General features: G+C 35.9%; 1 non-coding gene across 1 annotated transcript; it reads left to right on the forward strand.

Moving 5' to 3' along the window:
- The first annotated feature begins 41,640 nt into the window (after window positions 1-41,640).
- LOC121231651 (small nucleolar RNA R71) lies at window positions 41,641-41,747 on the forward strand. Its single transcript, XR_005929707.1, has one exon. It is a non-coding gene; the product is annotated as a small nucleolar RNA R71 (small nucleolar RNA).
- The last annotated feature ends 30,342 nt before the right edge of the window (window positions 41,748-72,089 follow it).

The following is a 72,089-nucleotide window of genomic DNA, read 5'->3' on the forward strand; positions in this document are numbered from 1 at the left end:
CTCGTTTATCAACTGAGCGAATACTTATTTGTAAGGGCTCGATTAAATTCAACACATACGTAACATATCCCAATATTGGGATGTTTTTCGAGTATTAGCTGGAATTTTACAGCAAGCTCATTCATTACCAAAATCACGTACCTTCGGAATTTAACCGGATATAGCTCCTCGTTCAAGTGCCTTCGGGACATAGCCCGGTCATAGTAACTCATTCAATGCCTTCGGGACTTAACCCGGATTTTAAAACTCGCACGAATGCCTTCGGGACTTAACCCGGAATTAGTATCTCGCACAAAGGCCTTCGGATCTTAGTCCGGATATAGTCACTTAGCACAAAGCCTTCGGGACTTAGCCCGGACAGCATTCAATTAATCATGCACATCTAACAATAATTCATGGCACATTCGTATTTCTTTTTCATTAGCAAAACTCAAACACAAGGCACATACCATCCTTGCACATTCGGCTCAATAGCCACACATAGAGCATGATTTTAATTTGCTTAAAACATGATTTAATCACATTGTAATTTAAGCTCTCTTACTCAAGAACTTACCTCGGGTGTTGTCGAACGATTCCGCTAACTATTCGACCACTTTTTCCTTCCCTTTATCGGATCTATTTCCCCTTTGCTCTTGAGCTTAATTAAACAAATAAATTGATTTCATCATTTAGGCATCAAAAAGATGAACACGAAGCACTTAGCCCATATTTATACATTAGACATCAAAGTCACATACATGTGAAATCATGCATCAACACAACATATTAGCTAAATTTTTTCCCCCTTGGCCGAATATGCATGTCTATTTTTGGGGTCGATTTCAACACTTAATACACACATATACACACTAGTAAAGCATCCTCCCCCTTTCCATCAATTTAACACATGCATTGCTCATTAACATGCAAAGTTACATTCGGCCTTAGCACACAACTTGCTAGCCGATTCTTCTCCATTTAGCAACCAATGCACATATGTGCTCACACAAAAATGCTAAAAAGGAGGTTCAAGAATCATCAAGTCATCATCACATGTATCATTAACAAACTTCATATTTAGCATGCAATGGCATTAACACAACCTCCACCTAGGCCGAATTTTAACTCATCCTCTTGCCTCATCACCACCACATCAAACATCAACCAAGAATGATGCATCCATGGTCAAATGTCATTTCCATCACATAGCAAGATTTAGACCATGGGCTAGGTAGAACTCAAGCTAACAACTAAAACATGCATGCATCTCATGGAACATCATCAACATACCTTAGCCTAGCTACATGCATGGCCGAATCTCTTCACCTTTCTTCTTTTTTCCTCCTTAAAATTTTTGGCCAAGGATGAACCAAAGGATGAGCATTTTTTTTTTCTTTGTTTTTTTCTTTCTAGTTTCGGCTAAATGAAGATGAGAAAGGATGAACAAAAATTTTCTCCTTTCTTTTCTTTAGCTCACGGCAATGGGGGGGGAAAACAACTACACACATTTTTTTTTGTATTCATCATACTCCTTTTCATTATTTTATGCCCATGCCCATTATTTTATTTTTTTCCTACATACCTCACTAGGCCAACATGTTCCCAACATGTTTCCACCCATAGCATGGCCAACCACTAGCTCAAATTTTGGGTAATTTGACATGCAAACCCATCATTTTCACAACATGCATTAATAGACCATTTTAAATTAGCCTATCATATTTTCACCATGTCTCATATCAATCCCTATTTAATAATTTCTCATGCAATTGGCAAAATTGGAGAATGAAACTTCCACATACTCATGTACACACATAATAAGCATAGAATATGGAAATCAATTATTTTTATGACTCGGTTTTGTGGTCCCGAAACCACTTCCCGACTAGGGTCAATTTTGGGCTGTCACAACTCTCCCCCACTTAAGAAATTTTCGTCCCCGAAAATCTTACCGGTAAATAGGTTTGGGTATCGTTCTTTCATCGAGCTCTCGGTTTCCCAAGTAGCTTCCTCGATCCCGTGTTTGAGCCATAACACCTTTACTAGCGGAATTCTTTTGTTTCGCAACTCCTTCACTTCAGGAGCTAGGATACGCATCGGTTCTTCTTCATAGCTCATGTCGACTTGAATTTCAACCTCTGATGGGCTAATTATGTGCGATGGATCAGATCAATAGCGTCGAAGCATCGAAACGTGAAAGACGTCATGAATCTTTTCAAGCTCCGGGGGCAAAATCAATCTATACGCAACCGGACCAACTCGTTCGGAGATTTCGTACGGCCCAATGAATCTTGGGCTCAACTTGCCCTTACGGCCGAACCTGAGTATCTTTTTCCAAGGCGAAACCTTAAGGAACACTTTGTCTCCCACCTGATACTCGATGTCTTTTCGTTTCAAATCTGCGTACGACTTCTGACGATCCGTGGCTACCTTCAGACTTTCACGGATTACCTTTACTTTCTGTTCAGCATCTTTAATCAAATCAACTCCGAAAATTTTACTTTCACCGAGCTCGGTCCAAAACAACGGTGTACGGCATTTACGACCGTACAAAGCCTCGTAAGGTGCCATCTTAATACTTGATTGAAAACTATTATTGTAAGCGAATTCAATCAAAGGTAAATACCGTTCCCATGAACCACTGAACTCGAGGATGCAACATCTCAACATATCCTCAAGTATCTGAATTATCCGCTCGGATTGACCATCGGTTTGGGGGTGAAAAGCAGTGCTAAAATGCAGCTTGGTACCCAGAGCTTCTTGCAATTTCTTCCAAAATCGTGAGGTGAATCTCGGATCTCTATCCGACACGATAGAAACAGGTACCCCGTGTAATCTCACAATTTGATAAACGTACAATTCAGCTAGTTTATCCAATGAAAAATCCGTACGTACGGGGATAAAATGAGCCGACTTAGTCAGTCTATCAACAACAACCCATATCGCATCCTTCTTACTTGCTGACAAGGGCAGTCCAGACACAAAGTCCATTGTGACTCGATCCCATTTCCACTCGGGTATCATGATCGGCTGGAGTAATCCTGAAGGCACTTGATGTTCCGCTTTCACTTGTTGACATATTAAACATCTCGAAACAAAGTCGGAGATGTCCCGTTTCATACCATGCCACCAAAATTGACGTTTCAAATCGTTGTACATTTTCGTACTCCCCGGGTGAATTGACATTCGGCTACAATGGGCTTCGTTCAGAATCATCGAAATGAGTTCCAAATTTCTTGGAACACACAAACGATTTCTGAACCTCAAACAATCATCATCATCAATTTGAAACTCCGATTCCTTGTTCGGAACACACTTAGCCCGTTTTGCAACCAATTCATCATCGACTTTCTGAGCTTCACGAATTTGGTGAGTCAATAATGGTTTAGCTTTTAATTCAGCTACTAACACATTGTCTGGTAGAACAGACAAATGCACATTCATCGCTCGTAAAGCAAACAATGACTTTCGGCTTAAGGCGTCCGCAACCACGTTAGCCTTTCCCGGGTGGTAATCAATGACAAGCTCGTAATCTTTCAACAACTCAAGCCAACGTCTTTGTCGCAGATTCAAGTCTCGTTGAGTCATCAAATATTTGAGACTTTTGTGATCCGAAAATACATGGCACTTCTCACCAAATAAGTAATGTCGCCATATTTTTAAAGCAAATACGATGGCAGCTAGTTCGAGATCATGGGTCGGATAATTCCTCTCGTGTGGCTTCAATTGTCTCGACGCATAGGCCACGACTCGACCTTCTTGCATCAATACGCAACCCAACCCAAGTAGGGATGCGTCACTATAAATGACAAACTCTTTACCTGATTCGGGTTTCTTTTCTAATTCTTTGTCATCAAGTACATACGCAAGGTATGCTTCGCACCCTTTTCTTACATATTTCTGTGCCAACATTGCTGATATTACAGCTGGCATCCCCTCCAAGTCCGCAGACTCAATTCGGATTACTTCGTTATTTGCGCACCTCAAATCAATAGTCTTGCTCTTGCAATTCACAACCGCATCATGCGCGGTCAACCAATCCAAACCAAGGATAACATCAAATTCATCAAACGGCAAAAGCATCAAGTCCGCCGGAAAACAGGAACCTCGAATTTCCAGGGGACATTTCTTACACACTTTGTCGACAAGCACGTAACGACCCAAGGGATTTGACACCCGAATTACGAACTCAGTAGACTCAATAGGTAAAGTCTTACTGGATGCTAAGGTTTCACATATGTAAGAATGAGTAGAACCGGGGTCAATCAAAGCAATTACATTAGTATCAAAGAGAGTGAATGTACCGGTAATAACATCAGGCGAAGAAGCATCCTCGCGGGCACGTATAGCATAAGCTCTAGCAGGCGCACGAGCTTCGGATCTGGTTATATCATCTCTAGATCCTCTCTGACAACCACCATCATTGCCCGCATTTCCAGATGGTCTACCCCGAGCAGTGGTAGCACCCGGTCTCCCACTCTGATTTGCATTCTGTCCCGACAACCTCGGGCAATCTTTAATAAAGTGGTCAACTGATCCGCATTTGTAACAGGAGCGGTCAGGGAATCTACAACTCCCCGAATGCCATTTACCGCAATATCGGCATTTCGTTCTGTCTCGACGTTCATTCCCAACACTGGCGACTGAAGTGCCTCGTGTACCCACAAGGGGTCGATCACGATCTCGTCTAAAAAAGCCCGAAGTGCCTCTAAACTGGCCCGCATCATCCCGAAATCTCTTCGATGTCTATTGAAGAGACCTTCCCGAGGATCTTTTACGAAACTCTCCAGTTCCCTCATCAACTCTTTGCTTTTCTTTTCTAAGCTCTTCGGCTTTACAAGCTCGTTCAACAAGTACCACGAACTCTTCTATTTCAAGAACGCCAACGAACATTTTTATATCTTCATTCAGCCCATCCTCGAAGTGTTTACACATAATAGCTTCGGACGAAACACATTCCCGAGCGTATTTGCTAAGTCTAACAAATTTTCGCTCGTAATCAGTAACCGACATGGAGCCTTGCTTAAGCTCAAGAAATTCTTCCATTTTTGATCAACAAATCTCTGACTGATATACTTTTTCCGAAACTCAGTTTGGAAAAACTCCCAAGTTACTTGCTCTCGGGGCACAACAGAAGTCAGAGTACTCCACCAATAGTAGGCAGAATCACGTAGCAAGGAGATAGCACACTTTAGGCATTCATCGGGTGTACAAGATAGCTCATCGAGTACCCGAATAGTGTTGTCCAGCCAAAATTCAGCTTGCTCGGCATCATCGCTATCCATAGCCTTAAATTCAGTAGCCCCATGTTTTCGGATTCTGTCAACTGGGGGCTTATTTGACCTTATTTGGTCCGTTACCGGTGGTATTGTAGGTGCGGGGGTAGTATTTGTCGGGAATGGAGGTTGTGGAACAGCCATATTAGTTCGAATGTATTGGTTGAACCAATCATTCATCACGCTATAGAATGCTTGTCTAGCTTCATCATTCGGATTACTAGCATTAGGTTGAGAGTCTGCCGGCACTGTCCCTTGTGCGGGAGCAGGCGCTACACTCTCAAGATCATCAGCTACCTCTCGGTCATGATCGGGATCCATTACTATAAATAAACACATTTACAATTGTCAGAAATCACCACACTATCAAGTAATCACATAAAATGGCATGTATAGCTAGACCCAACGCATTACGGTAGTCCTAGAATCGACTAAACCTGGCTCTGATACCAATCAAATGTAACACCCCGAACCCGAGACCGACACCGGAGTCGAACACGAGGTGTTAACAGACTTTAAACCCCTTATAAAAAATATTTCCCAGACACTGCCAATCTGCGTACTAGTCGCTTTAAAAATCATATCTTGAGTTTCACAACTCGAAAATTAGTTTCGTGATTTTTCCCTGAAACTAGACTCATATTCCCATCTACATATTTTTTTATAAAATTTTTGGTCGGGCCAATTAGTACAGTTTATTAGTCAAAGTCTCCAATGTTACAGGGATCGACTACCCTGACATTTACGCATTACGACTTGGATATCTCCTTGTACAGGGCTCCAATACTGATTCCGTTTCTTTCTATAGAAACTAGACTCAGAGAGGAATCTATACATATATGGTATGACTCCTAATTATCTCTGGTTAATTTATAATGAATTTCCAAAGTCGGAACAGGGAATCCAGAAACCGTTCTGGCCCTGTCTCACGAGAACCTGAATATCTCTTAACATACTATCGGTATGATTGTTTCGTTACTTTCCTATGAAAGTAGATTCATCAAGGTTTGTTTACATAATTTATTCACTATTTAATTCCATTCCTACTATTTTTAGTGATTTTCCAAATCTACATCACTACTGCTGTCAGCATCTGCCTTTAAGGTAGACTTTACCTATTTCATGGTTTCCATGATTCAACTAGCCTTTTTTGCATGAATAGCACAATTTATGAAAGTGATTAACCATCCCCGTGGCCAATCCTTGTCAAGCATATCCACACCAAATGATTATAACATTATACTCAAACACATATAAGCCATTTTCGCATGGCTATCCAAAATTTATACAAGTCCAAAGGGTCCACGACCCACAACAAACGGGTAGTCCTATACATGCCATTTCGAAGTTCAACCAAAATTGTACCAAAAGGGGGGGCTTTGATAGTGTGGGCGACTTTGACTTCAAGATCCCGAGTCCGATAGCTGGAGAACCAAATCTATAAAACAGAGGAGCAATGAAACGGAGTAAGCAATTTATGCTTAGTAAGTTTTGAGCAAGGAATTCCAGCACAACAAAAGTATAGCATTCATATAGCTAAACGGATAATTTCATATGCACAAATTTACGATATCGTACTTGCTTCACATTATCAACCCTTATGTACATACACAAAAGATCAACTCAGCCAAAGGCCGGTAGCTCGTTTATCAACTGAGCGAATACTTATTTGTAAGGGCTCGATTAAATTCAACACATACGTAACATATCCCAATATTGGGATGTTTTTCGAGTATTAGCTGGAATTTTACAGCAAGCTCATTCATTACCAAAATCACGTACCTTCGGAATTTAACCGGATATAGCTCCTCGTTCAAGTGCCTTCGGGACATAGCCCGGTCATAGTAACTCATTCAATGCCTTCGGGACTTAACCCGGATTTTAAAACTCGCACGAATGCCTTCGGGACTTAACCCGGAATTAGTATCTCGCACAAAGGCCTTCGGATCTTAGTCCGGATATAGTCACTTAGCACAAAGCCTTCGGGACTTAGCCCGGACAGCATTCAATTAATCATGCACATCTAACAATAATTCATGGCACATTCGTATTTCTTTTCATTAGCAAAACTCAAACACAAGGCACATACCATCCTTGCACATTCGGCTCAATAGCCACACATAGAGCATGATTTTAATTTGCTTAAAACATGATTTAATCACATTGTAATTTAAGCTCTCTTACTCAAGAACTTACCTCGGGTGTTGTCGAACGATTCCGCTAACTATTCGACCACTTTTTCCTTCCCTTTATCGGATCTATTTCCCCTTTGCTCTTGAGCTTAATTAAACAAATAAATTGATTTCATCATTTAGGCATCAAAAAGATGAACACGAAGCACTTAGCCCATATTTATACATTAGACATCAAAGTCACATACATGTGAAATCATGCATCAACACAACATATTAGCTAAATTTTTTCCCCCTTGGCCGAATATGCATGTCTATTTTTGGGGTCGATTTCAACACTTAATACACACATATACACACTAGTAAAGCATCCTCCCCCTTTCCATCAATTTAACACATGCATTGCTCATTAACATGCAAAGTTACATTCGGCCTTAGCACACAACTTGCTAGCCGATTCTTCTCCATTTAGCAACCAATGCACATATGTGCTCACACAAAAATGCTAAAAAGGAGGTTCAAGAATCATCAAGTCATCATCACATGCATCATTAACAAACTTCATATTTAGCATGCAATGGCATTAACACAACCTCTACCTAGGCCGAATTTTAACTCATCCTCTTGCCTCATCACCACCACATCAAACATCAACCAAGAATGATGCATCCATGGTCAAATGTCATTTCCATCACATAGCAAGATTTAGACCATGGGCTAGGTAGAACTCAAGCTAACAACTAAAACATGCATGCATCTCATGGAACATCATCAACATACCTTAGCCTAGCTACATGCATGGCCGAATCTCTTCACCTTTCTTCTTCTTTCCTCCTTAAAATTTTTGGCCAAGGATGAACCAAAGGATGAGCATTTTTTTTTCTTTGTTTTTTTCTTTCTAGTTTCGGCTAAATGAAGATGAGAAAGGATGAACAAAAATTTTCTCCTTTCTTTTCTTTAGCTCACGGCAATGGGGGGGGAAACAACTACACACATTTTTTTTTGTATTCATCATACTCCTTTTCATTATTTTATGCCCATGCCCCTTATTTTATTTTTTTCCTACATACCTCACTAGGCCAACATGTTCCCAACATGTTTCCACCCATAGCATGGCCAACCACTAGCTCAAATTTTGGGTAATTTGACATGCAAACCCATCATTTTCACAACATGCATTAATAGACCATTTTAAATTAGCCTATCATATTTTCACCATGTCTCATATCAATCCCTATTTAATAATTTCTCATGCAATTGGCAAAATTGGAGAATGAAACTTCCACATACTCATGTACACACATAATAAGCATAGAATATGGAAATCAATTATTTTTATGACTCGGTTTTGTGGTCCCGAAACCACTTCCCGACTAGGGTCAATTTTGGGCTGTCACACCTTACACGGCATTAGACACGCCCATGTGTCTAAGCCATGGCAAAACAGGGCATACATACTGACTTGTCCACACGGCCACAAGACAAGTCCGTGTGCTAGACCGTGTGAAAATTAGGGATGCTACTGACTTGGGTCAAAGGGCTAGTCACAAGCCCGTGTGTCTAGCCCGTGCTTGAAACTGACTTAGCCACACGGTCTGGCACACGCCCATGTGTGCAACCATGTGATCTACCCAGACTCATTTCGAAATGGCCTTCGAGCAACATGCAGTGACACACGCCCGTATCCCTGTCCGTGTAGGGAAAGATAGGCCATTTACAAGGCCAAAATACCACCCTTTAAGGGACCTCCCTACAAGCATCAAAACCAAAACATTTTGTACCAAATTTTCAACAAATTTACAACCAAAACATACACTATTCATGCCATAACATTATCAACAAATTTCATGCTTAATATACAAACCAAAACATATCAAATTAAGTCAAAGTCATACCAAATATGAGTTTCATAACCTCAATTAATTTCATTCAATCTCATGCCATAAACTTACCAATTCCTCAAATAAGCACATACCAAAACTTACCAAATTGACCAATTCATTTGGCCATTCATGAACACATCTTATTAGCAATATTTCATCACATAGTTTATATTCAAAAGTCATATATAAACACAACCAAAACCAAACCATATCACATGGCTAAATTTACACTTCACAACTTAAAACATATCTCAAATACTTTTAGCCTATACATGCCATACTTCAAATTTACATTTTCAAAAGGTATCAAAATAGAGGTCGATAGTGTGGTGATGATCCTCGACGATCCCTGAGCTCTCGATAGCTTCGATATCTACAAAATAGTAGAAAACACACACAAAGTAAGCTTTCAAAAGCTTAGTAAGCCATATACAAATAAACTTATCACATAACATAATTTAAATTCAATTCAATCATATAGATCATGGCAAAGCATAACCACATATCTATAAATCTCATATAACTCACACATACTTCATATGTCCACATATGTTCAAATACCTACCTTTTATTCTTATCCATGATATATATTTCAAACGTACCTAAGTCGATACACAACCACATAGTTACTCGTTTCTCAGAATGCCCGTTGAACTGTACAGAATCAAAAAAGATATGCTGATAACTCAGAAAGCTCGTACAATGCCAACGTCCTAGACGTGGTCTTACATTTAATCAAGTATCGATGCCATTGTACGATGCCAATGTCCCTGATATGGTCTTACACGTAAATCTCAAATTAATGCCAACGTCCCAGACGTGGTCTTACACGAAATCACATATCGAAAATCCTATGTCATGACATATGCATCCTAGCTATTCCTATAGTTCATATGGGACTTTTCAGACGTCGTCACATTATCGAAAATTTCTCAGATTTCATATATTCAACTCTCATATCCATTTACCACAATTCAAATATCATATAAGCAATAATAATTCAATTTAACACATTTATTTGTATATCAACTTACCTCGTATGGATTCGAATAAACGAAATTGACTACTCAACGACTTTCGACTTTCCCCGGTCTAATTCTATTTTCTTTAGTTCTTGATCTAAACACATTCAAATTTGACTTATTCAATCTTTCATTCATTCACATCAATCTATAAACACATATTTAGGGTATTTTACAAATTATCCCTCACATTTTCACATTTTAACACTTTAGTCCATATTTCATAAAATCACAAAATATGCATAATTTCATTGCATACATGCCTAGCTGAATCTTTATTTAGCTCATATAAGCCCACATATCTTATTTATTTCACATTTTAGTCCCTCAAAATCTCATTTTTACAATTTAGCTCAATATACTCATTCATCAAAAATTCAAAGACAAAACATGTTAACCCAACACATATCTTTCATTTTTCATCCATTAACATCACAAAACTCATAATTTCATCAATGACTCAACTCAAAATCATCATCAAATTTAGAAATTGAGACATGGGCGTAATAGATTACTAAGCAAAAATTACAAAAACATAGAAATTATCAAAAACAATCAAAAACACATAGCTAATTGATGCTTGCAAGTGCCGAATGTTTGAAGACTTTAAAACCCTATTTTTCTTCTTCAATTTCAGCTAAATGAAGAATAATGGCCTTATTTTCATGCTTTTGTTTTATTAATCAACATTATTAATTAGTTTACCATTTTACCCTTACATTAAAACATTAATAAACCATTATATAATGTCCATCTAAGTCATTTAATGCATGCCATGGTCAAATAACCACATAAGGACCTCACAAATAATAATCCATGTTAATTAGGCACACTTAAGATATAGCATGTAACTTTTACATTTTATGCGATTAGGTTTTTTTTGCAAATTAAGCACACAAATGATAAAATTTTCACACAAAACTTTCACACATGCTTAAACACATACTGTAAACACAAAAAATAATAAAAAGAAAAGTTTCAAGCCAAACACACAAAAATCAAAAAAAGAGACTAACCTTTGAGAATCTAAACGCAAAAACTCCAAATCGCATCAACAAATTTTGTGATCTTTAAGTGTTAATCACTAAATACCCAAACATTACACTTAATCTTGACGTAAATATCGATCCTTTATAGTTCCACAAAATTTTTGTCACACCCCAAAATAGGCCCAGGAGTTTTAACAGTATTTTAGGAATTTTAGCCTTCAAGTGTTCAAAATTCTATGAAATGGCATATCGGTAATGCTTTCAATTGTGGTTTTTTAGAAAATTAAATAAATTTTTTAAAATGACTTTTAAATACCTTTAATTTTAGAAAAAGGACTGATTTGTAAAAGAGTCAAAATTGTGAGTTTTTTAGAAGGAATTAGATCAAAATTTAAAACCAACCTATTTGCTTTTTCCACCTACAGTTTTTCAGGTTAACTCTTCCCCAAAATTTGTGTTTGTCATCCCTTGATTCTTGCTTGTTCAATAAATTTTTACTTCTAATTTCTAATCCTCTTTGATTTCTATCACCCTTGAACCTTAAACCTCTATAAATACCAAGAAAATCACCCAAAAACTTCATCATCTACATCATCTTCTCCAAACATGAGTTTTTTCGGATTGGGATCAAAGCTCATTTTTAAATACCTTTCTATGAGTTTTAAATGATATCTAATCCCTTAAACTGAATTCTTAGCCATTGAAATGCATGTTTTAAATAAAAGCCAAAAATCAGATCTTTAATGATGAATTTCAAGTTTGTGGATAAAAATGTGGTTTCAAAGTGTTTTTCAATTATTTTTAATATGATTAGCAGGTTTTTAAACTTACTTTAAAGTTTCCTTAAAGATTTCTAAGGAATTGCTACTGGCAAACATGATTCTTACTGTTGATTGGGAGCTTAGGAATAGCCTAAACCCCTATCCTAGGTTTCGATTGTAAGCTTTCAATTTTCCTTATTTTATTCTTGGGAAATTATGCGAATACGTGAATAACTATGATTTGATTATTATGATGCAATATTGTGAATTGTATTGTCTTGTGGGTATATTAAATATGTCGAATGACAATAATGATGTTGTGTTAAGATATAAAGATGTGCAGTGAAAGTGTGCAAAAGCTGGTAAGTATGTATGTGTTGCATTGTGGAATTTGGTGCTAATTTAACAAGATTTTGTAAGTGATTGGTTACTCTTGAAAAGTGTTATATTTTGAGCCTTTAAACTTGATTAAATGTCTGTACTTAAGTAGATATATTTTCATTTTTAGGTAATTTTTAGAATATTGTATAATAATGCTTGGATTGTGCCTTGAATGTCATTTTATGTTACTTTTCCTGTTGAGAGAAAGAGAATTGGTTGTTGTATAAAACAAGTGCAGAACAGATGAAGAAAAGGAGAAAAAAGAGGAAGGGAATGAAAGAAGTGAAATATTGCCAAGACAAAAAGGTTGGATGGATTGCCAACATAAATGCCATGGCAATTCCAAGATAATTTTGACGCAGCACTTAGTCCTCATCACTCACAGCTAGCTATCCATATACCAGATAAATCCACCTAAAAAAGAGGGAGAAAAGTGTTGAGAGGGGGTACCTACCCTATAAAAAAGGAAAGATAAAATAAATAAGAGGAGGATTTTTTTGGAGAGAGGAATTAGAGCCGATTAAGGGATCAGTTTTCTCTCCAAAAATATCTGGTGGAAAATTTGTGACAGCCCTAATTTGGCCCTAGTCTAAAAGTGGTTTCGGGATCACAAAACTGAGTCCCAAAAATAATCAAATGTTATATTATGTGTTTATTTCATGTGAAAGTGCATGTGTGAAAATCCCATGCTTTGATTCTGCCATTTGTGAGTGAAATTATGAAATAGGACCTATGTGAAAATTTTTGAAAATGCTATAGGCTAATATGTAGTGGCGTAATAAATAGTAGTGCAAAATAGGAGGATTTGCATGTCAAACTCCCCATTTTATGTGTAGTGGCCGGCCATGGTGTTAATGGTAGACAACATGTGCAAATTTTTTTATTGAAGTTATGGCATAAGTATGGCACAAATAATATATGTTATTTTGTGTCATAAAATGTTTAGTAATAGAATAACAAAAAGGAAGAAAAGGAAGGTTTTTGTTCATTCTTGTTCATGAAAGCTGAAAATAGAAGAGAAAGGAGAGGAAAAGAGCTCTTGAATGTTCGGTCACTTGGGGAAGAAAAATCCAGGGTAAGTTCATGGTAGTTTGCTTCTATCTTGATGTTCATGAGTTCTTCTTGATTCTACCCTAACTCATGAAGCATATTTTGATTTTTGATTGTGTTGTGAGCATTCGGTCATGAATTAAAATGAAGGAAATGGTTGTTGTTTCATGTCCTTTTGATGAAAAATGGAAGATAGGTGAAGTTGAGCCAAGCAAATGAGCATGCATGTGCCTTAGATGCTAAGGGAAAAATCGGCTAACATGTTGTGCTTTAAAATGATGAAATGAAGATTATGCTTAAGTAAAATTATAGATATGTGATGATTGATTGGTGATATGCATGTTTAAATAACATGCATGCAATGTATGTGTGAAAGAGTGATTTGGTAATAAATCTGTTTGGGACAGCAGCAGTAACGTGATTTTGTAAAATCACCATAAATTTTGGGAGATGAGTTAGAAGCTTAATAAATTATGTAATTAAAGCTTAATGAGTCTAGTTTCTTATAAAACAACCCGTGTAAGCAAAAGAATTTCTGATAATGAGATATTTGAAGTGATGTGGGATAGGGTCAGAATGACTTCTAGATCCTCTATTCTGTCTTTATAAAATCATTATAAATTGTAAAAAAAATGTTAATAAGATGAAATTTATATTATTATACTCCTTAATGAGTCTAGTTTCAAATGAAATAAACAAGAACATATTTTGAATTCTGTACAATGAGAAATTTGATTCATAGTGAGGAGTGGTCAGATTAGTCAAACAGTGAAATAGGGGAAACTTTAAGAAAAATCTGGTATTGATTGGCCAAAGAAAAAATTCTGAAAATTTTATGGATGAAATATATATGAGTCTATCTTCAGTGAAAATTAACAGCACTTGATTTGGAGTTTCGTAGCTCCAGTTATAAATGATTTAGTGACTGTTGCTCATGAAGACAGCTTGCAGTGAAATTATGATTATGTGGTAAACATTGACAAAAATTTGTTAATGAGTTGCTTATTGATTTCTTATAAGCTTACTATGATCAGTAGGTGTGAAAGTCGAATATATATATGTATATATTATATTTTGAAAGTGATGCTCGAATAGTCGAATAATGACTAGTTTAAAATCTTTGAATTTAAGCTCAAGAGCATAGAAGGGCAAAATTCGGATAAGGGAAAAGAGAAAGTAATCGAATAGCTGTAGTAATCGTTCGGCAACATTCAAGGTAAGTTCTTAAGTGTTTAAGCTTGATTCCTTTTTATATGCCTAAGATTTAAATTAATATGGTAAAGGGAATGTAAATTTTATTTAGTTAATGTGTCGAATATGTAATGATTTAAGGCTATAAGCTGATTATGGCTATTATGCCTAAGTTGAATTGGATTTGGAAATTTGATGCACTAAATGAGTGTTACAATGAATAAACTATGTCGTATATGTGCTGGTGGAGATATAACTATTGTGATTATTGAATATCTAAAGGAAACCATGATGTGTATACAATTATTATATTTAGTCCGTTGTGGTAGCCGAAGGTGGCTTGGTACTAAAGTTATTAAATGTGAACTTCGATGAGGTAACTGTTAGTGATCGATGATATAAGTTATGCATTATAATATATATTCGGGTTTCAAACCTAACAGATGTAATGCCAGTGAAATGACATCGGACTTAAAGGTCTAGCAGGCTTATGGCTGGTGATGAAATCAGGTTATTACCTAGCAGGCAAATTGCTGATAAACTATTAAAAGTGTGGTGCTATAAGACTATGGGCTAATACGATATGTGGATTCGTCCCGTATAGTAAATTATTCAGGTACGAACAACCTAATTAAGTACATGTAAATTAAATGAATTTGATGATTGATGTGAATCGAACGTATAAGAAATGGTTTCATGTCTATGTTCAACTATGAGACCTTGTGTTAAATCGACAATCGAATTCGTTCAAATACATTAAGTTGGTCAGGTATGCGATATGTACTTATGCATGTTAAATCGATTGGAATTGAATCACAAATGTGAATTGAGAAGCATAGGTAAAAATGCCTCTATGTGAGTAAGGGTAAAACCATCGTAAATTATCGATAAGGATGGGCTATGTGCGGAACCATCTTATAATTGCTAATTTGAAAGGTTGTGTACGAATCAGTGAGCAATATGTACATATTAGATGAATTGTGACCTTTTGGTTCTACCTGAATTAAGTTGTGCGATAAATAATTTATGTATATGACTTAGAGTCGAATGGTCACTATGGGTTAAGTTTAAATGGTGAAATGGATATGTGATATTTACGTATGACTTTTGAACCGAAATGTAAATGATGGTGTTCATAAGGAGCTTATATCCGAATGTAGCAAATGACTACTAATGTGATATATTGAATGAGAGGTGTTAAAATATGATTAAATATGCATGATATTCGATGTATATCCGGGTTAAATCCCGTAGGCTTCGTGCTGGTATTATATTCGGGTTAAATCCCGCAGGCTTCGTGCTGGTATTATATCCGGGCTTAAAAACCCGCAGGCTTCTTGCTGGTAAAATATCCGGGTTAAATCCTGCAGGCTTCGTGCTGGTATTATATCTGGGATAAATCCCGCAGGCTTAGTGCTGGTATTATATTCGGGCCTTCGTGCCTAGCAGGCTTTGTGCCGGTGATGTGTATTCGGGCCTTCGTGCCTAGCAGGCTTCGTGCCGGTGATGTGTATTCGGGCCTTCGTGCCTAGCAGGCGTAATGCCGGTGAAATGATATGTTATGTGAATTCGGTGTTCCTTGTAAGATAAGGGTTTAGCCAAATGTTAAAGATGAAATGATAGTGTATTGTATCATGCTTATATGGCCTAATGGCAAGTATAACATGTTGGTAAAAATGCAATATGCTTTTATAATCGAATGATAAGTTTGAAATGAACGTGAGTGAAATGTTATGCATAAGCTATCAAATGCTAAGTGTGAAAATGAGATGAAAGAAAAGTGTTTGAGATGTATAATTATATACGTTTGAATGATGTTAGTACTTAATTGATATGAATATGTTATATGGAACTTGTTGACTTGATTATTCGGGCCTTTGAGCTTAGCAAACTATAATGCCGGTGAGATACTATTTGGGCCTTCAAGCCTAACAGGCTATAATGCCGGTGAACTGATATCGGGCCTCGAGCCTAACAGGCGAAATGCCGGTGATTTGAGAAAAGTCCATGACTAAGGTACCTCGTGTTAGGTTGACAAATGAATACATTCAGTACGTTAAGTGGGCCAGGTACGCATTATGTACTCATATGTGAGTTTGATCTGCAATGAATCATAAGCGTGCATTGTGATACATACGTGAATAAATGTTATAACTATATCTATGATCATGATACACCAGGTCAGGGTGTGAAAGTATGTGAAAGTATTCGATTTAATTATGTTATACGAATTCAGATTAAGTGTGATATGAATGCTGAACGTGCATTATGTGTTTGTGTGTATTCGGCCAGATGGCAATATACCTAGAATATGACCACTTAAGAAATTGAATAATCAAAGTATAATTGCGTTTATTTGTTTGCATTACTTAAGACTTACTAAGCTTATGAAAGCTTACTCTGTTGTTACATTCCTCTATTTTATAGATTGTTGACTTCGGTTACCTGCTCGGGTTGGAGTTCGCCGGAGATATTATCACACTGTCAAGCTCATGCTATTGGTGTAAGTAAATCCTAGTATTTCGAGTCTATGGCATATATAGGGTTTTAATGTTGACTATGTGATATTATAATTTAGCCAAAGGTGTTGGCTAGTGATGTTTTGGGCCTCGTAAGCCCATATATGAGACAGATTGCATGTGAAAAGAAAAGTTTTAAATTGATTGAAATTTTTTGGCACTGTTTTTGTGTGATTGACTGAGTTTAAGTCGGGCAACACCTCGAACCCTGTTCCAGCGAGGGATACGGGCTAGGGGTGTTACAAAATTCCAGAGAAAGAAATGGTAATAGCTTAAGGGAACAAAATATAGATGTGAAGAAGGGGGAGAGACAGCTGTCCTGAATTCACATACAATCTGAAGATCAATGAGAAGCTGGAGTGTAGTGAGAATTCATACTTTTCTACCTTTGTTTTCCTGATTTCTGTGATTCGAACTTATTTGAGAATGTCAATGAATGATTTTATTTTCATGTTAAGTTTTCCACCTATGAAATAAATCTTTTCTAGGTTGTAGTTATTTCGGTGAATGTTTTATCATCTTTACTGCCCATGGTTTGAGACTATCTATGTCACTATTTCATTCGATTTATGCTTATTGTTAATACATGCATGCAAGCTTTAGCATAGTTGGTTTTAGGTTGTGATATTAGATGTATTTTTAATTCTAAAAAGGTTAAATATATTGGATCTTGAATCGTTAGATGCAGCTGAATACTTGACAAAATATTCATAGCACTCTAGACATAGATGTTACGAGTTGTGTAACACCCCTCACCCGTATTCAACGTCAGAATAGGGTTACGGAGCATTATTGAACTTATTAAACAATTAAACAATAATTTCACATACATTTATCAATATAACATATTCATCATTCAAAAACATTCACATTGTCCCTAATACAAGCTTACGAGGCCCTAAACATGCTTTAGGAGTAGTTTGAGACTAAACTGATAACTCAAGAAATTTTTACAGAACTTACAAAATTGTCCAAACTAAAGGGGACACACGCCCATGTGGCAAGCTGTGTGGACACTCGAAATGGGATCACATAGTCGTGTCCCAGCCCATGTTTGACCTGTGTAACTCCCTGACTTAGGTCACATAGCCAACCACACGTCCGTGTGACCAGCTCGTGTGCCCTTTCAAAATGGCCTCACACGCCCATGTGCCAGGCCGTGTGCTAGGCCTTGCCAAACCTATAGGGTATACTAACTTAGGCCACATGGGCAAGTCACATGCCCATCTGATGGGCCGTGTAGAGCATACTGACTTGATTTTTAATTCAATACCAGGGGACACATGGCCGTATAACATAACTGTGTGTCATACACGACTGAAACACACACCCGTGTCTCTGCCCGTGTGGACAAAAATAGGCTATTTACCAAGCCAATTTGCCACCCAACTTTGCACATACCTAAAACAATCCATTTGGAATCAAAACATGACATATATAGGCATTCATCTACTCTCAACCAAGCATAAATTATACCATTTCAATGCCAACCAATACATATCACAACAATACCACAATATGCCATTCAATTTCATACCAAAACTCATAATCTCAAATCATCAATCTGAATACTCCCAATTTTGCATCATTTAGCCTAATCTCTCAAGCATACCAAACTCAATTCTCAAACATTTAATACCTATAGTTACCAAATACTAATAAGCATAACATAACCATCATTAAAAACATTACCAAAGCCATTTACACATATATATACACAACCAAAACAACCAAATTAAGCCAAATCTTATGTTTATATACAAAACAAAAACATTTACATTTACAAGCCAATTCAAATGGCTAAATTCATTAACAATCCATAACCAAAATGACCAAAGTTCCTATACATGCCATATACTCAAAATACGTAAGTTCAAAAGTACCAAGTGGTAGTAGGATAGTGTGATGAAATCTCTGACGGTCCTCGAATCCGAGCTAGCTTTGAATTCACTATAAAACACCAAAAATAAACAGAGTAAGCTATAAAGCTGAGTAAGTTCGTATAACATTAAATTCAATTAATCATAAATACACAATTCATAAAATCAAATATAACAACATACATCACATATTAGCTCACAAACTTCCACCTATTCAGTCATAAGGTTAACATGCAAAAACTTACGAGTTTCTTCGATTCAAAGCTTATACGGTTTATGTACATACATGTACCATCTCTTACTAATCTCATACTCATTCACGTCTTCGATATACCCGTTGAACCATTCAAAAATACTATTGGATACGCCGAAACTCACACTCTAAGTGCCACATACATATAGCCAAAGCTATGTCAATATCGTATCACATATAATGCTCACTCTCGAGCTATCAATGGCTCTGCTCACACAAGCTGATAGTCATGACGAAACTATACAGTACTGCTCACACAAGCTGACAAGTATCCACAACACATGCCGGATAACTCAACCACCAGTAGGACGTATGAACCAGGACCCAATCCTATGATCCCTTGTAACACCCTTTACCCATGTTTGACACCAGAATAGGGTATGAGGCATTTCCGGACATAAACACATGCAATCATATAAAATTGGGCCATGAATTTGCGTTCAAAATTAAAAATTTCACATTTCATCTTAAGGTCCCTAATATGTGCCTATAAAGCCCAAATCATGCTTTGGAGACTGTTCGGGACCGAGCCAAGAACTTTAGATGTAACACCCCTTACCCGTGTTCGACGCTGGAATAGGGTACGGGGCATTACCGGACTTAATCACTAATCATCGTATAAAAATCGATTCATAATTTCACTCTAATTTAAAAATTTTTCAAATACATTCAAGCTGTCCCTTAAAAAGAGGTTACAAGGCCCATATCATGCTTTAATTCAACCATACACATAGGCAAGCATGCATATTCATAAATTGCATCATTTAATTAATAACATAATCAAGACTATCTATATTAAATGACTTTATACAATAGAGGCCTTCAAATAACATAGGTCAGTATTTTAAGCCAATTCCTAGCAACTTAATAACAATTAAACGAGTCTCCATGCATGCCAAAGACTTAAATACTTTAAAACATTTATTTATCGATCAATAGTTTGATAGTGTGATTTAACCTCCGGCGACCTCCAACTCGAGCTAACATCTACTATACTATAGGAAAAAGGAAATGAAGGGAGTAAGCATTATAGCTTAGTAAGTAAGTATGTAAATATTAATAAACAATACATTATCATACTTTAAACAAAGTCACAATATGTTCCCGGAATATTACCATCACAACCACACATACTTTCACTATTACAATCATAAACAGGTTCAAAATAAGTTGTCTAGTAGTACCAGTAACTAAATTATTAATTTCTGGAGCTAAAGAACTCCAAATTACAAACCGTTAATTTTTCTTGAAACTAGATTCACATATATTATTACCATAAAATATTTAGAATTTTTTATCTAGCCAATTAGTACAGTTTATTCATTGAAATTACCCCTGTTTCACTGTTCAACTGTTCTGACCACTCTTCACTACGAATCAATTTTCTCCTCGTACAGAATTCAAAGGATGTTCTATTTTATTTCATTTGAAACGATACTCATTAAGGATTTTAAGCATATAAATTGTATCCCCTAATTATTTTTGTAAAATTTTTAATTATTTTTCCAAGTCAGAATAGGGGATCACATAGTCATTCTGAACCAGTCTCTCAAAAACTTAAATATCTCATAATATAGAATTCCTTTGCTTGCTCTGTTTTTGTTATATGAAAATAGACTCATTAAGCTCTAATTTTATATCTCATTCAGTCTCTGATTCAATTTCTACTATTTTTGGTAAATTTTTAGATTCACGTCACTGCAACTATCCAGAATAGTTTTATTGTCAATTTTGATCTTTCACACTTCAATTGTATTCATCACTTTCCCATAACAATCTTTCCAATTTCCAATCACATAACGAGCATATTGCTCATAAGTTACACATGTATTTACTTACACTTATCATCACAAAGTCAAACACAATTTCATTTAATCAATTTCCCATTTGAACGCTTCGGAATAATAACAGATACGCGATGGTATCGCACATAGCCCACCTTTAAAATCGAAGCTCTCTTGTACACATAATGGCCTTCACTTAGGACCACTCATGTGACCTAGCTTGATTGTACACATAATTTTGGCTCTCTTGTACACATGGTGAACACTTAGTACCACCCATGTGACCTAGCCAGTTTATCTCATAGCTCTCTTGTCTACATGGTGTCCTTCACCTGGAACCACGCATGTAACCTAGCTACATATATCCCATAGCTCTCTTGTCAACATGGTGTACACATAGTATCACCCATGCGACCTAGCTACATCATAATCTCTCGTAGCTCTCTTGTACATATGATGTGCACCCAGCACCATACATATGACCTAGCTACATACCATCTGTATCATCCAATCTTTCTGAAGGTTCAATCTCTTTCTAATACTTGATTCCATACTTCCAATAGTCAATTATGATTCAAAATTAGCTACAACACATAAAATATGCTGAAATATAAAATCATAATAAAGATAATGTATTATTTACATACAAACTTACATACTTTTCCATTTCTATGTCGAATTAATATTGAACATTTAAATCATCATAATTATACTTACTTTCAACACCTTGGAAATCATAGTAAATATATCAATTTTACATTGAAACATGCATGAATTAATGCTTATTATACATATGACCTTACCTCGATACTAAAACGGTCATTTTACCAACTTTCCTGATTTTCGATTTTTCTCCCATTCTAGATTCAAATCTCATTTTTCGGGATCTAAAACATCATATTTTACTTATTTAATTAATGTACTATTCAAAATAGTCCTTAACTCAAATTTTGGAAAAATTAAAATTTTGCCCCTAAACTTTTGCATATTTACACTTTGCCCTTAGGCTCGGGAATTAAACTTCATCCCTTATTATTATGTTTTATGACATGCTGGTCATTTTTCCCTTCTATGACAACATCAAATTCTCACTCTAACACATAGTTATGAACAATAACAACTTTTACCGATTAAGCTGTTTACTCATTTTTGCTTAAAACCGCTTAGCAAAAGTTGTTTAACATAATTTCAGCCTTCATATTCTACCATAAAACATAAAAATAAACATATTTCACCTATGGGTATTTTTCCAAATATGAACCCTAGCTTAAATTATTGTTAGAATAAGCTTAATCAAGTTACCGAGATTCCAAAATCGTAAAGAACTTGAAAAACGAGGCTAGAATGGACTTACTATTGAGCTTGGAAAGCTTGAAAACCCTAGCCATGGCTTCCCCCATGTTAATTTCGGCCTCCATGAAAAAGATGAGTCAATTTTGGCTTTATTTTCCCTTTTTATTTCTTTTAATTACTAAATGACTAAAATGCCCTTAAGGCCTTTCTTTAAAATTGTGTCCTATTCATGCCTATTTTTGTCCAAACGAAATATAATGGTCAAATTGCTATTTAAGGACCTCCTCTTTAAACCCCCCATTTCAATCAAGTGCTTATGAATTAGAACACATATTTTGCAACTTTTGCAATTTAGTCCTAAAAGTCCAACTAAGCACTTTATCAGTAAAATTACTTAACGATATTTTTACACAATATTTTAATCAATAAATAAACCTTAAAACTTAATTGGAATAAATTTTTCGACTTCGAATTCGTGGTTCTAAAACCATCGTTCCGTTTAGACCCTAAATCAGGCTGTTACAGTAACTTCCGCAAATAAGCCCTAATAGGCAAATTAAACTTGCAATCTATAAAATTTCTTATCAACACTCTAACACATGCATCTAATCACTCGGTAAATCATAAAAAATAATTGAAATAAACTTTTCTATCTCAAATTTGTGGTTTCGTAACCACTATTCCATTTAGGCCCTATTTCAAGATGTTACATTAGAAAACTTTGAAAAATTTCATGAAAAATAGGGACACACTCCCGTGTGATATTAGGACACATCCCTGTGGCTCGCATGGCCATGTCTCTAGCCTGTGCATTAATCTGACTTGCTGTTGCGTATAAATTTACGTCACACATAGATATCACCACTCATTCATCCACATTTTTAAGCATACAGATCCTTGAAATGCATCATCATGGACTTATAATATAGCCAATATACCAACATCAAATGGCCTTACACAACAATGAACTTTCAAATAGCATAAGCCAACATTATAGGCCAAAAAAATTATGACACATACAAAAATAACCAAGTCCCCTTATACAAGCCATGACCTTAAGTATAAGAATAATCAATACCCAATTTCTCACAATATGTTCTCAAGATAATACAATCAAAACTGCACATAGTTCCACTATTTACTCTTGTTCTTCTCAAGTTGTCTACTCGAGTTAAAGTCACTAACTTATTTATATATTTAGCTACAGAACTCCAAATTATGATACGCTAATTTTCCCTGAAACTAGACTCACATATCTTCTTACCATAAAATTTTCAGAATTTTTGGTCTAGCCAATAAGTACATTTTATTCTTTAAATTCTCCACTGTTCTGCTATTTGACAGTTTCAACCCTTCTTCACTAAAAATTAATTATCTCATCATATGGGATTCGGATGATGTTTACATTTGATTATATTTAAAATAGACTCAATAAGAATTTCAAAGAGATAAACTCTAACCAATAATTATTTTTATACAATTTTTAATGATTTTCCAAAATCAGAACAAGGGATTTCGAAATCATTTTGACCCTGTCTCACCAAAATTCAAATATTTGTAATATGAAATTGTTTTTCTTACACCGTTTATTTTATGTGAAAATAGACTCAATAAGATTTAATTTCATATCTTATTCAACCTCTAATTCTATTTCCACCATTTTTGGTGATTTTTCAAAGTCACACAACGGCTGCTGTCCAAAACTGTTATATTACTAAATTTCACTCTTTCATGTTTTCTTTGTAGTAACTTTCATTGTAACACTTACTCCATATCAATCTTACCAAAGTTCGATCACATATCGAGCACATTGCTCATAAGTTTACACACACTTACCTACACTTATTCATCACATAGTCATATTCAATTACACCTCGTCATTTCCCGTTGAGCACATCGGAATAATAACGGATACACGGTGGCCTTCACATAGTATCGCCCTTGTAGCCAAAGCTATTTTATTCACAAAGTGGCCTTCACATAGTACCACACTTGTGTCCAAAGCTATTATATTCACAAAGTGGCCTTCACATAGTACCATACTTGTGTCCAAAGCTATTTTATTCTTAATGTTCAACAGGGAAATTTCTAACTTAGCATCTTGCCATAGACTTATTTCACTTAGCACAATGCCATATCCTAGATATGGTCTTACATGCGAATCACTTATTTCACTTAGCATATTTCCATGGTCTAACCATGGTCTTTTACCGTCAATTCATATTACACTACACAACGATTGTGATCGATCCTGCGTTTTTACTCAATTCAAACATTTACTTTAATTTTCAAAAATTAATCAAATATATAATAATATTGCACAATTAACATAAATCAATTACGTTTATTAACATACGAACTTACCTCGAGCTAAAATGGCGAAAAGGACCAAATCGTCCAGTACTCGTTTTCCCCCGTTCTAAGTCCGAACTTTATTTTTCTTGATAATCGAGCTTGGAAGCTTGAAAAACCCTAGCCATGGTTTCCCCTTGTGAAATTTGGTCATGGGGTATGGACAAAAATTGGCTTTTAATTTTGTTTTTAATTCATTTTAATTACTAAATGACCAAAATGCCTGTAACTTAAAAATATTCTATTTCACCTATTTCATGTCCATTTTTGTCCAAAAATTTAATCAATGGTCAAATTACTCTTTAAGGACCTCCAATTTAAAATTTCATAACAATTGGAAACCTCTAACATGTAGAACTCAACTTTTATACTTTTTACAATTTAGTCCTTTTGACTAAATTGAGTGCCCAAACGTCAAAATTTTCAAGCGAAATTTTACAAAATCATTCCGTGAAACCGTAGACCATAAAAATATAATAAAAATGATTTTTCCTCATCAAATTTGTGGTCCCAAAACCACTGCTCCAACTAGGCCCAAAATCGGGTTGTTACAACTCTCCTCCTTTTAGGGATTTTCGTCCCCGAGAATCTTACCAGAAGAAATTACTTTCTACTATCATGAATCACTTTCACTAATTTTCCTAGAATTACAAATCATATCAACCTCATATATCTCTTTCTAATCACCTTGTAACTTTAACACACAGTGTCGGAACATATCGTCAAAGTTTTGAATTACTGTCTCAGACTTATCACCGATTTGCAGATGTATTACCATGCCAACATGCAACTACGTACTCATAGTTTCCTGTAGCTCTTTCCATAATTGTGATATAGCCTTCAGATCTCTATCTGTAATAATAGAGACTGATACTTCACATAATCGAATAATCCCAGAAACATCTTACTTGGCTGGTTTGTTAAACAAGAAATTTGTACACGAACGATTAATCATAGTTCGATAACATCTTCCTTTTTGGAGATAAAGATAATTCAGATACAAAATTTATAGTAATTCTATCTCATATCACATCAAGGTTATCACTGACTGCAATAGACCTGAATGCTCTTGATATTTGACTTTTATCCATTACCAAATCTACATCTAAGCATAAACTCAAAAATATCAGGTTACATACCCGATCACCAAAACATCTATTTCAAATAACTGCATATTTTTATTACTCCTAAAATGAACCAATGAGCTACTACTGTGCCTCGTACAAAAATTTCATGCATAAGCTCTGAATTCATCTGCACGCAATTTCTATCTCAGAACAATAACATCAATCATCAGGTCAAACTTGAAATTCAGAATAAAAAATTGACTCATACTGAACTCGTTTAACTTAACATTCATTAGCACATTTATGAGATTCTCAATCTTGCAATGAAAACTTCGCTTTAGCTTTTATTCTAGCTAAAATCATATCATCATCAATTAAGATCAATCGTGTAACCCACTCACAAAATAAACAAAGATTTTTCCATTCAATATCTGTAATTATATCTACTTTCCCAGAGATTAATTAATAACTACTCGCAGTCTTTCAATAATTCAAGTTTTTAACACTATCTTAACTTCATATCTTTCTATGACATCCAATACTTTAATTCTTGAAATCAGGGAACATGTGACACCTTTCGTCGATTAAAAAATATCACCAAATTCTTAATACGGGCATAAAAGTGACCATCTCTAAATCACTGGTCGAACATTTTTTTTAATGTTACATTAACCGTATGAAAACATGAACCATCACTTTACATTCTAGTAATAAAACACATTCCAATCCGTTCAATAGTGCATCACTGAAAAATCATAAATTCATTACTCAATTCAAACTGAACTCAGAACCAAAGCTTCGGTTAATAATATCTTCAACTATTTTCAACTTAGCTAACATGCATAGACCATCCAAATTTTCATAAATGTGATAACCATATGATTCTAGAATAGTTTTAACTTACAATAACATCATTAGATTAGAACAAATCTAATAGGTATATCTCGGTATTATACTCTCTAGAATATCAATCCTTCATTCTGATTGTCCATCGATATATTCGTGAATGCACAAAATTTATTACCATAACTGAGGATACTTTAACTACATGTAACTCAAATCACATTTCAACTGACCAGCTCACTCTGATAAAAACAATCGAGTCGATTTTGATTATCAAATAATAATATAACAAAATGCTCATTTCTTCACGCTATTAAAACAACTCTCTTATCATGCTAATCAAAGACCTTTATGACAGCATTTGTTCAATGAAACAAAATATCTCTATTGAACTCATTGGCTGTAATCAAACTTGCCTGAAGAAAGAAAACCATTATACCATTTGAGTTTGAACTTTCACTATCTATACCTGTTTCGATAGCAATTCTTTTTAGAAAAATTTAAGGAATCCTGATGCTAGAATCACCACATTCCCGTGATCAAACCGGGATAACATCCATAACAAACATAGCCATCACAAGTTAAAGAATACACATACTAAAAGTCTGAGAACACAATTCAGAAGGAAATAATAATAAAGACCTTAATGGTTCCTCAGAGAAATCTAGAAGAAAATTATGCTTACTCGTTCTGGAATCAATTGTAACAAAGGTAACATATTTACAATTATACATATCTTAACTAAATCAATGCTCAGTAGTAGCAAAAGTATAGCCTCACATAATTTTCACCATTAACTTTTCATACCAAACATATTAGAAAAGACTCCAAAGAGAACGGTAAGATATACTAATCATCAATCAGCCAAACCACAGTGCTTTCATCTAGCATTATTATCAACCCTCACTCTCATACGGTAAGTGTAACACCCCTAACCCATATTCGTCACCAGAATAGGGTTACGAGGCATTACCGATCAATACACATCATTCACGTACATTTATATATTTCAATAACAAAATACATTCATCTCAATCATATTGTCCCTTCTAAGGTCATACGAGACCTTAAAACATGCTTGGAAATGGTTCGGGACTAAACCGATAACATTTACAAACTTTAGAAGACTTAGAAAATTTTTCAACATTTAAGGGTCACACGCCCGTGTGAATAGGCCGTGTACCTCACACGGCCACTAGACACGCCCGTGGCGCAGGTCGTGCGAAAACAAGTCATACATACTAACTTGTACTACAAGGCCGGAGACACGCCCGTATGCCATGGCCGTGGGAAAATTAGGAAGGTTACTAACTTGGGTCACACGGTTGGCCACACGCCCATGCGTCAGCCCGTTGTCTCACACGGCCAGTAGACACACCCGTGTGTCTAGGCCGTGTCAAAACTGTAGGGTATACTCCCTTAATTTGAAAGGATACCCTAGGGGACACACAGTAGTGTAACATGACCGTGTGTCGCACACGACTGAGACACATGCCTATGTCTCTGCCCATGTGGAAAAAAAAATAGGCCATTTGCAAAGCCAATTTGCCACCCATTTCTCATGCACACAAATCAACCTAATTGGTACCATTTCAGCTCATATATAAGCAACCAAAAACCAGCAAATTTGGACACATATCATGCCATCTATACACAACCATCTCAACTACTCAATTCCAAAGCCAAACATGCCACTTCAACATGCAAAAATCCTCAAGTTTGCATAACTACTAAATGTATTTCATCATCATCTTAACACCTATTTCATGCCACAAAACTTACCATTTCAACATCCCATAATCAAGCCATCACATAAGCATTATATTCATTATATAACTCACTTATCAAACACATCATTTAACTATATCAACAACTAAAGCAAACATATCCAAATCAAGCCAATATCTAAGGCATAATATACATCTCAAATATCAGTTTTCAAGCACATCATTTAGGCCAACTTAAATGGCCATACATACCAACATTTACAAGCCAAATCTCATGGCTATAACCTTAACTCATAACATACCAAAATGACACTAGCCTATACATGCCATATACCATATATACAAAGTTCCAAAAATACCCACGAGATGATCGATAATATGATGACGTTTCCTGACGATCCCCGTGTCCATGTTAGCTTGGATACTCTATAAAAGAAAGACAAATAACACACATAGTGAGCTTCATAGCTTAGTAAGTTTATACTAAATATACTCAACAGTCCATAAAATACAAATCATCAATTAATAAACACTTAGTAAGTCTAACTTCATCATTCAATTCTATTCCATGACCATTATCATGTATATACAGATCCCTCACTTCATACACATAGTATCAACTACCACATAGATTTTGTACATACCTGTACTTTCCCATATTTATTTTTTTCCTTCTCACTTCTTTATTCAGTACATTAAACCATCTGGAAATCTTTCCATACTCAAAGAACTCGCACACTTAGAGCATAAATGATTAGCTGAAGCTGTAATGATATCGCACACTTAATGCCATCACATTAAACTGAAACTATCACAGCATCGCACACTTAGTGCACATATAGCTAAAGCTATTCCAATTCGCACACTAAGTGCTTTATATAATCGAAGCTATCTCGAATCGCACACTGAGTGCCAAACATAGTCGATTTGTCATCTTACGAAATCGTATTTGCATATATACAATGTATGCAATATTAAAGCATTAAATACATAATTGTAACAATGTTTATTACGTATGAACTTACCTCAGACTCAGAATTGATGAATTGGATCGATTACTCGATAACCTAAATTTGAATTGTTTCTTTCTTGATCTCAATCTAGCTATCAAAGTTCCGAATGCAAGAAAGCTTTCTAACCCTTGTTTTCTTTTTATTTTTGGTTGAAAAGATGAATGAATGAATCATCTTTTATTTTAGTTTTGTTTAATTAAACTCGATTTTACAATTACAAAAATAACCTTTATTAATACATTAATAAAACACATAATGGTTGGTCATTTATGAAAAATTCCAATAACCATGGTCTAATTACATCATAAAGACCTCTCATTTAATAATTCATGGAAATTAAGCCCTTTTAACTTATAGCATGCTACTTTTGCATTTTATGCGATTAAGTCTATTTTTCTCAAATTGAGCTGTTAAACGATAAAATTAGCTCACGAAATTTTCACACATATATAATCACATGTTGTAAACATAAAAAATAATATTAAAATAATTTTATAACCTCATATTTGCGGTTCCAAAACCATTATTCCAATTTAGCTAAAATCGGGATGTTACAGTAAGAATTTCATCAGATAATGAACAATCACACACATATATATAATACTCAGAAGAGATCATCATAATCTACTCAATCACTATTGTCATACTCAAACATCTTTACAAGTCATAATTCGTTTCTCTGACAATTTCTGTCATTACCAATCCCTTATTATTCAATTCACTAACGTAAATCAATCCAGAAGAAATTCCAGCAAACACATGCTTTAGTCATCATACCTGTTTAAGCCGATTAACTGAGATTAACTTTTTCTCTAACCGTGACTTTACGAAGTCAAAATAGTCTTTAGAATAACCTGGAATCCTCTCACAAACTGTATTTACTTACTCAACTCTTTTCGACTTTGTCCACATTATTAGCAAATCCGCTACTGAACTCTTTAATCTTTCACTGGTGAACTCATGCAGCACAAATCTTATGAAATTTCATTATAAGATATCAAATTAGTAAGGGGGTGAGGTCGTAAAGCCTCTAACTTGACTCTAATACATACACATATGGCTTAACATTCATCATCATCATCATTACAATTATACAATTCACTTCAGGCAATTTACACACATATTTATGTTACACTAACTTTCCGGTTATCTCATTCAAACAAGTGCACTTATACATGGATGCCACAAATATTGAGTAAGTTTACTTACTGCATTCACTTAATCATACAAGTCTGATCACATGATTTCCTGATAGGTTTTAAATATTTATAATTACTCGTTCTTGAACTAACTATTATCGCGATATAGGCAAGTGTACCTATCGAACAGTAGTATAGTTTTAGCAAGACCGGATTGTCGAACCCAAAGGAACTAAAAGTACTAGTAATGACTGCCTTTTTATTATCTAGCCTAAGAATAAAGAGGTTTTATTTTAATTAACTAATTTTCTAAACTAAGAACGCACAAAGAAAAGAATTAGGGAATTGCTTTTGGGAAAAATCGATTGACTTAAAACAATAACTAAGGAAATATCCACCTAGACTTTACTTGTTATTCTAGCTCCGAATCGGACAATTTATTCATTCAACTTGTTCCGTAGAGATCCCTAAGTTATGTTATTATCCCTATTCAAGACTAATAACGTCTAATCCCTAGATTGAATAACCAAGACTTTTCTCTAATTAACACTCTAGGGTTGCATTAACTCGATCTATGGATCCTCTTATTAGGTTTCACCCTAATCCAGCAAAATCTTGTCACTCTATGTCTAGGTACACAATCAACTCCTCTTAATTATGACAAATGTACTCTTAGACAGGGTCTATTCCTCCTCTGAATAAGAGCATGTCTTGAATCAGTATCCTGGGATATCAAAACAAGAATTAAGAACACATAATTAAGAACAAGTTAAATATTTATCATACGATTCAGAAAATAATAACAAGATTCGTCTTAGGTTTCATTCCCCTTAGGTATTTAGGGGTTTTAGTTCATAACTAAATAAAAAAACATCTCAGAAGAATAAAGAATACAAAACATAAAGAAAACCCAAAACTCCTGAAGGGAAATTGAGGAGAGATCTTCAGTCTTGATGATAAATCTGACTTTTGAGATGGATCAATCGGCTTCCTTGGAGTAATTCATTACTCCCTATTCTTTGTCTCCCTTTTCTTCCTCCTCTAGGGTGTATTTATAGGCTTTGGAATGCCTAGAAGCCCTTAAAATTAGCCTTTTCTGAATTGGACTCAACTTGGGCTCGGCAGGGACACGCTCGTGTTCGATTACTTCATGCCGTGCTCGAGCTTACCAAATTGACACAACTGTGTGGTCTGCCCATATGAGGAGGTCCAGGCAGTGTTGATTTCGTACTTTTGCCCATTTTCTCCGTTTTTGGCCCGTTTCTCATGCATTTCACTCTCCTATGCTTTCCTAAGTGTAAAACATGAAATTAAAGCATTAGGAGCATCGATTTCACCAATTCTAATGAGAAACCATCCATAAAATACATTAAAAATGGGGTAAAAATATGTATAATTTACGGTTTATCAAATACCCCCACACTTAAGCATTTGTTTGTCCTCAAGCAAAATTCTCAACTCATAATCAAAATAAATTCTTCTCAACTTATAATTTCTATCGATAATATGTCAGAATAATCCATAGATAATCATACATTGAGAATTCAACTAAAAGAACATAAAAGTTTCAAACATTCCAAGTTGAGTATTTAATCATGCAAACATAGGTGTCTCTCCATATCTAAGTAATTACCTTTGATTCAAAATATAACAGAGTTTTACATCGTCACTAAAGATTCACTCAAATCACTCAAGGTGTTTAAGGACAATAAATGAAGCACTCAATAGTCAGTAATGAAAAGTCATTACCATAGGCTTGCATGAAAATCAAATCTCCACCACTATAATTTAAGATGATACATCAATCAAAAGGTCTTTAGAGGGGTGTAGTGAGGCTTTGTTAGGGGGTGTGGTCACAAGCTGAAAGAAAGGGTTAGAATCGAGATTGAATTGAAAATTTGCCTAACTAGAAAAAGAGTTAATCTTCCCTTGCGTACAATAGAGCTTCTTCTCAGAATATGAAATTACAGATATGTATACATAGTTTTTTTCTTTTTTTTAAGTAAGAACAAGTTAAATAATATAGACTAACTATTAAGAACAAAACATAGCTAAGCAATCCATTCAACTCAAATCTCGACAAAAATAGGGATTAATTTAAGGGATTTCAACAATAATGGGTTAAAGGTTAATATTAAGGGTAATACAAGAAATGGCTTGTTAGGCTCAAAGGGGTTTACTAGGGGTTAATCGTGAAGGTAGGATTTTCATGGCATGAGTGGGTTAATCCTAAGTGCCTTAATTGTTTTGACATATCAAATCAAATGGTGTGGTCTCGACATGCATAATCAAGTAAGTTCTAGAATAACAGTTCAATACTAACGCACTCAAAGCAATAATAAAAGTGAGCATGAAAGAATTAATAGATGCTCAAAAGGCTCAAAAATCTCACAAAAGTTATGGTCTTTTTTATGTTTAGACTCGTGAATTCCAATTCAAAGTAATACCTAGACTTGGGGAAACAACTTATAATTTTAAATTCTTAAAAATCAACTCATCAGGCTTGATTCTCTAATGTCTTAAAGTTTAAACAATCAATGCATAAATCCCTATGCTTTAATTCAAGATATATCAATCAAAATCATAAATCAATTAAAATTTATCCTAAATATGATATAAGAGCTTTTCAAGAGAACAAGGTAATCATTCAGGGATTTTTCTGATAATGAAATAAATACCCCCCACACTTAAGATGTACATTGCCCTCAATGTACAAAGATAGATATTAGAGTATATAAAATTAAGATAGGGAGAGAAGTGAAACTTCCTGTATGATGAATTCCTCGAACTAGAGTTTTGGAGAGGAATCGGTTCGAGAGTGGAGAAGGATACTCCGGTGGTCGTAAAGGTTCATTAGGCCATAAGTCCTGCGCCAAAAGGATATTATCTCTAGTGGCAACTATGGTCGTGGGCGAGCAGGACATGGCAGTCGTGGAGAACCTTTCCTGGTGGAGTTTTAGTTCTTATGTGACGATGAGCTTAAGGGTTCTATATAACTGTGATAAAATCAGGAACTTTTTAAGGGATATTAGGAAGGAGAATTACTCATAAAGAAAAACTAAAATTGATAATTAAAAATAAAATTCTAAAATCTGCTAAAAAATAAAAATAAAAATAAAAGTAGTTTTAATAAAAATTAAAAACATAAAAAAAATAAATGTTTTTAAACATCTTTATCGGTGGATGGTTCACGAGGTGGGACTAGTGATGAGATGTGGAGGTGCTGACAAATCTGCTGTAGAGTAGCATCAATTTTGTCAAATCATTGAAAACTCTATTCCTCGAATCGGGTAAGGCGCTCAGAAATGTCAGCATATAAAGTCGCCGCATAAATTGGATGAAAGGGTGGTGGTGGCTGAGTCGGTGGGTCCTCGTGCTGTGGGGGGACATCATTAGGAATGTCCTCGTAGGCCTCCTCCTCGGTAGATTGGGTGAGACGATACTGGGGAGGGTAGGTTCCTCGACGCCCCTTGATCATCCTCATGCTAAGAATGCTCGAGATGCCTTGTGGAGATATCTGGCCGATGAGGGTGAGGGATGATTCTTGGGCCACTGTGTTGAGGAGCCCGAAGTGTCGCACCAGTCGAGTCACGTAGGGGCCAATAAAGATGACCCCCTTTCGATGCCACTCCGTCTGGTGCTGAATTGCAAGGGCGATGAAATAGGCAAGGTCGATGACGTGCCCTTGTGACATGCACCATAAGAACTAGACGTCATGAGTGTTGATGACGCCAGTGCTCTCTCGCCTCTCTGTAATCGTGTAAGCTAAAATAGCATGTAAGTACCGCAGGGATGGTGGAAGAACTGATGCCTTGGAGAGGTTAGGATTGTAGGAGGTCGTGCTAGGGGCCAAAGTGTGCCAGCACTTCGAGGGAGAGAAATGTATATGGTGACTGAGAGCATGTAGTTTATTCTCCTCCTTGAACTCCTCCGTATATAAGCCTAGTGCTGCACCGAACTCTGGGACGCTTAGCTGGCAGACTAACATGCCTAGGCAAAACTGCACCGTGTCGGGATCATCGTAGTTCGTCATTACAGTCTGGAGATGGAATGTTAAGCATAGTTCCATCGTGAGCTCGAGGTATGTTGGTTCGGTGATCTTAAAGAACAGCTCCCAAGGGTCGGTGGTTAAGAGGGCCCAAATTGTATCAGCCATCTGAACTTGTTCTATGGTAGCCTAGACGATGCAGCGGCCCGCAATTAAAGGTCGGGCCCAAAGTATCTGGAAAATTTCTTCCTGGGGCCCTTGGGGAAATTGTAGAAGAGGGTGACGAATTTCTGCGATTGGACCCACGGAAGAGGACGCTCCCTTTCTTTTCTTTGAAGCAGGTATGGTAGTTTTCTTTCCTCTTGAAGACGACATTGTGTACCTGCAAGTGGAAACATCAATTCGTCTTTTGATGAGTGGACAATTTATAATATATAAAAGGAATGTGACTAAATTCGAAAAGGAAAATGCATAACTATATTCAGCCACAATTACTAAATTCAATTAAAACAATAAGTTCAATGACCCATTTGTTTGTGGCATGAGTATTGTAATATAAGTAAAAATGGCAATGAATGGAATGCAAAATACTATATGAATGAAAAGAGATGTCAACAAAATATGCATGATTATTTCAACTATCCTAGCCATGAATATTCACTTCTAACTAATTGAATGAAGTGTATGAATCATGTAATGAGTAAGATTTTAAACATGAGAAAGATGGTAACTTGTTTTATAAATGAAATTTATGTGATTATCAATATGGAAATAACATGAAAAATATAGATTAATATGATAAATAGCATTATAAATCAATAAAATAAAATAAAAATGAGTTAACAAACTCTAAGGGGAGAGATTTGGCGTCGAGAATGGAGCTGTAGGCGGCGCACGGGCGTGGTAGGGAGGCCTTGTAGAGTTGCAGCGACTAGGGTTAAGGTTTTTGAATGGGGAAGAAAGTGAATAGTGCAAGGTATTTATAGATTTTGGGTCACACAGCCAGGGCACACGCCCGTGTTCCCCAATTTCATCCCGTGTGATTCGCGAATTTTAAATTTGGGGGCGTCTAACATTTAGTACACACCCATGTTCCTTGGGAATGTGGGTTCATACAGTCGTGTCGTACGGTCGAGTCTAGCTTCATTCGCTTCTCCCACGCTCGTGTGTGCAAGCCCCACACCCATGTTAATTTAATAGGTTCGACCACGGGTGCTCCACACGAGCGTGTTGAACGCCTGTGTAGTTTTAATAAGTTCACCCATGGTTCTTCCACACGGATGTGTCGCACGCCCGTGTTGTTTTGGCAGGCTCGACCACGGCCATATTGTACGGCCGTGGCATTTTATTGTAGCCCGTGTTAGGGAAATTCTTGCCCTGTTTTCACACAGCCTTAAGCACGTCGTGTGATTGGCCATGTCTCTGTGGAAACACCTGTATTCAAGATTTTTATTAATAAGTTAGGAGTTAAATACCAAAATTTAAAGAAATTAATATTGTTAGTGCTTGGGTTGCCTCCCGAGAAGTGCTTATTTATAGTCTAAGCTCGACTTACCTCTCCAGTGAATGGTCATGGTGGTTTGAGGAGTTTATACTCTTCATTCTTGCTATCAATCTCATGAAAATAAGGTTTTAATCAGGTGTTCTTTACCTTAAAAGTGTCGAACTTGGGATGAATCACCTCCACCGTACCGAATGGAAAAATACTGAGTACCGTAAGAGGGATTTCCTCATTCGGTGTGGTAGTGACAATGTGGGGATCTGCGGCATCTAATAAGACCTTATCACCAACCTTAAGTTGATTTGGAGAGGTATCAGGCTCATTTTAGCGTAGTTTCGGTTTGTCAGGTGTTCTTGGTTTGTGCGTCTGCCATTCATCGAGTTCCTCAATTTGTAATCTTCGATCTTCATGAACAGGTCCTCTACTGGTGCTTGAGAACGACTCTTGTGCTTCTTTCAAACCCATTTTCTACAAAATATGTTGCATCATATTGTTAGTTTTAGTAGAATGGTTTAAATGATCATCTTCAATTCCTGATGTATTGCCAGAATTATGAGCTTGAAGGGTAATTGTTCCATCTCCCACCCGGAGTGTGAGTTCACCTGTGCCAACATCAATGACGGTTTTAACAGTTGCTAAAAAGGGCCTTCCTAGAATTAAGGGAGTGTTGCTATCCTCTTCTATGTCTAGAACAATAAAGTCAACGGGAAATATAAATTTATCAATTTCAACTAGCACATCTTCAATAATACCTCTAGGGAATCTTATAGTTTTATCTGCTAATTGAATGCTCATCCTAGTTTGTTTGGGTTTCTCGAGACCTAGTTGTGTAATAGCCCAAAATTGGGTCTAGTTGGAACAGAGGTTTCGGGACCACAAAATCTGAGATATAAATAATTATTTTATGATTATTTTTAGGTCTATGATATGATTGCATGATTGTGTGAAAATTTCGTGAAGAAATTCTATGCATAAAGTGCTTAATTCGAAGTTAGGGACTAAATTGAATAAGTTGCAAAACTTGCATTCTAGAAGTTTCTAGTATGAAATTGATTTGAAATATTAATTAGGAGGTCTTAAATAGCAATTTGACCAATTTCTAAGTTATGGACAAAATTGGACATGGATGGAATTTTTGGAAAGTTTAGTAGTAAGGGTATTTTGGTCATTTAGGGGTAAAATGAATTAAAATACAAAATTAAAAGCCAATTTTGCTCATGTTCTTCACCATGGACGTGTATACCAAGGGAGACTCCATGGCTAGGGTTTTCAAGCTTCCCAAGCTCAATTGTAAGTCCGTTCTAACCCCGTTTTTCAAGTTCTTTACGTTTTTTGAGTCCTAGTAACTTGATTTAGCTTATGCTAGCAATAATTACGGTTCATAGTTGGAAAAATACCCATAGGTAAAATTTTTGTATTCTGGTGTTTTATGATACAATATGAGGTTTTAAGTTATGTTAGACAACTTGTGCTACTCGGTTTTAAGTGAAAACAAGCAAAAGGGCTTAATCGGTAAAAATACCTAATAGTCATAAGTATAAGTTAGAGTGAGAATTTGATGTTTCCATAGAAGGGAAAAGTGATCATCATGTCATAAAACATAAGAATAAGGGATGAAGTTTAATTCCCGAGCCTAGGGGCAAAAGTGTAAATATGCAAAAGTTTAGGGGCAAAATTGTAATTTTTTCAAAGTTTGAGTTAAGGACTGTTTTGAATAGTAGATTAATTAAATAAGTAAAATATGATGTTTTAGATCCCGGAAGACGAGATTTGGACCTAGAATGAGAGAAAAATCGAAAATTGAGAAAGTTGGTAAAATGGCCGTTTTAATATCAAGGTAAGTTCATATGTATAATAAGCATTAATTTATGTATGTTTCAATGTAAAATTGATATATTTACTATGATCTCCGAGGTGTTGAAAGTATGTAAGTTGGTATGATAATAATACAACAATAATGCTGTAATTTATATTTGAAAGTTAAATTTAGTGAATTAATTGAATTATGTTAAATTAAATGATTATGGTGCCAAGTTTATGAATTGACTTAAAAATATGTCTATGGTACATGAAGTGCATTGAATTATCATACATAAATGTGATTTCTATGATTATGGATATTATGAGAAATTGTAAGTTCATATGATTTTTAATAAGACAATGTGTAATTTAATGTTATTGCGTTGATATTAAATGAGATGTAAGTTTATATGTAAGTAATACATCACTATTACTTGTATTATGATATTTTATAAAAATATTGGAAATATGTTTGTGGATAATTACTTGATTGGTGAAATTGTTGGAAAAGAGAGAGAAATCCCGGTTGAACCTTCGGAAAGATTGGATGATACAGATGGTATGTAGCTAGGTCACATGTATAGTGCTGAGTGCACATCATGTGTACAAGAGAGCTACAAGACATTATGATGTAGTTAGGTCGCATGGGTGATACTATGTGTACACCATGTAGACAAGAGAGCTACATGATATATGTAGCTAGGTCGCATGCGTGGTTCCAAGTGAAGGACACCATGTAGACAAGAGAGCTACGAGATAAACTGGCTAGGTCACATGGGTGGTACTAAGTGTTCACCATGTGTACAAGAGAGCCGAACTATATGATGGGTGGAGCTATGTGATGAAACCACCAAGTATCGAGGATTGATCCGAAGTGTTCAACGGGAGACTTTCTATGTATTGCTTTGTGAGTTTTGTGATGAATAAGTGCAGGAACTTGGTTATGTGAATGATGTGTTCATTAAGTGACCAGGATGTGGTAAGGTTATAAACAAGTAAGTTATACATGAGGATGATTTTATGGTGACCTTGTGATCATGGGCCTATACTTGTGATGTATGAAATGTGGCGAAAATGATTTGTGATATGTATGTTCAAATGAGGTTAATACAAAGAAAGTGTGAAAGAGTGAATTAGCAATAAAACTGTTTTGGACAGTAGCAGTGACATGATTTTGAAAAATCACCAAAAATAGTATAAATTTAATCAGAGACTGAATGAGATATCAAATTAAAGCTTAATGAGTCTATTTTCATATAAAATAAATATAGAAAGCAAAGTAGTTCTATATTTTTAGATATCTATGTTTTTGTGAGACAGATTCAGAATCATTACGTGATCCCCTGTTCTGACTTTGGAAAATCACAAAAATTTGGATAAAAATAATTAGAGGCTCAAAATTATATTTTTAAAATCCATAATGAGTCTATTTTCAAGATAAATCAACAAGAACATTAACTGAGTTCTGTACTGTGAGATAATTATTTTTTAGTGAAGAGAGGTCAGAACTATCAGAAAGTGAAACAGGGGAAATTTTAATGAATAAACTGTACTAATTGGCTAAACCAAAAATTATGAAAATTTTATGGTGGAAATATATGTGAGTCTAGTTTCAGGGGAAATTTACGGATCTTAATTTTGAGCTCTGTAGCTCAAATTATAAATAATTAAGTGACTATGACTGGTGTAGACAGTTTGATGTGAACATTTATTAGTAAATTGTGAAATCGTACTTACAAGAATGCTATATACATTAAGGATGTGGAATGGAGAGGAGGAGGAGGAAAATAAATATATGTGGAATACATGGAAACTATGGTATATGAAATATTGATATAATGAAATAAATGATATGTGTTTATAAGAAAACAAAAAGAGAATGTTATGTATCATGACATGTATATTTATATATATGACTAGTCTCAATGTAATGCTTGTTGGGTATGGAATTGAATTGAAATGTTTCAGGCAAACATGTTATTCTGCACATCTGAATCGTGGTATTTTATAAAGATATGATCTAGCTTTAAATATGAATGCTTGATGATTAAGCTGAAGATATTTGGTAAGATGATAATCTTGGTATTAATGTATAAGTGGTACTATAATAAACAAGGTAAAATGAGTATGAGAGACACATGTATGATGACATACAAATGCTATGTTTGTGGTTTAATTGAGGATGTTTAATCATTAAATGAATACCATGTTATATGCTTTTGATTTTGTATAAGTGTGTAAGAGATCAAGGTTGACCAAAGCTTGGAAAATAGCCTAGGTATATTCCACACAGGCAGAGACACGACCATGTGTCTCAATCGTGTATGGAACACGACTTTGGGACACGGGCGTGTGGAGCCTTAAAGCATGAAATTTCCAAGATTTTTGAAAGTTCTTGGTTTAGTCCCAAACCCTTTCTAAAGTATGTTTTGGGCTCCATAGACTCAAATAAGGGACTATGTGTAAGAGAATGAACGATTTGAAATATGAATAAAATTTTATGGCTCGTATTTTAGTTTAATGTTTGTATGTTTGTCTGGTAACGCCTTGTACCTTAGCCCGGCCTCGGATATGGGTAAGGGGTGTTACAAGTTGCTTAAACATTTTGTAAGGCATGACGTTGATACTAGCCCCTAGATCAGCTAATGCATGATTAACATCTAAACTACCAATTAAGCAAGGAATAGTAAAGCTCCCTGGGTCTTTTAGTTTGTTGGGTAGTTTATTTTGGAGAATAGCCGAGCAAACTGCGTTCAGCTCCACATGTGACGCCTCGTACAACTTCCACTTATTTGCTAAAAGCTCCTTTAAAACTTTCATTGCGTTTGGCATCTGCGATAGAGCTTCAATAAACGGTAAGTTAATATGTAATTTTTTAAAAAGTTTAAGGAATTTACCAAATTGTTCATCTGAGCGGTCTTTTCTTGTCGCGTTGGGGTATGGCACACGAAGTTTATATTCGACAGTCACTAGTTTGTTTGTATTTTGATCTACCTCACCTTGACCTTTGCTTACCATAGTTTCTTGCCTCGGTTTTGGTTCAAGCTCAACGACTCCTTCATCATCTTGAATATTAATTGTGTTGAGTTGTTCCCTTGGGTTAGGTTTGGTATTACTTGGCAAACTACCTTGTGGTCATTTGGAGATTACTTTGGAAAGCTGGCCTATTTGAGTTTTGAGGCTTTGGATCGACGCTTGTTGATTTTTAAGTGCCGCCTCGGTGTTTTGAAAATGGGTTTCTGACACTGATATAAACTTTGAGAGCATCTCTTCAAGGTTTGGCTTCTTTTCCTGTTGGTAGGGTGGTTGTTGGTAGCCCAGAGGATGTCGTGGCCTTTGATTTCCTTGACCGCTCCACAAGAAATTGGGGTTGTTCCTCCAACCTGCATTATAAGTGTTATTATATGGATTGTTTTGAGGTCGAGGATTATTACCCATGCAGTTTAATTGCTCGTTATCCATGCTGTGGCCATAAGGTTGGTATTCCGAATGGTTTGTTCCACTGCTACTTGCTTTGCACTGCATTACTGGGTGAACCTGTGAAGAACTAAGAAAACCATCAATCTTTTTATTCAAGAGTTATACCTGATTAGAGAGCATGGTGACCAAATCGACGTTATAAACGCCGGTTGTTTTCGTTGGCTTTGTCCTTATGACTTGCCACTGATAGTTATTCAGTGACATCTCCTCTATAAACTCATAGGCATCTTCCGGTGTTTTATTGTTGATGGTTCTGCCCGCTGCTGCGTCAACCATTTGCTGAGTCGAAGGACTCAGACCATTGTGAAATTTTTGTACTTGGAGCCAAAGTGGTAACCCATGGTGAGGGCACCTTCTCAGAAGGTCCTTGTATCTCTCCCATGCATCGTAGAATGTTTCTAAATCCATCTATACAAAAGAAGATATATCATTACGTAATTTAGCCATTTTAGCCGGCGAAAAATATTTTAGTAAAAATTTTCAGTCATTTGTTCCCAAGTAGTAATTGACCCTCGTGGTAAGGAGTTTAACCACTATTTAGCTTTGTTCCTCAATGAAAAGGGAAACAACAGAAGACGTATGGCATCATCAGAAACGCCATTAATTTTAAATGTATCGCATAGTTCTAAGAAGTTGGCTAAATGAGTGTTGGGATCGTCATCCTGCAAACCATCAAATTGAACAAATTATTGTATCATTTGGATAGTGTTAGGTTTTAATTAAAAAGTATTTGCAGCTACATGATCGCGTGATTCGTAACAAGTAATAAATATTTATAATGAAGATCAAACCTAGACTAACTATTATCACGACAAAAAGGCAAGCGCACCTATCGGACAATAATATAGTAATGGCAAGACAGGGATATCGTACCTAAGGGAACCAAAAAGTACTAGTAATAATTATTTTTTATTAAATAGCATAAGAATAATAGGGTTTGTTTATTAAACTAATTATCTAAACTAATTAACTAATTTAATTAAAGCAAAGAGAAAATTTGGAAAAAGACTTGAAGAAAAGCAATTGATAAAGACTTGAAGAAAAGCAATTGATAAAGACGACACCCAAGGAGGAATCCACCTAGATTTCACTTGTTATATGACTCTAAACCAGACGATTTATTCACTTGACTTGATCCGTGAGATTCCCTAACCTATTTTATTATCCCTTTCGAGATTAATAACGTCTAACCCGTAGTTGAATTAATCAAAATTTCTTTCTTAATTAAAACCCCTAGGGAAGCAGTAAATCACTCTATGGACTCACATATTAGGTTTCACCCTAATTCGGCAAAATCTCGTAACTCTATTCCTAGGCGTTCGATCAACTCCGCTTAATTATATGAAATCTACTCTTAGGCAGGGTCTATTCCTCCTCTACATAAGCACATCAAATCATGAATTAATACCCGAAATATTAACTCAAGCATTAAGAACACATAATTAAGAACAAATGAAGTATTTATCATACATTTCAGATAATAATAACAAGATCCATCATAGGTTTTATCCCCCTTAGGTATCTAAGGGGTTTAGTTTATAATGAAATAAGAGTACATCTCAAAAGTATAAAAATAAAAAAACATGAAGAAAACTCTAAAACCTCTGAAGGAATTCTGAAAGAGATCTTCAGTCTTGGAGTAGCTCTGGGTTTTAGGATGGATCATCTGGCTTCCTTCAAGTAATTCTTGACGTGTGGTTCTGTATTCCAGAAAAGTTCTAGAAGAGGCCCTCTTTTCTAGGTCATACTTAGGGTGTTTATATAGGCTTTGGATTGGCTTTCTTCCTCCCTAAGTACCCTTTTCCGTGTAAAATACAACTCTTTGAAAAAGGGACACGCCCGTGTGCCAAAACCGTGCGACGTGTTTGCTAGTGTTCGATCCGTTAAATTGCACACGGTCATATGGGTCAATGGCCAGGCCGTGTGAATCATGAGAGCTTTGGTCGACACCCTCGAAGGACACGGGCTTATGAGCAGCCCGTGTGGCAAGGCTTAGGCCGTGTGAACTTCTCGATTTGGTCTGTTTTGTCCCTTTTTAGCTCATTTTTGTCTCCTTTTGACTCTTGGTGCTCTCCTGAGTACAAAACATGAAATAACAAGATTAATAGCACCAAAATCCACAAATCTAGTAGTAAACATCCATAAATATGCTAAGTATTTGGGATAAAACTATGTATAATTTGGCGTTTATCACTACAGCAGGTCTAACTATGCTTGATTCAGTTCCTGTTAAAGAAGGTTTAGCATAATCATACATAGTGCGTTGAGCAGGATTTTAATTAACCGCAATTGCAGGAGGTAGCTGATTGCCTTGGTTTTCAGCCATCTCTACGATTGAGGGTTGAGTATCGTCTTCTTTCTCGTTCTCCGTGTATCTTAAGCTGCGCCTTATTTCTCTTTGGTTTCTACGAGCTGTATGATCAATTTCTTCATCAAAAAGTAATGGTCCTGACGGGATTCTTCTAGTCATAAACTATAAAAACCTGCCAAGAGAAAGAAAGAATATGTTAATAAATAATAATAATAATAAAATTAAATTAAATTGCAAGAAAAATAAATGGCTAAAGTAATAAAAATTGAGCGTTCCTAATGTCTTAGTTCCCCGACAACGGCGCCAAAAACTTGATCGCGTGATTTCGTGATAGGTTTTAAATATTTATAATTACTCGTTCTTGAACTAACTATTATCGCGATGTAGGTAAGTGTACCTATTGAACAGTAGTATAGTTTAGCAAGACCGGATTGTCGAACCAAAAGGAACTAAAAGTACTAGTAATGACTGTCTTTTTATTATCTAGCCTAAGAATAAAGAGGTTTTGCTTTAATTAACTAATTATCTAAGCTAAGAATGCACAGAGAAAAGAATTGGGGAATTGCTTTTGGGAAAAATCGATTGACTTAAAACAATACCTAAGGAAAAATCCACCTAGACTTTACTTGTTATTCTGGCTTCGAATTGGACGATTTATTCATTTAACTTATTCCGTGGAGATCCCTAAGTTATGTTATTATCCCTATTCAAGACTAATAACGTCTAATCCCTAGATTGAATAACTGAGACTTTTTTCTAATTAACACTCTAGGGTTGCATTAACTCAATCTATAGATCCCCTTATTAGGTTTCACCCTAATCCGGCAAAATCTTGTCACCCTATGTCTAGGTGTGCAATCAACTCCGCTTAATTATGAAAAATGTACTCTTAGACAGGGTCTATTCCTCCTCTGAATAAGAGCATGTCTTGAATCAGTATCCTGGGATATCAAAACAAGAATTAAGAACACATAATTAAGAACAAGTTAAATATTTATCATACGATTCAGAAAATAATAACAAGATTCATCTTAGGTTTCATTCCCCTTAGGTATTTAGGGGTTTTAGTTCATAACTAAATAAGAAAACATCTTAGAAGAATAAAGAATACAAAACATAAAGAAAACCCAAAATTCCTGAAGGAAAATTGAGGAGAGATCTTCAGTCTTGATGATAAATCCAACATTTGAGATGGATCAATCGGCTTTCTTGGAGTAATTCCTTACTCTCTATTCTCCGCCTCCCTTTTCTTCCTCCTTTAGGGTGTATTTAGAGGCTTTGGAATGCCTAGAAGCCCTCAAAATTAGCCTTTTTCGAATTGGACTCAACTTGGGCTCGGTAGGGACACACCCGTGGCACATGCCCGTGTTCAATTACTTCAGGTCGTGCTCGAGCCTGCCAATTTGACACGGCCATGTGGTCTACCCGTGTGAGGAGGTCCAGGTCGTGTTGATTTCGTACTTTGGCCCATTTTCTTTATTTTTGGCCTGTTTCTCGTTCCTTTTGCTCTCTTATGCTCTCCTTAGTATAAAACATGAAATTAAAGCATTAGGAGGATCGAATTCACCAATTCTAATGAGAAATCATCCATAAAATGCATTAAACATGGGGTAAAAATATGTTTAATTTACGGTTTATCAAAGTCAAACACATAACATCATATGATGGTCAAATAAACATGAATGCTTGTCATAATACATGTAACATCCCAAAATAGGGCCTAAATGGAACAGTGGTTGTGAAACCATGAATCTGAGATAGAAAAGTTTATTTTGATTAATTTTTATACTTGATCGAGTGATTAGATGCATGTGTTAGAGTATCGATGGAAAATTTTATAGATAGCATGCTTAATTTACCTACTAGGGCTTAATTGCAAAAGTTGATAAATATGAGTTTTAGATGCTAAAGGATTAAATTGAAGAGTATAATTGAAGTAGATGTCCTTAAATGGTAATTAGACCATTAGCTTTTCATGGACAAAAATGGACATACAAAGATAAAAATAACTAAAGTTTTAATTAAGGGTATTTTAGTCATTTGGTAATTAAAAGATTAAAAAAGGAAAAAGATGGCAAAATGTGCCCATCTTTTTCATTAGGCCGAAATTTCAAGGGTTCTTCATAGCTAGGGTTTTGTCAAGCTTCCAAGCTTCATAGTAAGTGATTCCAAGCCCCGTTTTTATTGTTCTTTACATTTTTGAAGTCCCGATAAGTTGATTTAGCTTATTCTAGCAATAATTTAACCTAGGGTTCATATTTGGAAAAATACCCATAGGTGGAATGTGTTTATTTTGATGTTTTATGGTAGAATATGGAGCTTGAAATTATGTTAAATGACTTGAGCTAAGCGATTTTAAGCGAAAGTGAGTAAAACAATATAATCAGTAAAAATACCTAATGGTCATAAGTACATGTTAGAGTGAAAATTTGATGTTTTTGTAGGTAAATAAATTATTAGCATGTCATAAAACATAAGAATTAGGGATAAAGTTTCATTTCTGAGCCTTGGGGTAAAAGTGTAAATATGCAAAAGTATAGGGGCAAAATCATAATTTTGCCAAAGTTAGAGTTAAGGACTATTTTGATAAATGTGAATATTAAAAGTTAAATTTGCTATTATAGATCAAGAAGAATGAAATTTGGGGTTAGACTGAGGAAAGAAAAAGGTTGGGGACTAAATCAAAATATTTGATTGTATTTTGTATCGAGGTAAGTTTGCGGTAAATAAATGCAATGTTTTATTATTTATAATTAATTATGTTACTTTTCAGCATCTATATATTTATTTTGTAAATTTATTTCTTGATGATTCAAGCAACAATTGACAGAGAAATGATACTTAAAAGTCCAGGTTGAACCTTAGGAATATGTAGGATACAAATTTCATGACATTTGGGTTTAAGGGTACCAAGTAAGACCATGCCAAGGCAAGACATTGGTAAGTTTTACAAGGCAAGGAAATTATGTAAGACCATGTCAAGACGTGGCATTGATAAACTACGATAAGGCAAAGATCCCATGTAAGACCACTAGAAACAAAAAGAATTATAAGTCATAATTTATATGTCTAGTTTCCTTACTGAGTCTATTTTCATTAGAAACAAATAGAAACGTTATCCAAATTTTGTATAATGAGATAATTGATTTTTAGTGAAGAGAGGTCAGGTCCGCTGAACTGCAAAACAGGGGAAACTTTAATGAATAAACTATACTAATTGGCCAAACCAAAAATTCTGGAAAAATTATGATAAGAAGATATATGAGCCTAGTTTCAAGGAAAATTTACAGATTTAAATTTTGAGTTTCGTAACTCGATTTATAATTAATTTAGTGACTATTACACAGATGGACAGTTTTATTATGAATAGTGAAATAAATTGTTTTGATTTGTGTAAGTAATTGGAAAATTTTTAATGTTCCCGGTTTGGTCCCGAACCGTTCCAATTGCACGTTTTAGGGCCTCGAGGGCCCTTTTTAGGGATTTCTTTGATCAATGTGAGCAAATTAAATTTTTTTAAAAAGTAAATTTTTTTTATGCCCCGAACGGTAAGATAAGTCTGGTAACGCCTAGTGCTCAACTCCGGCGACGGTCTCGGGTAAGGGGTGTTACAATATAAATTTGCATTTTATGTTACTTTCCCATATTTCAAGAATAATTCCCCTTTACGCTATTTTAGTTTCAAGGAATATTCAGATAGTATGCTCAAGGTATGTATATTAATAATCTATCATTTTATTTTCAAAAATGCCCATTTTTGGCACATATTCATAATACACACTCTAGAGTCACATACGATATAACAATACTACCAGTCCAGGTTAAAGCCTTTTCATAACATTTATAACATTTTACCCATTTCATAAAATCATCACAATCATTTGAAATACTACATTCAACCAAAATAATAACATCTTACTCATAATTCTCAACTTATGGATGTTTCATTTTGTATCTCATCACATACACGCCATGAACTATTATTCATACCCTTTCCAGTTTCAATTTAACACAAACACATTTTCAAATATCCCAATGTCATTTGCAGCGTTTTCAAAAATAGCTCGGTTGGAAACCACCTTAGTCTCAACAAAACAATTTCATAAGAGTCGGGAGGTATCACACTATCACGGTTCATATATGGCATGTATAGCTAGACTCTTACACATGCTAGGCTAGTTCGAGAACCAACTAACTCATAGCTCTGATACCACTAAATGTAACACCCCCTACCTATGTTTGACACCAAAACAGGGTATCAGGCCTTACCAGACTTAAACACATGCAATCATAAAAAATCGAGTCATGAATTTGCGTTCAAATTTAAAACTTTTCAAATTTAAAGTCCCTAATATGAGCCCAAATCATGCTTTGGAAATAGTTCGAGACCAAACCGAGAACTTTAGAAAACTTTGAAAAATTTCAAGAAAAATAAAGGCATAGTCCCGTGTGATATTAGGACAAGGCCATCTGGCTCGCATGGCCATGTTCCTAGCCCGTGCACTAATCTGACTTGCTGTTGCGTACAAATTTACGTCACACATAGATATCACCACTCATTCCTCCACATATGTAAGCATACACATCCTTGAAATGAATCATCATGGACTTATAATATATTCAATATACCAACATCAAATGGCCTTACACAACAATGAACTTTCAAATAGCATAAGCCAACATTTTAGGCCAAAACAATTATGACACATACAAAAATAACCAAGTCCCCTTATACATGCCATGACCTTAAGTATAAGAATCATCAATACCCAATTTGTTAGTTGGATAGTGTGATAGGTTCTCCGTCGACTTCTAACCCGAGCTAACCTGAAGACATTATAAACATAGAAAAGAAACGGAGTAAGTTATATAGCTTAGTAAGTTGGTATGTAAATAATAAGAAATTTATTAACATGCTTTTACCAATTCTCACAATATGTTCTCAAGATAATACAATCATAATTGCACATAGACCCACTATTTAGTCTTGTTCATCTCAAGCTGTCTACTCGAGTCACAGTCACTAAATTATTTATATCTTGAGCTATGGAACTCCAAATTAAGATCCGCTAATTTTCCCTGAAACTAGACTCACATATCATCTTACCATAAAATTTTTAAAATTTTGATCTACCCAATAAGTACAGTTTATTCTTTAAAGTCTCCCCTATTCTACTGTTTGACAGTTTCAACCCTTCTTCAGTAAAAATGAAATATCTAATCGTATGAGATTCAGATGATGTTGCAATTTGTTTCTATTGAAAATAGACTCAACAATAATGTTAAAAATATAAACTCTAACCAATAATTATTTTTATACAGTTTTTAATGATTTTCCAAAGTTAAAATAGCGGATTTCGAGATCATTCTGACACTGTCTCACAAAAATTCAAATATCTCGTAATATGAAATTCTTTTGCTTACAATGTTTCTTTTATGTGAAAATAGACTCAAAAATATTTAATTTCAAATCTTATTCAACCTTTAGTTTAATTTCCACCATATTTGGTGATTTTTCAAATTCACACAACTGCTGCTGTCCAAAACTATTTTATTACTAAATTTCACTCTTTCATGTTTTCTTTGTAGTAACTTTCATTGTAACACTTACTCCATATCAATCTTACCAAAGTTCGATCACATATCGAGCACATTGCTCATAAGTTTACACACACGTACCTGCACTTATTCATCACATAGTCATATTCAATTACACCTCGTCATTTACCGTTGAACACATCGGAATAATAACAGATACACTGTGACCTTCACATAGTACCACCCTTGTAGCCAAAGTTATTTTATTCACAAAGTGGCCTTCACATAGTACCACACTTGTGTCCAAATCCATTTTATTCAAAAAGTGACCTTCACATTATACCACACTTCTGTATAAAGCTATTATATTCACAAAGTGGCCCTCACATAGTACCACACTTGTATCCAAAGCTATTTTATTCCTAAGGTTCAATCAGGAAATTTCTCACTTAGCATCATGCCATGGACTTATTTTAGTTAGCACATTACCATGGACTTATTTCACTTAGATGCCATGGTCTTATTTCACTAAGCACAATGCCATATCTTAGATATGGTCTTACATGCGAATCACTTATTTCACTTAGCACATTGCCAAGGTCTAACCATGGTCTTTTATCATCAATTCATATTACACTACGCAACGATCATGATAGATCCTGCGTTTTTTCTCAATTCGAATGTTTACTTTAATTTTCACAATTTAATCAAATATATAATAATATTTCATAATTAACAAAAAAAGAACGTTTATTAACATACGAACTTACCTCGACCTAAAATGGCGAAAAGGACCAAATTGTCCAATACTCATTTTTCCCCCGTTCTAAGTCTGAATTTCATTTTTCTTGATAATCGAGCTTGGAAGCTTGAAAATCCCTAGCCATGGTTTCCCCTTCTGAAATTCGGCCATGGGGTTGAAGATGGACAAAAATTGGATTTTAATTTTTTTAATTCATTTTAATTACTAAATGACCAAAATGCCCCTAACTTAAAATATTCTATTTCACGTATTTCATGTCCATTTTTGTCCAAAAAATTAACCAATGGTCTAATTACCATTTAAGGACCTCTAATTTAAAATTTCATAACAATTGGACTCCTCTAATATGTAGAACTCCACTTTTGCACTTTTTACAATTTAGTCCTTTTAACTAAATTGAGAGCCCAAACGTCGCAATTTTCGAACGAAATTTTCACGAAATCATTCCTTGAAATCATAGAACATAAAAATATAATAAAAATAAATTTTTCCTCGTCAGATTTGTGGTCTCGAAACCACTATTCCAACAAGGCAAAAATCGGGCTATTACACCCCCTAATGACATGTCATTTGTATCCTAATCTATTCATATGGTTCAATCAGGATTTTCGTTTGCCGAATCATCGTCAAATATGTCTGCTAGGTCGTATTTCACAATTTATACATTATCAAACCATTTAAAACACAAATATAATAATGCTTATTACATACGAACTTACCTCGGATGCAAAAACAACAAAATAAGTCGATGAGTCCAAAACTTTGTTCTTTCCCCGATCTAAATTCGTATTTCACTTTTCTTGATCTAAATGTAATCAAAATTAACTTATTTAATAATCTCTCTATTCAATTTAATCCAAAAAACACATTAAGGAAAATTTAAATTTTTGCCCCTAATATTTCAACATTTTTACAATTTAGTCCTTTTTCATAAAATTACAAATTCATACAATTCAACCAAAACCCATGCTATCCGAATTTCAATTAGGTCCCTAGAAGTCCATATTGTTTCATTTATTTCACAATTTAAACACAAAATTTCAACATTTCTCAATTAAATCTCTAATTGACAATTTTACTAAAAATCACTTTACAAGTGTTGTTTATCTAACAACAAGCATGCATTTTCTTCATTAAACATCAAAATACATCAACATTCATCAATGGCAAAACCCTAAACCTTTAACAATTTTGCAAAATAGTCCCTAGGCTAGCTAGATTAAGCTGTAACGATCTCAAAAACATAGAAATCATTAAAAACGGGACAAAAATCGTACTTAAATGAACATGAGAAGCTTGGCCAAATCCTAACTTCAAAAATGGCTATTTATTATTTGTGAAAATTGGCTAAGGAAGATGATAACAAAAAATTTGGTCTTTGTTTTATTTATTTTACTTTAAATAACCAAATTACCTATTTAACCTTAATTATAAACTATTAAAAACACTTAATGCATGTCCATAAATTTCCATTAACATTAAAAATGGGCTAATTACTACATAAGGGCCTCCACTATTTAATTTCATAGTCATTTAATGCCTTGATCCATTAGAACATCATTTTTCCACTTTACGTGATTTAGTCCTTTTTATCAAATTAAGCATTCAAACGATAAAATTTCTTAACGAAATTTTCACACATTCATATTATCATACTGTAGACATTAAAATAATAGTAAAATAATTATTTCAACTTTGGATTTGTGGTCCCGAAACCACTGTTCCAATTTGACTAAAAATGGGTTGTTACAAGTTGTATAGAGAAGAACGTTCATTGTAGTTATTAATCCAGAGTTCTGTAGACATACAATAACATAGATTTCTAACTTAAGATAAAGGTATTAAAAGGGGCAGGTTATAGTAATGACTTTCTGAGCAGTTGATTAGACAATATTTTCCATGGCATTATTTTGATATGAACATGTAACACCCCAAACTCGGCCCGGACGTTATGGCCGAATCTAGTTATGTTACATTGAAGTGTTTTTCGCAAAGTATAATATCGTTGAATTTTTTTTTCTATTTATTTAACCTCTTTATGATCTTAATGAAGATTTTAGGATGTCTCGTTCCTATTCAAAGCTTAAGTTGTTTGGCAAAAGTTAACCATATTAAATTGTTACTAATTTTAAAACATTATTTCTGGTGGAAGCTTTTAAAACATGTTGCGTAAACATGGTGTTTTGAAAAATATATTTATCTTTTTGAAAACCCGCTTCCTACTACTAACAAATATAAATCCAAATAAATAATACCCTAAATTAAAGCTTAAAATTTTAAAAAGGCCTTATTACATTAAAAATACCCAAAATAAAACCACTTATAATTTAAATCCAAAGAGAAAATCTGTGCAATTGTGTGGCCACCTTTGAGTCCTTCGCAGCACCGATTCGCCTAAGCCTAATGATTACCTGTACAGATAAACAGATGGGTGAGTTATGAAAACTCAGTGTGTAATCCCATATCAAATAATCAATCAGTGAACATACAAAGTTTGGGCCTAAGCCCAATTCAATAACGGTTCAGTTTCAGTTGGGGCCTTAGCCCATTACAGTATCAGTATCAGTGTGGACCTGAGCCCATCTCAGTGACAGTACAGTACAGATATGCAATCAATAGATCCTACCCAACCAGCCTCTACACTCCATCTCCGCCCAGCCCTACCCACCATGTGGGGATAAAATCAACCCACCCATCCCTACACTCCAAGTAGTACCAGTTACGGCACTAAACAGTATTTGCAGCAGAGCTACTAGTACAGTACACTTCCTCTGATCATAATAAATCCCATCCCTATGCAACATATCATGCATCATGTCATAATATCATACATGTGATCAATATCTTTAAAATGGCATGCTCAATCATAATCATACATCTCCTAGGGGCATAACAATCATTTTACTATGTAGGGGCATTTCAGTCATTTTATCAATTAGAGGGTCTAGATACACTTATCGACCCAACAGTAGGTCCACAGTCATCTCGGGTGACCCGTACAACCTCAACAGTCAAACAGTGAAAATGGGCCCATGGCCCATATTGTGGCCCAAGTAGGCCCACTCACCCGTGTGGCCCACATAGCCCAGAAATGGCCTTGGTCATGTGGACTATACAGCCTGGCCCAATATTCTCTACGCATCCGTGGGGTTTACTCGTGTGTGGCGCACACAGCTCAGTTCAGCCCAAAATGGCCCAAAACGGCCTTGGCCCATGAAATCGCTCATGGCCAGCCTCAATGATTATACGCCCATGGTTAGGCATACGGACTACCACACGAGTGAGTGCGCGCTTGGCTAGTGTAGTCGTCACTTATTCCAGCTTTTTTCGATTACCACAATCACAGTTGCATATGTACACACCTGTTAGGATTCTAGGTACGCAACCCCCTCTTGAGATGAACCGCACCTAAAACAAAAGATAATTTCATGTCCAATGTTAGTCATGCTTAAAACCAACAGGATTAAACGATCCCTTTTATAACACTTATCCATGATATGACTTAATACTTGCCTTGATCGAACAATTAAGCCTTTGCACACTGCAACCGTTACAGAAGACTGGTTTTAGGCCCTTAGAGATCATCTGTATTCCAATCGAAACCCATTACCCTTAATCATATCGTTTGCACAAACAGTTAGAACCAAAGTGTAAACCACTTACCGAGAACGCAAACCGATTCTAGGGAAGGGAAGCAATCCGCCTATCCCTAAAATGAGTACCCACATGACAAAGGAAAGGCTAGCACCAACACATCCCTAGCCATAAACTGCAACAAAGGAAAATGTTAGATGAAAACTATTAATGCAGCATAAGAAGAGAAAGAGAGAAAATAACCGCAGAAACACACACGTGATTGGTTAAAAAACAATAGGCCAAAACTGAAAGAATAGAAGGGAAGTATTCGGCCTAACCACAAGTTGCAAAGAGGGAAGAATTGCGAAAGAGAGAATAGAAGAGAAGACAAGGTATTTAGCCAAAGATCAACCACCGATTGAGAAAGGGAAGAAAGGTATTCAGTCAAGGAACAAAAACGAGTGAGAAAGAGAGAAAGAGACAAGGAGAAATGGCCAAAGAATTGATAGACTAAAAAGAATTGAGAAATGGGGAAGGAGAGGAAGAATGACAAGTAAGGGATTTGCAAATAAGTGAATGTAACAGCTCGATTTAGACCCTATTCGGAACGGTAGTTTTGGGACCACGAATCCGAGTCAGAAAAATATTTAAAAATTATTTTCTGTGTTTATTATGTGTGAATTTATATCTGTGAAAATTTCATACTTTAATTTTATCGTTTGAGTGCCGGTTTAATAAAAGGGGCTTAATCTTGTAAAATGAAAATTTGATGGTTAAATAGGAAAGGGCTGAATTGTTGTTGTCTTTATAAATGGAGGTATTTATGTTGCAATTTTCCTATGATAACATGCAATGGACGGTAGTGGCCTTATTATATCATGGTTTTATATTTTATTTCAAAGATTAATTAGGTAAATTAATTAATAAGTTATAATATAATAAAACATATAATTAAAAGCCATTGTTCATATTTCTCTCTTATGACCGAAATAACAAATAGAAAGAAAAGAACAAAAACTTAGGGTATTCAGCCTTGTCCAAGTTTGATTCAAGGTTAGTTTTTGCTTGGTTTTTCATAAATTTTACGTTTTTGAGATCGTTGTAGTGTAATGTACAAAGCCCATGCTTGAATTTCTTATTTTGATGAATATTTTGAGTTATGACATTGATGAATATTTGAGTTTTATGATGTTAGTTGATGAAATATGAAAGATATGTTTCGGATTGATATGTTTTGTATTGGAATTTTTGATGATTTTGAGTAATTAGGACTAAATTGTAAAAATAATAAATTGAGGGACTAAATGTAAAACAAATGAAATGCATGGACTTGTATGAATACTAGGAACATTCGGCCTAAACATGGTGTACTCAAATTTTGCATCTTTTGTGTTTTATGCAATTTGGACTAAATTGTAAAAAATGTAAAATATTAGGGGTAAAATGGTAATTTGCCCATTTATGTGTTTTTGGACTAAATTGAGTGAAAATATTTTTGAATGAGTTTAATTTGAATATGTTTAGATCAAGAACCAAAGAAATAGGTGGAAAACTAAAGTTGTCGACTAGTCGTCCCGTTCTGTTTTTCATCATCCGGGGTGAGCTTATAAGCAAATAGATATCGTTAATTCTAATTATGTATGAGTTTATATGCTGAAATTAAATTATGAGAAATTTTATATGTAAGAGCCGAATGTATATGTGCAAGGGAACTAAGTTTACGAGTTCGTTTGGACTGAATTACAACGTCCGAAAACCCCGTATGAACCGTAGGAATAGTTAGGATACATATGTCATGACATAGGATTCCGATATGTGATGTGCAAGTAAGACCATGGCATCATTATATTTGTGCGAGTAAGACTACATTGTATACGTTTGCATTGATATGTGACTCCGATATATGTGTGCGTGTAAGACCCTGTTTGGGACAGTGGCATCGATATGTGATTACATGTAAGACCACGTGTAACACCCCAAACCCGGCCCAGACATTATGGCCAAATCTGGCGCGTCACATTGAAATGTTTTAGCGAAAACCTTGTTTTCATTGGAAACACTTCCTTAAAATGAAAAACCTTAATTACTATGTAAAATCTCTTTTCAGTTGCGGAAGCTTTATTTAGAACATATGATTTTATGAAAACTCGTCATTTAAAAATCGAGTTGCGGAAACGTAGTATTTAAAAATAGTTATGGTTTAGGAAACCAAGTTCTACTTCTAATAAATATAAAGCATAAAAAAATGATAATAATCTAATTTGAAATATTAGCCAGAGGAAAGACCTTGTTACAACACAAATCAAATAGAAATAATTTAAAGTCAATATATTAAAAATTACATAAAGACTAAGTCTAAACTTTTTATGCTAGTTGGCCACCTCCGAGTCCCTCCATCCGTCGAACAGCCTACTGAGGATCACCTGAAAAGTTTAGAAGGAGGGGGTGAGTTTCGAAAACTCAGTGTGTACAACCCTCAACGAGTATAAAGCAATCGCTAGTCATTTTGGGCCAGAGCCCAATTCAATAACGATGGTCTCTAGGCCTTTGCCCAAATTAGCCTCGGTTGGGTCGAAGCCCACATCGCAATAATATCACAAAAATATCATACATGCAATGCAATACAGTACAATCCTATCCCAATAATCCATCCGTTGCACACCAGCTCCATCCCCCGACACATCATGTGGGGATATAAATATCGACCCACCCAACCGATACACATCCATGGTAGCCCAGTTGTGGAACTACTTTCATTTACACATTGGGCTTAAAAGCCGTCGGTGGATCGACGACTGTCAAGCAACCATGCGATCCTCATATACTTCCTCCATTCCATAATACCCAACCCAATATGCAACCTAAGAAAAATATCATATGTATGCAGCAGATATGTATGTCACATCCATAAAACTTACATTCAACACCTAGGGGTATTTCGGACATTTTTTCCCTTAAAGGCATTTCAGTAATTTTTCCTTTTATTACGGTTTTCACTTACCTTGGCCCGTTAACAAATCTCGTGAGCTAAGATGAACGAATACTATGCACCAGGTAGGATTCCAAAGAAGAGGAGGTGAGTCATTAAGACTGCTTAAGTATCAAGCTCTCCCCAGATCTAATCTTAGACATGCATATACCCGTTGCCACACCTTAACCCTATGACTTGTCCACGATCGCAATATATTAATTAAGTTTTATGTAGTCATCATATACTAGGCCCAAAACCCCTTACAAAGCCCAGTCAAGTTCACATACCTGTATATGTCCCACTAGGCCCAATCACATTTATATGGTCCATCAGGCCTAATTCACATTTATATGGTCCATCAAGCCCAATTCACATTTATAGTCATGCTCACATACGATTTTTTCATCACATAGCATCAATTATCAATTTTTGCCTATTATGGGCCCAACAGCCGATCAGGCCCATTAAGCCTATTATGGCCCGATTGGCCAATTCACAGCCCAAGCCCATAGAATCACTCATGGGGCCTCAGACAACCTATCGGTTTCCATCTCATGAGTGTTCGCGCACTCACAAGACTATCGTAGTCAAACTTTCGGCTTTTCGATATTTCAGCTTTTCAGCTTTTACCGATCTACTTGTGTGTGCAGTGTGTGTACACACCTTCGGCTTTATATCAAGTTATCATAGGGTAGAAGTACACACCTTATCACCTAGAGTACTAAGTATTCATAATTGCCCGAACCTATATGCAACGTTATATTCCATTAGTCACATTCCATTAATTCAAAATAAATCCACTATTTACCGAAGAACCACCTATACTTGTCTTAACTAGATTGATCGACTGCGATCTGCCTATGTAACTCGAAATCTGACGTAGTCCCCCTTCCGCATCCAGACAGAAAGTCCGTAACGGCTGACACCTTACGTTGCTTAAACTTGGGAGCCTCTATCCCAACCTCTCTGCTAGAACCCCCTTTTTCCATCAGCGATCACACTCTTGAATGAGAGGGAAAAAGAGAAATAAATTGAGAAACCATAGGTTAATGAAAGTTTTTGAAAGAATAAAGAAGAATTGGCTTTTAAGAGTGTAGAAACGAAAGAACTTAGAAATATTTAAGAAAATTCGAAGAAGATCTAATTCACTTACCGATTGCGAGATTGCTTGCCAACAAGAAATCAAACCCCCAAAGTGTATGAACCGGCTTTTAAATGAAAAAAAACAGTTGGCTAAGTTGAAGAGGGAAGAGATTGATTTGATTAAAATAGGGAAGAAAAGATCAAGAATTTGGCTTAAAGAAAAGAGGAGGTGATATGCAACTGAAGCACACAAAAACAACAAATGCCCTTACTCGCCCGTACGACACACATATTTATACTAAAAAATAAATAAATAATACACCTACACTCCTCAATTGAATTAAACTCGTCAAGATAATTTCCCTTCAAATTCTCCAATTTTATCACCATCATATCTACCTTTAATCTTCATCCTAATCCCCTTGATTTTAGCCAAAAATTCCAATTTGAATTGCATTCAAATTGCTTCCACCGTATAGCACTTGAGTAGCAAACTTAAATTCTCCCTTTGCACACGCCTCCACTCGAACTCCAGACCTCAAGGTTATTCTACCTCCCCACACGCTGCTGGTCACTGCACCACATCCTTTCTTACGCTACCATTCGGTCAAAACTAATTATAAGGCTTATATGCCTAAGCCTCAGTTTTCTTAAAGAATAAAAATTTAAACTTTTCCAGGCCTGGGATTCGAGCCTGCTCGCTCTCATAACCATAGCTTGCTTCATGCCACTGCACCGCAGGCGCTCTTGTGCCATATTCCATCCCTAACTATTTTTAAGGCCTAAAAATATTTGCTACCATTTAGATTCAAACCCCTGATCTCTTGGTTGTGCTATTCGTCCCTTGCCACCAAGCCACAAGCTATTTTTTGTCCCGTGTGTCTCGCTTCTAGCCCGTGTTTTTCGTGAAATTTTTAGTCAATATTGTCTACAGCTTGTGTACACGCCCGTGTATCCAGGCTGTGTGGCACACATGGCCACATCGCACGGCCATGTACTCTCTCGTTTGCTTCTCCCACGTCCGTGGGTCTTCCACCACGCCCGTGTTCTGTAGTCAAGATTGCCCATGGCTTTTGAGCACGGCCGTGGGGTATGCCCGTTTTCCATTCTGACTTAAAAATTTCAAAGTGTGTGTTCATGTTCCCACACGGCCTTAGGCACGCCCGTGTTTCATGACCGTGGGGGTTACACGGCCACTTCACATGGCCATGGTGATTTATCGCATTCCATGTAACACCCCATACCCGAGCCTGTTGCCGGAGTCGAACACGAGGTGCTAACAGACATAATACATTTATTTCCACAGTCCATTTAAAAAAAAATTTCCAGACAAATGGGTTACTGCGTCACTGTCGCCTTAAAAATCATATCTTGAGTTTCAAAACTCGAAAACCAGTTTCGTAAATTTTTCCTGAAACTAGACTCATATATCAATCTAAAAATTGTTTTCTAGAATTTTTGGTTGAGTCAATTAGTACAGTTTATTAGTTAAATTCTCCCCTGTTTTAGGGTTTGACTACTCTGACCTTCACACATTACGACTTGGACATCTCCCTGTACAGGGCTTCAATACTGATGCCGTTTGTTTCTATAGAAACTAGACTCGAAAAGGAATCTATACATATATGGCATCACTTCTAATTATCTCTTGTTAATTTATAATGAATTTCCAAAGTCGGAACAGGGAATCCAGAAACCGTTCTGGCCCTGTTTCACGAAAACTTAAATATCTCTTAACATACGACTCATATGATCGTTTCGTTTCTTCCATATGAAAATAGATTCATCAAGGTTCAATTACATAATTTATTCACTATTTAATTTTATTTCTATTATTTTTAGTGATTTTTCAAATCCACACCACTGCTGCTGTCAGCATCTATTTTTAAGGTAAACTTTTCCTATTTCATGGTTTTCCATGAATCAACTAGAGGTTGTCATACATAGCACCAAAATGATCATGATTAACCAGTCCAATGGCTAATCGTTACCAAACATTTCCATACCTCTCAACGAACAACAGACAAAACGATTATAATGTTATGATCAAAGTATATTTAAGCCATTTTCGCATGGCTATCCAAATTTATACAAAACCCAAGGGTACATGACCAACAACAAAAAGGGTAGTCCTATACATGCCATTTCAAAGTTCAACCAAAAGTGTACCAAAAGGGGCTTTGATAGTGTGGGCGACTTCGACTTCAATAATCCCGAGTCCGATAGCTGACGAACCAAAATCTATAAAACAGAGGTTCAAAGAAGCGGAGTAAGCATTTAATGCTTAGTAAGTTTTGAGCCATAAAATTAGACACAACTAAAATGTAGCATTCATATGGCTAAACGGATAATTTCATATGCACAAATTCTCAATATCATACTTACTTCACATTACCAACCCTTATATTCACACACAAAAGATCAACTTAGCCGAAGGCCGGAAGTTCATTAATCGACTGAGCGAATACTACTTAAAAGGAATCAATTAATCCAATGCATGTACAAAACATACCTCATTGTTGGGATTTTACGAGCGTATTATTTGAAATTATTACAGCAAGATCGCTCATTCCCAACCCAAGTATCTTCGGGATTTAGCCGGATATAACCACTCGCACAAGGCCTTCGGGTCTTAGCCCGGATATGGTCACTAGCATAAATGCCTTCGGGACTTAGCCCGGTATAGTCGCTAGCACAAATGCCTTCAGGTTTTGGCCCGGATATAGTAACTCGCACAAATGCCTTCGGATCTTAGTCCGGATATAGCCACTTAGCACAAAAGCCTTCGGGACTTAGCCCGGATATCATTCGAATAACCATGCACATATATCAATAAATCATGACACATCCATATTTCATTTTCATTACCAAAGCTCAAACACAAGACACTTATCACACTTACAAATTTCGGCTTAATAGCCACATACAAAGAGCATGATTTTGATTTGCTTGTGACATAATCTAATTGAATCATAATCTAAGTTCCATTACTCGAAAACTTACCTCGGAGGTGGTCGAACAATTTCGGCGGCTATTCGATCACTTTTTCCTTTCCCTTATCCAACTGTGGTCCTCTAAGCTCTTGAGCTAATTCAAACAAATTTAACTTATTAAAGTCTCATTGTGCTTGCTTATGGTCGAATATGACAAGGAGTTTGATAGGTCATATGGCCACCTTTAGCTCAAATACAAAATGGTCATAGGCATTTTTAATCACATTGAGCAATTTAGTACAATTAATCAAACATTTCCTCATGTGCACCTTTATGACCAAATACACACATCATTAACCTAATATCAATTAACTAAGCACTTAACAAATTCTCCTTGAGCCGATTGTCTAAGTCAAGATAGGATCATCATTATGCTTACCTATAGCCGAATGTACAACATCAATCTATGCATTCATTCGTGTGGTCGAACATGCATGTCTATGTTGAGGTCGATTGCATACTTAATACATTCTACAAGTATGGTCACTTGTATTGACCAAATACCATTTTGTTTCAAGTTCAAAACTTGGCTAATACACATATATGCACTATTAAAGCATCCTCTCCATTCCATCAATTCAACACATGCATTACTCATTAATATACAAAATTATATTCGGCCTTAGCACACATCTTGCTGGCTGAATTTTTCTCCATCTAGCAACATTTTATGTACTATGCCGAACCAAAAAGATCAAACACCTAGCTTAATCATTTCCAAAACACTTAACTGGCCTTTGACCAAGACTTTAAACAAAGTCTATGTTCGGCTATCACACATATGGGCATTATTAGTTCAAAGTTTTAACAAGATTAATTTCTTTGATCTTAACCTAAATGACAACCCCCATTGTTCATCTAGATTTAGCATGAAACAAACACCAACCAAGAAAACAACACCCATGGCCGAGTATCATCTTCATCACATAGCAAGATTTAAACCATGGGCTAGGTAGAACTCAAACTAACATAAAAAATATGCATGAATCTCATGGAACAACATCAAACTTACCTTAACCTAGCTACAAGCATGGCCGAATCTCTTCAACATTTCCTCCTTTCTTTCCTTTTGAATTTCGGTCAAGAAGAATGAAAAAGGATGGACATTTTTTTCTTTGTTTTCATCATTTTCCTTTTTCTATTTCTTTATTACTAGCTTTTTATTTTATTGTTTCCTACATACCATATTAGCACACCATGCTTAAAATATGCTATGCCCCATAGCATGGCCGGCCACTAGCTCAAATATTGGGCAATTTGACATGCAAACCCACCATTTCTATAACATGCATTAATAGGCCACTTTACATTTGCCTAGCACATTTCTAAATTTTCTCACGTAAGTCCTATTTACTAAAATTCACCTACAATTAAACAAAATTCACATATAAAATTTTCACACATGCATATATACATATAATAAACATCAAATATGACAGCTAATTCTTTTTATGACTCGATTTTGTGGCCCCGAAACCACTTCCTGACTAGGGTCACATTAGGGCTGTCACATTCCATGCCTCTGCTAATTTTTGGGAAATTGAAGTACAGTTTCACCACGGTCTAAGACATGCCCGTGTCCCATAGCCATGTGGTTCGCACAGCCGTGGCTAGTTATCGTAGCTCGTATGTCATCCAGTCTTGGGAAGATGTTTGTCCTGTTTTAACATGGCCATGGACACGCCTATGTTTCTAGGCCGTGTTCGCCACTGTCAAATGCCAATACTAAGGTTGTAATAGTTTACATGGCTCAAAGCATGCCCATGTCTCCAACCCGTGGTGAGCATACGGCCTAGGACACGCCTGTCCTTAGGCCGTGGGTGTCAAAAATAACTACATTTAAACTATGTAAAATGAATGAAAGAAAAGAAAAACTTATTTAGTGGGGTTAGTGCTCGGGTTGCCTCCCGATGAGCACTTATTTAAAGTCAAAGCTCGACTTTACCTTGTGGTGTATTTAGGCAGGTTTGCGGAGCAGTAGCTCCTCTCCATTATCTCTAAAATCCTAACCGTTATAAGGTTTAAGATGATGTCCATTTACCTAGAAAGTACCTTGAGTGGATAACTTACCTCTACTGTGCCATATGGAAAAATGGTTTGGACTACGAAAGGACCTGACCATTGTGATTTTAGCTTCCCAGGAAATAATTTGAGCCTTGAATCGTATGGCAAGTAAAGGTCTCCAGCTTCAAATTGCTTGTGTTGCTTTAAGTGAGCATCATGGCGGTGCTTCGTTGCTTCCTTGTATAATCGTGAATTCTTATATGCATTAGCTCGCCATTCATTAGCTTGTTCAACTGCATCAACCTTTTCTCACATGCAAGTTTGAGATCAAATTTTAGAAACTTTATATCCCAGAGTGCTTTTTGTTCTAGTTCAAACGGTAAATGACAACTTTTCCCATAAACAAGTCTGTAAGGAGCTGTTCCTATGGGGGTTTTAAAAGCAGTTCTATAGGCCCATAAAGCATCATCTACTTTCATTGCCCAATCCTTCCTATTTGACTCTATAGTCTTTTCTAAGATAAGTTTAAGCTCTCGGTTTGCTACATCGATTTGACCACTAGTCTGAGTATGGTAAGCGGTGGTTGTTCTGTGGTAAACCTCATATTTCTTAAAGGTTTTATCAAATTGAGCATTACAAAAATGAGTACCCCTATCACTGATAATAGCTCTAGGTGTTCCAAATTGAGAGAAGAGTTTCTTTGTAACACCCCTTACCCATATCCGAGGACGGGACAGGATACGAGGCATTATTGGACTTAAACATACACAATCATATAAAATCGGGCCATAAAATTTCATTCAAATAAAAAACATTCATACATATGTATAACATCCCTTAAACGGGCTTACGAGGCCCTAAACACGCATCGAAGATGATTCGAGACTAAACCGAAAACTTCAAAATCTTTTGGGAAAACTTAGAAAATTTCATCATGAAATAGGGTCACACGCTCGTGTAGGTAGGCCATGTGGTCACACACGCCCATGTGGCTTGAGACACGCCCATGTCTTCAACCGATGTAACTCTCTATTTATGACGTCATCACCAAAGTAGGGGCACAACCCAAAATACACACCCATGGGGCTGGCCGTGTGTCTAAACACACGCCCGTGTGTCTACCGGTGTGGATAAATGTAAGGCTATTTTCCAAGCCATTTTGCCACCCTCGCAACACATGCACACTCACATATCTCAATGGTATCTAACATGGCACAAATGAACACTTAATAATTGTAAATATGGCTTATGCATGACATTCTCATAACAACTTACGCATACATAAGGCATCATACTTTATCAAGATTAATCATTGATAAACCGTAAATTATACATATTTTTACCCCATGTTTAATACATTTTATGGATGATTTACCATTAGAATTGGTGAATTTGATGCTCCTAATGCTTTAATTTCATGTTTTATACTTAGGAGAGCATAGCAAAGCGAAAGGAACTACAAACGGGCCAAAAATAGAGAAAATGGGCTAAGGTATGAAATTAACACGGCCTAGACCTCCTCACACGGGCAGACCACACGGCCGTGTCAATTTGGCAGGCTCGAGCACGGCCTGAAGTAATCAAACACGGGCGTGTCCCTACCGAGCCCAAGTTGAGTCCAATTCGAAAAAGGCTAATTTTAAGGGCTTCTAGGCATTCCAAAGCGTATAAATACACCCTGGAGGAGGAAGAAAAGGGAGACGGAGAACAGGGAGTAAGAAATTACTCCAAGGAAGCCAATTGATCCATCTCAGAAGCCAGATTCATCATCAAGACTGAAGATCTCTCCTCAATTTCCTTTCAGGAGTTTTGGGTTTTCTTTATTTTTTGTATTCTTTATTCTTCTGAGATGTTTTCTTATTTAGTTATGAACTAAAACCCCTAAATACCTAAGGGTAATGAAACCTAAGACGAATCTTGTTATTATTTTCTAAATCGTATGATAAATATTTAACTTGTTCTTAATTATGTGTTCTTAATTCTTGTTTTGATATCCTAGGATATTGAGTCAAGACATGCTGTTATTCAGAGGAGGAATAGACCCTGTCTAATAGTACATTTGTCATAATTAAGTAGAGTTGATTGCGAGCCTAGACATAGGGTGACAAGATTTTTCCAGATTAGGGTGAAACCTAATAAGAGGATCCATTGATCGAGTTAATGCAACCCTAGAGTGTTAATTAGAGAAAAGTCTCGGTTATTCAATCTAGGAATTAAAAGTTATTAGTCTTGAATAGGGATAATAACATAACTTAGGGATCTCTATGGAACAAGTTGAATGAATAAATTGTCCGATTCGGAGCCAGAATAACAAGTAAAGTCTAGGTGGATTTTTCCTTAGGTATTATCTTAAGTCAATCGATTTTTCCCAAAAGCAATTCCCCAATTCTTTTCTCTGTGCGTTTTTAGTTTAGATAATTAGTTAATTAAAGCAAAACATCTTTATTCTTAGGCTAGATAATAAAAAGACTGTCATTACTAGTACTTTTAGTTCCTTTGGGTTCGACAATCCGGTCTTGCTAAAACTATACTACTGTTCGATCGGTACACTTGCCTACATCGCGATAATAGTTAGTTCAAGAACGAGTAATTATAAATATTTAAAACCTATCACGAAATAACGCGATCAAGTTTTTGGTACCGTTGCCGGGGAACTAAGATATTAGGAACACTCAATTTTTATTACTTTAGCCATTTATTTTTCTTGCAATTTAATTTAATTTAATTATTATTATTTATTAACATACTATTTCTTTCTCTTGGCAGGTTTTTATAGTTTTTGTCTAGAAGAAACCTGTTGGGACCATTACTTTTTGACGAAGAAATCGATCGTACAATTCATAGAAACCAAAGAGAAATAAGGCGCAGCTTAAGATACATGGAGAACGAGCAAGAACATGATACTCAACCCTGAACCGAAGAGATGACTGAAAACCAAGGCAATCAGCTACCTCCTGTAATTGTGGTTAATCAAAATCCTACTCCACGCACTATGTATGATTATACTAAACCTTCTTTAATAGAAACTAAATCAAGCATAGTTAGACCTGATGTAGCTGCAAATAATTTTGAATTAAAACCTAGCACTATTCAAATGATACAACAATCTGTTCAGTTCGATGGTTTGCAGGATGAGGATCCCAATGCTCATTTAGCCAACTTCTTAGAACTATGCGATACATTTAAAATTAATGGCGTTTCTGATGATGTCATACGTCTTCAGTTGTTTCCCTTTTCATTGAGGAACAAAGCTAAATAGTGGTTGAACTCGTTACCATAAGGGTCAATTACTACTTGGGAACAAATGACCGAAAATTTTTTACTAAAATATTTTTCGTCGGCTAAAACGGCTAAATTACGTAATGATATCTCTTCTTTTGTGCAGATGGATTTAGAAACACTCTACGATGCATAGGAGAGATACAAGGACCTTTTGATAAGATTCCTCCCATGGATTACCACTTTGGCTCCAAGTACAAACATTTCACAATGGTCTAAATCCTTCGACTCAACAAATGGTTGACGCAGCGGGGGCGGAATCATCAACAATAAAACACCGAAAGATGCCTATGAGTTTATAGAGGAGATGTCACTGAATAACTATCAGTGGCAAGTCATGAGGACAAAGCTAATGAAAACAGCCGGCGTTTATAACGTCGATTCGGTCACCGTGCTCTCTAATCAAGTAGAACTCATGAATAAAAAGATTGATGGTTTTCTTAATTCTTCATAGGTTCACCCAGTAATGCAGTGCGAAGCAAGTAGCGGTGGAAAAAGCCATTTGGAATACCAACCATATGGCTACAACATGGATAATGAGCAATTAAATTACATGGGTAATAATCCTCGACCTCAAAACAATCCATATAGTAACACTTATAACGCAGGTTGGAGGAACCACCCCAATTTTTCGTGGGCTGATCAAGGAAATCAAAGACCATAACATCCTCCGGGCTATCAACAACCACCCTAAAAAACAGGACAAGAAGCCAAACCTTGAAGAGATGCTTTCAAAGTTTATATCAGAGTTAGAAATCTATTTTTAAAACACCGAGACAGCACTTAAAAATCAACAAGCGTCGATCCAAGAGCTCGAAACTCAGATAGGCCAGCTGTCCAAATTGATCTCGGAAAGACCACTAGGAAGTTTACTTAGTAACACCAAATCAAAAGAGCATGTCAACGCAGTTACACTAAGGAGTGGGAAAGTGTTAGCGGAATCTGAAAAGAAGTTAGCACAAGAAGCCGTGGAAAGCGAAAGGAGGGAAGAAAAACCCAAAAATTGTGACAAACCAGTGACGGAGGAATATAAACCACCAGTTCCATATCCAAAAAAATTGAAAAAAGATCGCATTGATGCACAATTCGGTAAGTTTCTTAAACTTTTTAAGCAATTACATATCAACTTACCTTTTTTTGAAGCCATCTCGCAGATTCCTACATACGCAAAATTTTTGAAGGAGCTTCTAACAAATAAAAGGAAGTTTGAGGACTTATCTAAAGTAGAACTCAACGAGGAGTGCTCAGCCATACTCCAAAACAAGCTGCCAACCAAACTAAAAGATCCAGGAAGTTTTACTATCCCTTGCTTAATTGGTAGTCTGAATGTTGAAAAAGCAATAGTTGATTTAGGCGCTAGCATTAATTTGATGCCATATAAAATGTTCAAACAACTTGGTCTTGGGGAACCTAAACCTACTAGGATGAGTATTCAATTAGCCGATAGATCTGTTAAATACCTTAGGGGTATTATAGAATATGTACTCGTAAAAGTTGATAAATTCATATTCCTTATTGATTTTGTTGTGCTTGACATGGATGAAGATGTGGAAGTACCCTTAATTTAGGGCGCCCATTTTTAGCCACTGCTAGGGCTGTAATCGATGTGGGTAACGGTAAATTGGTACTTAGAGTAGGTGACAAGGAGATTATCTTTAAAATTTACGATGCTATGAGATTCTCTAGGGAACAGGATGATTCATGTTATATTATTGACTCTATTGATCATATTACTCATGATTCTTTTCAGGAAATTGTACAGAAGGAGACGACAAAACCGTATCCAGGTCAAGGCAAGGAGACAGGTAAGGAACCTAATGACCATTCATCAAGACAAGTAGAATATAAGGGCATTAAGATAAATGATGAACTTAAGCAAAAACCCTCTATTGAGGAGCCTTCCAAACTAGAACTTAAACAATTACCAAACCACTTAGAATACGCATTCCTTGGAAATAATTCTACATTACCAGTTATTATTGCTTCTAACTTGCAACCCAAGGAGAAAGAGGAATTAATCCAAGTATTAAAAGAACGTAAAAAGGCCATAGCTTGGAAAATTTCTGACATTAAAGGAATTAGCCCTTCCTTTTGCACCCACAAAATTTTGATGGAAGATGAGTACAAACCGTGTGTGCAAGCTCAAAGACGTCTGAACCCCAACATGAAGGAAGTTGTAAAAGTCGAGGTAATTAAACTTCTAGATGCTGGAATTATTTATCCTATTTCTAACAATTCTTGGGTAAGTCCAATGCAGGTTGTCCCCAAAAAAGGAGGCATGACAGTTGTGACCAACGAGAAGAATGAATTAATCCCAACAAGAACAGTCACAGGGTGGAGAGTTTGCATAGACTACAGGAAACTGAATGATGCCACAAGAAAAGATCACTTCCCCTTGCCATTCATTGAGGAAATGTTGGAAAGATTATCCGGACACATGTATTACTGCTTTCTAAATGGACTCTCTGGTTACTTCCAAATCCCAATAGCTCCTGAAGATCAATAAAAGACGACATTCACATGCCCATATAGTACGTTCGCTTATCGTAGAATGCCTTTTGGATTACGTAATGCTCCTGCCACTTTTCAGCGCTGTATGATGGCCATATTCGACGAACTCGTGGAAGATATCATGGAAGTATTTATGGATGATTTTTCAGTATTTGGTAACTCTTTCCATCTCTGCCTTAAAAATTTAAAACGAGTTTTAAAAAGATGTGAGGAAACAAATATTGTGCTTAACTGGGAGAAATGTCACTTCATGGTTCAAGAATGTATTGTGTTAGGGCATAAAATTTCTAGTAAAAGGATTGAGGTGGATAAATCTAAAATAGAAACAATCGAAAAATTACCACCTCCTAGTTCGGTTAAGGCTATTAGAAGCTTTTTAGGACATGCTGGTTTTTATAGAAGATTTATTAAGGATTTTTCTAAAATAGCTAAGCCTTTAACTAAATTGCTAGAAAAAGATATACCTTTTAACTTCGACCAAGAATGTTTAGAAGCATTTAATACTTTAAAGGATAAATTAATTAATGCCCCAATCATAATTGCACCTGATTAGAACTTGCCATTTGAACTAATATGTGATGTGAGTGACTTTGCAGTAGGTGCAGTATTGGGATAGCGAAGAGACAAACATTTTCAACCTAACTATTATGCCAGCAAAACCTTAACGGCTGCACAAGAAAACTACACTACTACGGAAAAAGAGTTGCTAGCAGTGGTTTTTGCATTTGATAAATTTCGATCATATCTCATATTGTCTAAAGTTATTGTTTACACTAACCATTCCGCCCTTCGCTACCTTTTAACTAAAACTGATGCAAAACCTCGACTCATTCGATGGATTCTCCTATTGTAGGAATTCGACTTAGAGATTTAGGATAAGAAAGGAGCTGAAAATCTCAAGGCTGATCATCTGTCCAGGCTCGAGAAATCCAATGCTAGGGAACTAGATGACGTGGAAATAAATGATTCGTTCCCTGAAGAATAATTTTTCTCTATATGTAACTCTGAGGTACCTTGGTTTGCAGACATCGTGAATTTTTTAGCTATTAACATTATCCCAAAAGGGTTAACACATCAGCAAAAGAAGCGATTCTTTAATGATGTGAAAAACTATTTTTGGGATGACCCATTTCTGTTTTGCAGATGTGCAGATCAAGTCATCAGAAGATGCGTTACAGGATCAGAAACATCAAAAATATTGGAAGATTGCCACTCAGGGCCAACTGGAGGACATTATAGTGGAACTAAGACCACACACAAAATACTTGAATCAGGTTTTTATTGGCCTTCGTTATTCAAAGACGCTATCAGGTATGTTACTTCATGTGACAAATGCCAATGAATAGGTAACATATCTAAACATGATGAAATGCCTCAAAACTATATGCTTTCATGTGAACTACTTGACGTTTGGGGTATCGATTTCATGGGCCCATTCCCCAGTTCATTTGGGAATAAATACATCTTAGTAGCAGTTGACTACATGTCCAAATGGGTAGAAGCCCAAGCTCTACCTACTAATGATGCTAAAGTGGTAGTACGTTTCCTTAAAAAACTTTTCTCGAGATTCGGAACACCTAGAGCAATTATCAGTGACAGGGGCACTCATTTTTGTAATACCCAATTTGAAAAAACCCGTAAGAAATATGGATTTCATCATACAATAGCCACCCTATACCATCCTCAAACTAATGGACAAGTTGAAGTAGCAAACTGAGAATGTAACACCCCGAATTTGAGCTTAGAAGTATTGGGCCTTGAGTGGGGGTCCGTAAGGAGGTTGTATATAGGTATTTAATTGTGAAATGAAATGAAACAATTAAATGTTTGCTTTAGTGGTTAATGGCTTTGAGAAGTGTTGGAGAAATCTTGGGTTTAAACTTGGGCTTTAGCAAAAATTTTGGTATTAAGTGAAAAAAAAACTTGGATGCTTGGATAAGGGCTTTTTAAATTATTGTGGTAAATAAATGACACAAGGAAGCATGTAGTCTAGTGGTTGTGGCGTCATTAAGGTTGTATAGGAGCCTGGGTTCAAGCCTTGGCTCTTGCAATTTATTTTGGTTTTTTAAGGGAACCTGGACTTTGGCCTTTAGACCTTATAATTAATTAGGGATAAAATATGACACAAAAAGCCTTGTGGCTTAATGGCAAGAAGCATGTGGAGCATCTGAGGGGAGGCATGGGTTCGAATCCCATGGCAAGCAAGGAGCATTTATTTTGCTAACAGGGGGCGGCAAGAGTTGGTGTTGAATTTAAACTCTGATGATGAAGGGATCCCACATCAGGAAGCTAACATAAGAGGGGATGCGAAGCTGGCTTTAAATAGAGAGAACCATGAGGAGAGTAGAGGTACCTTTCTTGGCTGATCCCTTTCGCTGTATGGCGTGCTCGTTTGGGTTGGGCGTCGGCTAAGAGTGCTCGGAGCGTGGATTAACTCTAGTCTGCTATCAGGTGTGTATTTCTCACTACTCTAGATATAGGATGGCTACTTCGGGCCGCGATGGGCCGAAAGGGGCCATGTGGGCCAAATGGGCCTACAGGCCCAATTGGATAGGTTGTTTGATTGTATAGTAAATATTAGACTAGGCTAGGTGAATCTCATATCTGTGGCTAGATTTGGGCTAAAAGGGCCACACGAGCGTGTGGGCCCATTTGGGCCGAGAATAGGCTTTAGGACCATTCGTATTGTTATCCCTGTTTAGAATACTTTAGTTCACCAAATTACTAAAATGCCCTCAAATTGTAAAATTACCAAAGTACCCTAGATTTACAAAATTACTAAAATATCCCTGGTTTGTAAAATTACTAAAATACCCCCTGATTTGTAAAATTATTGAAATACCCTCGACCTGTAAAAATTACCAAAGTACCCTCAATTTATAGAATTACTATTTTACCCTCGATTTACAGAATTAATGTTTTACCCTTGATTTACAAAATTACCATTTTACCCTCGATTGTGAAATTACTGAAATACCCCTATAGGGTAGAATTACCAAAACACCCCTAGTTTGTAAAATTACCAAAATACCACTGGTTTTTGAAATTACCGAAATACCCTCAATTTGTAAAATTACCAAAATACCCCTGATTTACAAAATTACATAAATACCCTTGATTTGTAGATTTACCAAAACACCCTTGTAGGATGAAATGACTAAAATACCCCTAATAGGTAAAAAGACCGTAAAGCCCCTGTAGGGTAAAGTGACCGTAATACCCTTGTATGGTAAAATGATGAATACGCCCTTATGTTCCGTATGACTGATGTGCTTAGGATTTACATATATTGATATTGGAATAGTTAAGTTTGAGTGACAGGTGGTGGTTATCGTAAGTGATTGATTATGGAAACGTTTCAACTTCAACCCGTAACAGGTGGGTACTAACCCTCGTAATAGGTTAGATTAATATTTGCTGAGAAGACGAAATGCTAAAATATTGTTATTTCGAGAACTTGTGATTTTTCCTTTGCTTAAACTACGATAGATACGATAAGATCGGTGTTTGGATCGATGGAACAGGTAAGAACTCAATTTTGTGCACGATGGTAAGTTGGGCCTCAATGGGCTTAAATTGGGCCCAATGGGCTTTCGGACCCATTTGAGTAGAATTGATAGAAAATGGAATTTGGAAAAGTTGCACGTTAACACGGTTAGTATTGTTGTAAAATTTGGGTTAAGTAGGATAAATCAGCATTCGTAGGGCCCATTAGGGGTTTTGGGCCCAAAAGCCTGAATTTGATAAAGTGGGT

The sequence above is a fragment of the Gossypium hirsutum genome, chromosome A06 (genome assembly GCF_007990345.1).
Source record: "Gossypium hirsutum isolate 1008001.06 chromosome A06, Gossypium_hirsutum_v2.1, whole genome shotgun sequence".
Lineage (NCBI taxonomy): Eukaryota > Viridiplantae > Streptophyta > Magnoliopsida > Malvales > Malvaceae > Gossypium > Gossypium hirsutum.